Raw genomic sequence first — 72,089 nt, 5'->3', positions numbered from 1 at the left:
CAGGGGAAGAGAACAGGCAGACGGTGTGCATTGTTAGCATGAAGGGCATTCTATCTATTCCTCTCTGTCAGGGACATCAGCAGCAGTAGAAAAGCTCTGCACACATTCAGACTGATTCTGCTTCAATGACAGCTGATTAGATTTCAATTAGCTTTTATTTTCTTTGGCCTCTGGTAACATAGAGACATTCCAAATGAAAAAAAAAAGAAGCTTTTGTACAATCAGTTTATTGTGCAGACACACATTGCAATAAAGGAACTGAAAGCAACCAAAAGAAGACGAACAGTTGCTGGAGAAGTCAAAGTTTCCGCTACTTCATTATCAGTTATTGCCAAATTACCTCAGAATGCGAGTATGCGACCATCGCAATTCACCCCTAGTGGCATTTTTTTAAATAAATTATTAATTTGTTTGTAAATCTGACAATTTATTCAAACAGACCTGTGTCACATTTCCAGTACAGAAACAGGACTGAAAGGGTTTTTCCTCCTCTTATTGACCATGGCGGAATGAATATAATAAATTAATAGCTACAAAATTATGATTAGAATACATCACATCCTGCTGGTTGCATTTTGTGTAATAATCATACGAGTTGAAATATTTTAACCCATCTGAACATATAAATCTGCATCTGCATTCCATGTTTGACTCACTTTTCTATTGTCTGTCGTAAGAAGTGAAAAGCAGGCTTAAGTCATAGTGGCTATATAAAGTATAATTTATTTTTAGCTAAATGAATAAATAATTACAGGCATTTGAAATTACAGAAATAGTTCTAGGAACAAATGGCAGCAGCTTGATTACTAACTTTGTATGGCAGACATTATTTGTGTAATTGTTTAACAACAAGAACTGAGAAACTGCAGAACTCTTTCCACCATCTTATCAAAGAGTATATGGTCTCAAGTATACACACATTCAAACTAGAGATCAGTCGTGTTCTCCATACATTTCCTTACCCACGTTTGCGCAAATTCATGATATAATGAACGAAAGCTCTGCCTTAATATTGTGTGAATTCTGAACATGCTTTGACCTGTGGCTGTCTTGTTGCTTAAATGCAAAAACCAGACTGAAACAAAGGGGTCAGCACTGTTTGCTGTCTAAACTGCTGTCTTTGCGACTATGTCGGGGATGCCAAGAATTCTACAGATCATTGTGTGTGTCGATATGGCTCAAAGGTATGCAGTCACATTAACAGAAACCTGACCTACCTGACTGATCGAAACTACACCCACGCGTTATTAAGCTCACAGTGCTTGTGTGGGAAACAATGAAACGGTCTTGGAAGCTAATTCCTTCCCAGATAGGGGATGGAGATGGATGGCTTTGAATAAAATGAGGTATGTGAAGAGAAATGCCAAGGTCTTCTCTTCATTCTGTGTTCTGTGGTTGCCAGGATATGCTTAGATTTCTTTTTATATTTAATATATTTTTTAGACACCACTGGCAAACATCTTTAGATGATTTCTATTTGCTGCTGCCTCAAAATGCTCTATTTTTAAAACATTCAGTACCTTGGGTTTGGTCATTGCAGACAGCTAAGTAGACTCAATAAAAGAATTCATTTTTATGATATGTTATATTGCATTGCAACATTGCATGACTTTTTAATAAATTTTTTGATGATTTGCATCCTCTGTGTATTAAAGTTTTTACATTCAGAAATGCATGTATTCGAACGAATGCACATTTCACTGATGTCTGAATGAAACAGATTTGTTTCCCAGTCCTATTGGAAGTGAATTCCTGAGGGCTTTTGTGGTTCTAGTTTTATCCTCCCTGCCTGGCCCAACCCAGCTGTGGGAACAGGACTATGGGGCGTAACTTCGTGCCCAGTCCTCTCACTTACTTACACACACACATGCACGCACATATGTTCACATACAGTATACAGCACACACTCCCTCCTTTGCCACAAAAATACTAATACTAATACTAATAAAGATTAAAGATTAACCCATTTGATTTTTGGACCATTTGACTAACAACATGAAGTTAAACTGACGTTTCTTAAAGTGTATGTTCTTATAAATTTAAGATTATTATTATCGTCAAATTGTAATTAATATTGAAAAATGTCTGTAGTTCATGTAAAATGTAATATATCAATTTTCCTCAGTTTTTAATTAAACTACATTTAAGTAAAATATGGAAACATTTTTTGTGTTCAAAATTATTTTACAAATGCAACTCAAAAAATGTAAAATATATATTGCTTGTAGATATTATATGTCTTTATACAATAAAGATTGTTTAGAAGCAGCTCTTCCGTAAAGCATCTTTAAGACAATAGTGTCATTATTCAATTGAATGTTGATTCAATTCAATAGCTGTGTAAAGTCCATAAATTAGAAAACAATATCTATTTGGCTATAACCAGCTCTGCTGAAAACAGTAGTGTCAATATTCAGTCAATATAGAGTCAATTGATTCAATTCAGTTCAACAACTCAATGTTGCAAAATCCATCAATTATGAATAATAGTCAAAGGATAGTCACTAGTAAAAGCCTTGTGGTGTTTTTGTGATCAGCCAATCACAGTTGTCAGGTTGTTGCTTTTCTGCAGCAACCAAGTAATCAGTCACGTGACATGCATGATAAGGATAAGCCAATCAGAGCTGCCAGTTTCAGTAACTCAGTGTGGACTGCAGTGTGCATGAGATGGCCATTGAACTGTGGGTGGCCCGTGTGTGCGTCGACTGAGACTAAGTTTGATAGATTTGGACCTAAACTCAAACTGTGCAACTGCGGCTAAAGTCAAAACTGGTGCATAATCCAGCAGAGTGCCGCATGGAGCTCCCAGCCAGTCCTCATTAACCTACCGTATCCTCAACTCAGACCTGTGTGGATGACATCCTTTGAAGAGCCAGGAGTGTGTGCTCATTAGACAAGCCCACACACACTGCCTACCTCGGGTCAAGAGCATCTACTGTGCCACCCTCTCCGTTCCCCTGGCTGACTGATGCCATTAAGATGTCACAGCGTTTCACGTAAAGCCCTCCACTTTAGTGATGATGAGTAGGCCAGGTGAGAGGAGAAGAGCACAGGACAGCCACGCTAAGAAGGCCACCAATTTCAAAAAACATTTTTCAAGTAGACTAATTTCCATGTTGGAAAAACATTAGGTTTACTCTCCTTACAATGTCCTAGCTTATAGGCCAGGTGGAAATCAGGCTTACTGTATTTAGGCATAAATAATAGGAAATTTAGGTTTACTTTATGTGGGGGAAAATGCATTATAAAAACCTTCGAATTTAATGAGACCTTGAGAGTGATCTTTTACATAAAATCCTTTTATCCTGTTGGTTTGAACTATGCTTTGTGCTGTTGGCATTTTCTTTGTTTTGGCTCTATGCAGTGGTTTTTCTAAAGGGTCAATGACATTCTGTCTCCTCTCCAGTTTACAGTCTGTTTATGTCACATCAGCTTGTGAAAGCCTACTGATGTCAGCGGTGCTGTAACAAAACAGCTCGCTTCTCTGAAATTTAAATGTGTTTTCTAAAAGAACATTCTTGCTAGGCACTAACTTAACCTTGTCCCGTTTGATCTCTTTTATAATCTGTAAAATTAGGGATTTTACAAAAAAAAAAAAATCCCTTTCACTTTTTTTAACAATAAATAAATGCAAAATTGACCTGTGTCAGATGTTGGTTATTTTACTCATAAAACAATTTTTCAATTCCTGCATACTTTCATGTTAGTATTACACTGATTTTTTTCTTAGTAAATAAAAGAAAGATTGTTGGAGTTTGTTTTACAAGAATCTAGTATTTCAGCTTCCTCACTTCAAAATGTAAAATTTAATTCAATGTTATTTGCTGTTCCTTTCTGATTGTCTGTGAAATTTTCTAGCACTTTCTTAGTGAAAATATAAATATAAATATAAATTTGACAAACTTTTAAGACTTCCGTCAAAGAATGCAAAATCCATATAAATGGTCTGCGTACATATACAAGTATCTCTTTATCACTGAAGGCCTCAGCTGGTGTTAAGAAAGAATTCTTACTGATTGTAGGCAGAGAATAAAAACATGGCCAACATGGCAGGTGTGATGTTGGCAGTGATTTATTTATTTATTATTTCTTTCATTTTGCATCTTCACACATTCTGCTCAGTGTGTGATTCTAAGCTGAGTTTTGCTTTTGTGTCACAGATAATATAACATTATTTCATTTGAGGAGTAATTTTTTTTTTCATAATGATGCAATAATTGCAAATAAACCCGCTCTTTTTATGAATTACTAGCTGAAACAATGAGGCTCTTCTTTCCAATTTTGTGCAATCAGATGATGTTTGACCAATGTTCTGCATTTTTTATTTTTATCTTTCTTCAAGTTAATGCGATCTTACTACAGATGAATCCTATTTTCTCAGATCAGGTCAGGAAGTCATTGTCTTATATGGCTACAAAAGTGAGAACAAAGTATTTAATTTTTTTTTTTTTACAGAAAACTAACACCATGAAGGAGAAATGTTTGCTCAAATTAGTGCATCCTTGCTCAATAAAAGTATTAATTTCAAGAATCTTACCAACCCCAAAGTTATGAACAGTAGAATGTATTTATAAAATAACAACATTGAAAGTCATGTTGCTTCAAAGCTTATACTCCTTGTATTGAGCCAACAGATATGTTTATATGCGCTACCTATTTTTCAAATGTCTGTTCATTAGGTTAGAGATCACTGAACTTGAACTTTGGCAGGCAGTGTATGATAAAAATACTTCACGTGCTTGTGTTTCCATTCTCCCACATTTGCACGGATCTTGTAAGTGACCTGAGCTCAGAGTCTGCTGTGGCCACACCTTAGGCCTTCCGCTCATTAGCTGGATGCTAGCTGCTTCTCAAGGAGGATGTGCTTATTTGGACAGTCTGTCATCATGAAATGATTGGAATCACTGTGTTCTGTTACAGCAGTATTTTCGCCTACCAGATATGGTTCCAGAGACCAGAGTGGTTATTAAATAATATTCTGTTTAAAGCCTTTAACTGAGGGCACTGAACTGCCTTTCAATTCATTTGCACGTTGTTTAGCAGTGACCCAATAATAAACGAAAAAATGTGACCTGAACCTGCATAGTCTTTTAGCTTTTGTATTGAATTATAAAATGTGTATAATAGTGTGTTTCATGACTTTCCAGGCGAGTTTTTTTCTGTCGTTAATTCTGTGGTCTGCACACCCAGTGTTCTCCCCTCTGCATGTGTTTAGCATGCCGTGTCTCGAGAAAAGCCACCACAACTATGTCATGCAGACATTTATTTTTGCCTTGTAAAGCTACCCAAATGTTGTGGCATTTTTTTAAATAGTTTGCACCGTTTGTGATACAAAAAACGGCCTTTGGAAGGAGCTTACTGAGGCAATATGAGACCTTTACTGAAAGTGTATAATGAGGCAGTTGATGTTTTAACTGACGTGAAAAAAGGCTTGATGACACTGGACGTCACTCAGCCCACACTAAAGCAAATAGATCTGAACATGTCAAATGCCTTTGATGTCCCTCTTGCAGTGTAGGTCATATTATCTATGGTTCGGACAGGCTGTGGTTGAACCGCTATGAAGAAGACGTTCCCTCCTTCTTTCATTTGGTCATCTCCCTCTCTCTCTCACGTCACCTCATTTTGCTTCCTTATTTGTGGTGTGCTAAACCTCACTATTATTCAGCAGATCTACACAACTCGTAGCTAACTCTGTGTTGTTTGTTCATTGCTTTTGGTTATGGAAGCCTATGAGACTTTAGTCATGTGAGGGCAGTGGATCTCTGTGTGGTATCCCCCTTCCCTCTTCAAATAAACAAACACACAGGCTGATTTGCTGACCTCTAGGTTAGAGACAAATGTACGTCATACATCACCGTCACCTTTGAAACGACCAATTCATTCACATGCCTGCCATCAAAAACCGAAACACATGGGTTTAGTTTTGGCCTCTAGCCTTTGGCACAGACTTTGAGTTTTTTTGTTTATTTGGGAATTTGTTATACATCGCATCTAGATATGTTTTTAAGCATTTAGGAATCTTTCAGATTAACATCCTGGCCCTGTCTGACTTCCAAACAATTTGAGTACTTAGAGAGTCACAATAAGTAGTATGATGCGGTCTGTTTAAAGCAAAGTTGTGTTAAAAGCCAATTAATAATATTCAGAAATGTAAAATGTGGTTGTGTTTACTCACAACTGAAACAGCAGTCCAAATATCTGCTTTCATTTGTTGTCACCAAAACCACCAATACATGAAATGTGTTGATTAGGTTTACAATGAGGTTTAGGTGTCTGAACTAAAAATAAATAACAATTTTACAAAATGTATTAATTTAGGTTAATTTATTAATGTAATGTTAAAGGTGCAATAGGAGATCTTGGAAAATGCTAACATTAGCCTGATAGCACCTAAAGTGAATGTCCCACCCTCTCTGCAATCGCCATCCAAAGCCACCCCCCGAATGCATTTATGCTCACAGACCAGAATTGAAGTAAACCCCTGCTCAGGGAGTAGGGAGAAATGAACACGGTGTAGGGATCATATCGATCAGAACACAGTTCATTCACGTAGCTTATTTCTAACGAGTTGTAATCTGAATCTGGTGTGTTAACTAAGCAAGACGTGCAAAATATGTGTGCAAGGACTGTAAGTGGGCTGTGCTACATCATTCAGGGTGCGCAGGGGTATGCAGATACATACTGTATGTTGACAGGCAGGTATAGGAAAGCCATTTAAAATGCTCAGGCAGAGTGTTTTCATTAGATGTACATTTCTTGGTCCTACGCCTTCCACAGAATATATAAATACAGATAAATACATTTAGACCACTTAACTTAATGATTGCTGTATGGATGTGAAGAGACTTTCAACCAGCATAACAAAAAAAAAAGGTTTCTGAAGACAATCATCTATTGCACCTTTTGCAAGGCATGCTTTTACATTAACAACCTAACATGTTATAAATTAACTTTGCACATTCCTTGTAATTTGTAACTTTTCTACATCTGAAAAGGCATAAGAGATTTGTCACAGTCTACTTCTTCCATAGAGCTGTGGGCAAAATAAGTTTAAAGAGCATGAATGGATGCACTACACACCTCTGATAAAGAATTTTAAACATACCATACATTTGGAATGCAATAATTCTTATCTTTTTTTATTAGAACATAGTAAAACTGCATCTTTAGACTGTCTAAGGACATCAAGTTTTTTTTTCCATTTTAGACATCAAAGATAACTATTACAAAATTGTTAAAGATTAGTTATAATTATTTTACATTTTTTAATTTTCAAGGGGAAAATGATTTCTGTTTAAGTGCCAAAAACAAGAAAAATATATTTTTAACCAATTCTTCTTCTTGTTTTCTTGTTCTAGCAATGTAGTCATGTCTGACTCTTGGCTACTTCATAGGCCTGCATCCTCCACATCCTTCTGTCTTTTACTGCTTCCTTCAGGTCGCTCATTCTCAAGCCATTGTCCATCTGGATAGTATCCAGGCAGCGTATCCTCCTGCGTGTTCCGCTGACCAGTACCAGCATGGTAGATTTTTCCAATGATGAAAGGGCTCGCATGCCATGTCCAAAAAACTTTAACCTTCGCTTGGTAATTTTGACTTCAATGACATTTATGGCTTGATTTGGCTTAGGACTTATCACCATCCACGGAATTTGCAGCGGCCTTCTCCAACACCAGAGCTCGAACGCATCAATCCATCTTTTGACAGCGATTTTCATTATCCAGCTTTCACAAACATCTATGACTATAGGATGCATCCCGGTCATATTCCTTTGCTAGTTTTGAACCATTCTGTATTACCACAGTTGCCTCCTTGTCAGTGTACAAAGATTGTATCAGCAATCCACAGTTTGTCGTGTTCAACACAGTCAAAAGCTTTTTGTTATCGATGAAGCACAAATAGATGGTACTTCTGATCCTTCTGGTACTAATTTTACCAGTACTTGGATTATGAAAAACACATCTCGCTGGAATGTGCTTCATTCAGTTTTTAATCTGTCACATTTAACATGTTTTTATTTTGCCAGTGCAATCATTTGAAATAAGGAGCAGGGAAAATCATGCAGCAAGAGCATAATTATAGGCACAGTCATTCATACATTTTGACAACTTTGATATGCACGATTCATTTGGACTTTGTGAATGCATTTTGAATGATGCCAGTTTATTTGCTTTAGATGGAGGCATTTTGTAATTTATTTCAGCATGTAAGATTAATTTTGTTTGGTGTTACTCATAAGAAGAGCTCTTACAGTACAGGGATTCTCACTGTTTCTTTACCCAGTACTGTATGTACTGGAAAGATAATGTTCTTTGCATCTCACGTAGGGAACCAGGTGCATTTTTAGCAAAAGAAATTGTGATGTCCAGTTAGTGATTGGCACAGCAATCTCGACAAAGGATTAGTTCAATCAAAAAAAATTGAGCATTTTGTAATCATTTACTAACCCTCCTGTAATTCCAAACTTCTGTAAAACACTAAAGATCATTTTTTGAGAAGGTCTATGAGGAGGACTGGAACTGTCGAGCTCCAAAATGACAAAAAGAGCATTGCTTAAGTGATCTATGCACTAAATTCAGATATAAGTTTCCTGAGGCTATACTTGACTGATAAGTTTCAGTGAGTTGCTATCCGTTGTGTAAGGGTGGTTTCCCTACAGTGGTTCAGGCTGTAGGATTGTCGAAAGACTAAAGAAATGTTATCAGCACAAATATTTGGGAGAGCATTGAGTGACTATTGTATTGCAATAGGTGGCACTTCAATGTTAATGTTGAATCAATACTAGTAAGCATATAATTAGGGCCGGAGCACTGCAGTATGAAGAATATATTGCAATTGCTCCGTATCATATTTAGAATTGAAATAGTTTAATATCAGTATTTTGTTATGGTTGTACTTGAATTAGTTACAAAATAGATGAAGGATGGTAAAACATAAACACTTAATTGTACCAAGAATGTACAGGTGCTTCTCAATAAATTAGAATGTCATGGAAAAGTTCATTTATTTCAGTAATTAAACTCAAATTGTGAAAGTTGTGTATTAAATTAATTCAGTGCACACAGATTGTAGTAGTTTAAGTCGTGATTTTGGCTCACATTTAACAAAAACCCACCATGCGCAATCTCAACAAATTAAAATACTTCATAAGACCAATAAAAAAAAACAATATTTATGGTGAATTTCTGGCCTTCTGGAAAGTATGTTCATTTACTGTACATGTAGTACAGTAGGTGATCAGTTTGTGGCACTGCTGAGGTGGTATGGAAGCCCAGGTTTCTTTGACAGTGGCCTCAGATCATCTGCATTGTTTGGTCTCTTGTTTCTCATTTTCCTCTTGACAATACCCCATAGATTCTCTCTGGGATTCAGGTCTGATGAGTTTTCTGGCCAGTCAAGCACACCAACACCATGGTCATTTAATCAACATTTTATGCTTTTGGCAGTGTGTGCAGGAGCCAAATCCTGCTGGAAAATTAAATCAGCATCTTCAAAAAGCTGGCCAGCAGAAGGTAAATGGGTGCAGTGACTTTGGTTTTCAAAAAACACAATGGACCAACACCAGCAGATGACATTTCACCCCAAATTTAACACTGGACTTCAAACAACTTGGGCTATGAGCTTCTCCACTCTTCTTTCAGACTCTAGGGCCATGGTTTCCAAATGAAATACAAATCTTGCTCTTATCAGAAAAGAGGTCTTTGGACCAATGGCAACAGTCCAGTTCTTCTGCTCCTCAGCCCAGGCAAAACGACATTGTCTGTGGTTTAGGAGTGGCTTAACAAGAGGAATACGACAACTGCAGCCAAATTCCTTGACACATCTGTGTGTGATGGCTCTTGATGCCTTGATCCCAGCCTCAGCCCATTCCTTGTGAAGTTCATTCAAATTCTTGAATCAATTTTGCTTGAGAATCATCATAAGGCTGCGGTCCTTTCGGTCGGTTGTGCATCTTTTTCTTCCACACTTTTTCCTGCCATTCAACTTTCTGTTGACATGCTTGGATACAGCACTCTGTGAACAGCCAGCTTCTTTGGCAATGAATGTTTGTAGCTTTCCCTCCTTGTGAAGGGTGTCAGTGATTGTCTTCTGGACAACTGTCAGATCAGCAGTCTTCCCCATGATTGTGTAGCGAACCAGACTGAGAGACCATTTGGAAGGTTCAGTAAACATTTTCAGGTATTTTGAGTTGATTAGTTGATTGGCATGTCACCATATTCACATTTTTTTATTGAATTGGTGGGTTCTTGATAAATGTGAGCCAAAATCATCACAATTAGAAGAACCAAAGACTTAAACTACTTCAGTCTGTGTGCATTGAATTTATTTAATACACGAGTTTCACAATTGGAGTCGAATTTACTGAAATAAATGAACTTTTCCACGACATTCTAATTTATTGAGATTCAAAATGTTACCTAAGAGAGAGAGAAAGAAAGAGGGAGAGAAAGCAAAGCCTCAAGAAGAGGGCCCAAGTGGAGGGAGATCGCCAGCCAAGAAAAGAGACAGAGCAACAGTTTTCTTTTTTTTTTATCCCTTCCTTGACCATGGGATTAAAAACCAAATGTGAGACATTCAAACTGACCAATCAACAAATTACAGCTTTCCTCACCGTACAAAAGGTGTGACAATTTGCAGACCCCCGTTGTACACACATCTTGGACTACAAGCATCGATCACAATCAGCACTTCTGTGCCTTCAGGAATTCCAGATGACACTTTTGTTTCTGAGGATAGGTGTGGGACAGGAAAGCAGAAGTCTTTGATTATTTTCAACCCTACGACTGCGAACAGATCATTGAGTCTGTGAACAAATTCATGAATTAATCACTGATTCATTGTGAAGATCTAACTCAAAAGATCAATTCTTCCACGAATGTGAAGTTATTCATTCAATGATTATTTTGTTCAAAAAAACTTTTGTGAACATACCAAGGAGAACCAGGTCAGATTTCAGTAGGCTTTTTGGTCTATTTCTTACACAAACCTTATATTATAACTTCAAAGGACTTATAGAATATAGCGCACAAATGTTATGAACCCCTTGTATGATACTTTAATGGCACTTAATTTATAATTCTGGGGCTTCTCAGAGTCCCAATCTGCAATTCATTTTATACTACTGAAAAGAGTAATTAGGATATTCTTCAAAAATGTATGTTCTTCAGAAAAAAAAAGTATGTCATTATACTAAAAATTTTATAACGATATGAGAGAACTATTCCATTAACAGTAATGAGTAAAATTGGGTTGGAATCCTTAAACAGATTTCATTTTGATGTCAGATCTTCTTTAATTGATTTTGCTTCAGCAAATTTCACTTATGTGGACCTCTAATGGTCATTACTACATATTTGGACATATTTCTGAATCGTCAGTTTATTTGTATGCACTTGTATGCAAATGGTCAGTGTCGTTCACAATGACTCAACCCCTGTGTTTGCACATCACTTTGGAACTCTTGCCTCTTGCCTGTCTTCTCTTCAAAAGTGAAAAACTGGAAGACTCCATGCAAGAAAACAAAGATATGCTCAGGCACCTCTACACCTGCTTTGTCTGCTCCACAAACCTTGAGACGTCCACCTTCCCCACCTTCCCCCACCCCCACACCCTAGAAAATGTGGCATCTAGAAATGGACTATAGTTGAGAGAGGGAGAGGGGAAAAGAGAGCAATTAGTCATTGATTTCAAAGAGAGTGTATAATAAAATGTTTCCCCCCTAAGGTAAACCTGTGGAATACAAACACGAATTAACCACCCACACGAATCCTGTGAATAAGGCTAGAAAAATGTACAGCAGCCCACACAACCGCTATTAAAGAGTGACACACTTAGACACACCGACACATGTAGATATGCCCCTCACCTCCCTGTCACTCTACTCTTAGAGGAGTCATACAGCATTTCAATATTCATCATGTATAAAGCACAGGCTATACTCAGAACCTTTCTGACTCGCATGATGGAGTCCTTTCATAGCGGTGCACTGTGGGGTGAGATAAATGTACTCCAAATCTATGTGTAAACGTGTACATGTACTACCAGGAATATCTGTATGAAAGTATGAGATCAATTTAGTGAGGTTTATGTTTAACAAGTGACGAAATGTGCTGAGGAAAAAATACACATATTTATTCATATATTACTTTTTAAACTTATGTCAGTTTTGCTTCTCAGGTAAATTTATCTTGTTTTGTGTTTACAGGACATTAACTGTTTTATTATATTATATTTTAACACATTATTTATTGGCTCTCAGGAATACTTGATTTTGTTTGACTGATTGCATCTTTTCTAAACCTTAAAATGCATTTTACTTGAAATGTACCTCTTGTCTCTTGTGTAAAAGTATTTTTGTCTACAGCTGAACCACAACATGACTGTGCTTATGATATTGGTTTAAATATTGTTTTATAAAATAATAGTATTTTATCAACTTAGCTTATCATGACTTTGTATAATTTTGGGAAAAATGAAAAGGCTGAAATTATGGCATCGTATCTTATGAGCCTATCATGTTTCTGTTTGAGGACTCAGTTTGGACACCTACTCAACACCCCCCGCTCTCTGCTGTTACCCTAGCAACGGCCATGGTTACTAGGGTGCCTTGTCTCCAAAATGGGCTTTCACTGCATTTCACTGTTTCTGAATTGTGAGCGAGCAAGAGAGATAGAAAGTGAGGACAAGCGTTTATGAAAAATCCACATTCAGAATTTCCCAATCCCACATGCAACTTAAAATGCAATCACAACAAAACACCAGCAAAGGTTAAACCTCAGATCACTTTGACCTTTTTTAAAATCTCAATGTGTAGGCTCTCACAGGCCTCAAACCTTTGGAAAAAGTACAGAAATACTTCTTAGAACAGGATGCTTAAGTAAAGAATTGTTCTCTCTATTTGTTCTCTAAATGGACACAAAACCCTTGCATGTATTTATATTTGTACACATACATTCATGTATATGGTACTGCATATTTATATAGCATGGAATAGTTCATGCCACTTTAAAGTACTCAAGAGAGAGCGAGAGACCTTTGTTTTATCAGAGAAAACCAGCAAATATGTCATAGCATTGTGTTTACTGCATTGTCTATTTTTATAGCAGGTCTGTACCAAGGATGAGCAAACTTCTGTGACATCAATAGTGTCTTAGTTTCCAGGAAAGAGATATTGTCTGTTCTGTCCCTTCACCCACATGGTACAGATAAACATGATGCACTACTTCTCTGGGGCCACTCTAGGATGTCCAGAGATGAGCTCTTTCAGTTTTTGAATTGTGAGTGAGTGATGGGAAAAATGACTGGGGCTGAACTGATGTGAGGTCTGACCACTGAGGACAATGCTGAAAGGAAACATGCCTACTTTGTCTGTCACTCAGTTTGTTGTATCACATTTTCCATAAAATGGGGATTTTAGGTTACATTTTTTTGTTTGTTTTTTGTCTTGTTTTGCAATCTTAAACCGTCTTTTGTGAAATGTATAAGAATATTTCTAGAATATAAGAGATTTATGATAAATACATTTGTCAAACACAGTGGTTTTAGTTGAATTTCCTGTAGCTCAGCATGTAGAGCAGGGAGTTGACTTCTAGGAAATGCTATGCTTTATGGATACCTTGAATGTTCTGTGAGTTGTTTTGTCAATTAATCAATATAAATGTAGGCTTGCATTACATTCCTTTATTGTATTTGCAAAGTATTACAAGCTTAACAGTAGTATGAAAATTCTGATGGCATGTATATTGGTATTAAAATCAGCATAAATACTTATTTGTAACCCTTTTCCCCATAATATGAGTGAAACTGAATATTCATAAAAGAGATGTACTGCAGGACAAGCCTTTTATCCATCTGTAATTGACTGGATTATGAAAAGTGGGCATGTCAAAACGGAAGGAAACAGATGTGGACATGTTTGCTATACCCTACTCAAACTTATGGGGTTGTTGTTGTATTATTACAATTTGAAATAACTGTTTTCATTACTAATTACATTTTAAAATGATAAATGTCTTTCTCACTTTTGGTCAATTTAATGCCTCCTACATGATAACTGGTTGGCAGGAGCCAAGGTGATGTTAATAAAAAAAAATATATGTTTTTTTCTGAGGAAAAGAAAATAATTAAACTTTGTATAAAGGTTATGAAAACAAAAAATTGTATGTGCACCAATGAATTTATCAGCAGTAAAGTGCATGAATTAAATGGGGGTCAATTTAGATTTCATGTTGAATTTATTTTTTTAGGTTTTTAAGAGCAACAAATATCTCTTTTTCTTTTCCCCATTCCTTTTTTTTTCTTTTTTTCTTTTTTCTAAAGCTCAAAAAGTTATTTTGATTCATGCTTCAGGATGCAATGTCTTACAGAAGTTGGTGGCCTTTAGTAAACAGTAGAAAATGGTCATGATGGTCTGATCTCCAAACATTATCGAAGCACACTCTCATAAGGGTCTTGATGTGACTCATTGCCCTCAGCGCTGTCTGAAGTAGGAAGGGTTGACACTTTCGCGCTAATGTATGCGAATGCTTTTCACTTATCAAGAGCTGTTAGCTCATCATTGTGAAATGTCAGACCAATTTCTGTCTGAATGATTCACCCAGGTGTTCTCTGTTGCTACATGTTGCCCCCAGAATTTAGAATAAGTCAATGGCATTGATGTATTTTTAGATGCCGGGAGAGGCTTGGACTTTTCCCAAAGCTTCCCATTGCTGCTGGAATGCAATAAGACAGAGCTAACATGCGCGTTTGCTGCCTTGTCTCTAAAGGCACCAGGTCTCAGGTTGTGCAGGTGTACATGTGCTCTGGATTTGCTGTTACTGAATGACTGCATTAACAGGGAGCACCGTTTGTCACAGCCTGGAAACCTCCTGCCGACAGAACTCCCGTCATCAAGGCCAAGAGCGAGGAGAAAGCAAGTGGGATGCAGGCGAAAAATGTCTGTCAGCACACTGCATGTCTATATAATCCTCCAAGACAAATTAGCAGGATCTTTCAGAAAAAGGAAAGCGCTCTTTACCCACTGTAGGAAGTGCAAACCGTCTCTCCTCATGGGGGATTGTTTCTTTCTTACTGGATTTTCATACTGAAGTTCAGCTGTTACTTTGGAGATGATTTAGTTTTTTCCAGTCATCAAATGTTGTCCATTATTATAGCAAACATTTGATTGCATGTTCCTTCATCATTTAAATTTGAATACAAGGTTTGAAAGAACAGCATTTATTTAAAAGAAATTGAAATGTCTTTACAACTGTCACTTTTGATCGCTGAATAAATGAATTTAGTTCTTGACAGGTCGTGTATGTTAGAATAAGAATAGTGGCTTGAGCTATACTAGAAAAACTAACTGAAGTTAGAAAACTCTCATCCACAGTGCAGTGGTTTATGTGGGCGATGTAAGTTCGAATTTGGCTTGCAACATTTCCTGTTCCGGTTCTCCACTCATCTACTTATCATTGCTTGTCCTTATGAGTAAAAATTATGAAAAAAAATTATAATTTGGGTGGCTGTTTATCTAGTCCTGTGAATCACAGTGTAAAGATGTCCACCTTTAGGTCTAATATTTTATATCACACATTAATTAACTTTCACTAATTAATTAAAAAGTCCAAGGGGAATTAAGATCTTGAGTTGAGTCTCATCCATCGCAAGTCCAATCTGTTTACTTTCATTGCACTTAAGGTTCGTATTGTTAACTTCTTAAAAAAAAAAATAAAATAATTCTGAGTGAGAGAGAGACAGTGAGAGAGAAAGTGCAAAAATGTAAAAAAAAAAGAAAAAAGAAATTCTATTGTATCGTTGTTTTTCCTGCTTGTCCCGGTGGAATTACTTTTCTGCGGTTGAACTTCCCACCTTGCTTCAAGCACTCTAGCATACTCCACAGCCCAAACCCCCCACAACTGTCCCTGGGGAGAACCCCCCTGACCCTCCTCTGCCTATCTGCGCCAATGCAGCCCACTTCTCCGAGTCCTGGAGAGGAGAGCCGGGCTCCACCGAGCAGCTGGTGAAGAGGCAGAGAGATGACGCCTCTCTCTAGCTCACTCTTCCATTCTCTCTCATTCTTTGCCAAGTTATATCCAAATGCCCATAGTCCAGGCAACTAATTTCACTGCAGGACTAACTGTATTTTTTAAATGTATTTTAATGTAAATATTATGTGTGGCAATATGATACATTTTTTAAGCTTTAGAGGTACTGTACAAATCACATTTATTATTGAGAGAATTGTTGAATAAACTATAATCTTAACCTAGCATAACTATATCTCCCATTACAGACAAATTTACATTTCTTAAAATTGTGATAGACAATACTTGGACCCTCTCTAAAGTATGGAAGGAAGACAAGTAAATTATCTTAATCCATTTTAACATATGTTGTAGAGTTGTTTCATAGCTTGACCATTCAGAAATTTTTATTTTTGCTTTCTTTTGTTATTTAACCTCTTATAAACTGAATACAAAATAAAGTCCTTCTTTTACTTTGGATTCTTGACATGAAATGTCATTGTGCCAAATACATACATCTGCTGAAAAACCTTCACATGCACATTTCATATGCATTAATGCATTGTGTTGAATGAATTCAGTATCTGTGTGAAGAGTAAAGGTGTAGATCATCACTTTCAGGATTCAGGAGCACTGATCCGATAATGTGTCAAACTCCTCTGACCCTGATCATTGCAGATCACTGCAGGGCCCTTGAAAGGAAGCAGACTAATGGTCATTCATCACTAAGCACTGGGTACACAGAGGAAGTGAGAGGGTGATCATGCCTTTGAGTAATTTATGTGGGAAGCGATGTGTCTACGTTAGTCTCCAGAATGCTTTTATTTAAGATTCAACTTGACCCTTAGTGAATCACCTCAAAGGCACCTGATCTAAAGGTACTGTCTCTAGACTGGCCCCCCTGCTTGATCTAGTTTTAACCTCCTGATCTGTGCATGAAGGTGAGCTAAGAATAATAATCATTAAGGCAATAAGAAAAGTCTCTTTGTAAAACTTAACAATATTTTTTACAATAATTGATTACTTTAAAGGAGTAATGCACCCCAAAAAATGAAAAATTGCTGAACATTTACTCACCCTTAGGCCAGCTAAAATGTAGATGAGTTGGTTTGTTTACCAGAACAGATTTGGAGAAATTTAGCATTACACCATTTGCTCACCAATGGATCTCTTGCAGTGAATGGGTGCCGTCAAAATGAGAGTCCATAAGTATTTCACACAACTCAATTAACATCTTGTGAATTGAAAAGCTGTAAGTTTGTAACAAATAAATCATCAGTAAGATTTTTTAACTTTAAATTGCAAGTCGATAATCCATGATAATATGAAAAAGTGCATCCTCCCATCTTACACCAACATATTTATTTAGAAACGTTTTGGACTCTTCAGCTTACAAATGGTGTTTGATCTGTGTATATATCTCTCCTGTTTTGGATGACACTTGTTTTTAGTGGAGAAAGTAATATTATGGATAGAGGATTTAACCAGAAGCAATGGTTTCAACAAATCTGCTCCAATGAAGAAACAAACAGAACAGTATTTTGAATGGCCTAAGGGTGAGAACATTTTTTCGAAAATTTTCATTGTTGGGTGAATTATTATTTTTAAACACCACCCCCTAAAACATTGTTTTCTTATAGAATATGTTACACCTATTTGTGTGCACATGTATATTTGGTTTAGGTGTCTTGCTTTCTTACGGTCTTATTGTTCCGTTTCACTGTCACTCAGTTAATCTTCCAGCCCCTCAAGCTTGAGTGACTAAGATATACAAGTTCATTCAAGGCAAGTGGTACAAAAATGATAACAATCCTGTTGGTTCATGCTCCTGTCTCAGTATTTGGTCATTGTGAAATACCAGTGATATACAGGTAGAAGTCTTTTTTATAGATTCAGTAGACCTGGATTTAATAGACCTGCTGTCAGGTTGCTTGGCGGAATGCTTGAAAACCTGCGGTTAGCAACGGAAAATTAACAGAGGCGCTGATATCGTTCTCTAACTTAATTTCTTTTGCATTATCTTTTAAATACTGTCACTGTTGGCTCAGTGGGGAAGCAGCCATTGATGTAATTAATTAATAAACATGAACATGAAGTTGTGAAGTTAATCTGAAAAGCCAGATTGTTATTCAAATGAGTGTTGCTATGTTAGTATTTAGAAACTAAAATTAATAAACAGAACTGCATTTGTCAGGGATGTTAACACTTACAGTATACTTATGCATGGAGAATGGTAATTTTCATGGGTTTATCAGTATTTTATATCTAAAAATGTATGTGCTGGTAATATATTTATTTTAGGATTTTTTTTGGCCTTCACATGAACGAGGTTAGTTCATGACCCTGAGTCTCTCCACAGTACATATGTCCCTAGAAAGTGCAAAGAAAAAAGCATCACAACTCAACAGTGACTGACTGACTGATTGTGAAGTCATAAGACACTTCTTGATGGTCGCTTGATGTATTTAAAGGGATATTCATGGTTATTAACTATTGAATCTCTTTGAACATCATCTGTGGCATACTGTTGATTACAGTAATTTAGTCTTGTCCCTCATTTTTCAAAACAATGGATGTCCACAGTAATGTGCTTACAACAGAATCCTTGCAGGGAAGTGGGCAGCGCATAAAATAAGTGTTTAATGTGTTACTAAAAGAGTGTTTTGAAAGTATAACTTATAATTTTGTGTGGTAATCAAGAGAGAGTACACTGATCAGGTTATAACATGACCACTTTCCTAATATTGTGTTGGTCCCCCCTTTTGCTGCCAAAACCACCCTGACCCGTTGAGGCATGGACTCCACTAGACCCCTGAAGGTGTGCTGTGGTATCTGGCACCAAGATGTTAGCAGCAGATCCTTTAAGTCCTGTAAATTGTTAGGTGGAGCTTCCATGGATTGGACTTGTTTGTTCAGCACTTCCCACAGATGCTTGATTGGATTGAGATCTGGTTCAGTTCTGATGCTCACTCGCCCACTGTTGGAGCATTCGGCAGTGGACAGGGGTCTGTGGCTGTGCAGCCCCATACACAACATACTTTCCATCAGAACTAGCATTAACTTCAGCAATTTGAGCTACAGTAGCTCGTCTGTTGGATCGACCACACAGTCTAGACCCTGTCACCGGTTCGCCGCTGTTCCTTCCTTGGACCACTTTTGATAGATACTGACCACTGCAGAGCAGGAACACCCACAACAGCTGCAGTTTTGAAGATCCTCTCACCCAATCATCTAGCCATCACAATTCGGTCCTTGTCAAACTCGCTCAAATCCTTATGACTGCACATTTTTTTCCTGCTTCTAACACATCAACCTTGAGGACAAAATGTTTACTTGCTGCCTACAATATCTCACCCACTAACCGATACCGTAATGAAGAGATAATCAGTGTTATTCACTTCACCTGTCAGTAGACACAAAATATTTATGCCTGATCGGTGTTTATTGTTCTCTAGTGGGTTGCACACAAAAAGCATGCAGCTACCTTTGAAGGGGTATGAAACAGAGCATTAGTGAGCCTGACAACAGAGATGTTTCAGACACATCCCTTCATGATCTCCTTGTACCAGCTGGAAATGAAAAAAAATAAAATAAAAAAAATTGTGCTATTTAAGCAAGGACAAATAGTTTGAGTAATTCTACTATTGTTTTCAAACTGTTTAAATAGGAATGAATGATATATCTGCATCATATCAGCGATGAGCCGAAATTAGAGACTTTTAAATGTAGTATTTAATTGTGCATGCAAATTTCTCCTATTTATAAATTACCTTTAAAATTATCTAATTCTCAGTTCAAGTTAGTCTTTAAAAACAAAAGTGTATTATTTTTAGCAAATCTAAATACATTTCCACACTGTACAAAATAGTATATAAATTCAATATCTGCAATAACACGAAAACAGTTCTGTTGTTGTCACACACCTGGACTCATTTAATGTGTTTTTGCCCGTGACCCAGTTTCTGTCTTTCCGTGTTTGATTAGTTCCCAGGTGTGTCCATTATCTTCCTCATGTGTTCCATGTCCCTGTTAATTTAGTCATGCCATCCACCTGTGTTTCCCCAATTATCCTTTTGTACATAAGCCTTGTCTTTTCAGTTCTGTTTGGTCGGGTCTCCTCACTTGTGCTCACTTGCTACTTACGTGTGTCTACCTCTGTGCTCCATGTTGGATATCCCCTGTGTTGGATATATTAAAACCCTTATTCCGTTTACCCTCGACTCCGTATTCCTTCAGGCAGCGTAAAACCGTGACAGAAGACCCGACCTCAAAAGAGAAAATAGAAAACTGCGTGTTCTTCCCTCCGTTTTGCTTTTGTTTTTTCACAGTCTTTTCTTTTCTTAGTGTCTATGGATCCCCTCTATCGTCCCGAATTCCTCATCCTCCTGCTGAAGCAGGAAGGACGTTCTCTCGAGGACCATACCAGACAGTTTTTCCTATTAGCTAATGCCACCAGCTACCCGGACGGCGCGCTCTGCACCTTCTACAACACCAGCCTGAACTACAAATGCAGAGCGTTGTCGTCCGAAGATGGTCCTCGAGAGGATTTCGCCGCATTCGTGGAGTGGACTCTGGCGAGAAATGGCTCATCTTTCACCATCTGCCCCATAGAGGACCTCGCCAGCCCCACTCCCGACCCAGAGACCAGCCAGCCACCATCACGCCGCACGGAGCCAGAGCCCACCGCAGCCGCAGAGCCCGAGCCATCCACTGACAGGGAACAGGATCTCAAGAGCGCGACTGACCAGGTGTGTGAGCCGGCAACACCGTGCATCGTGGGAGTCCTCGTGGAGATCGAGGGCGTGGAGGAAAGCCCTGCCCACACTCCTGCGACTGAGGGTGAGCTGTATACAGTCTCTGAAGGTCATAAGGTGCAAGCTCTGGATCTGATGGACTGGTCTATGGAGGTAATCCCTAATTTTCCTGTTTCCCCGCTGGTTCCGTCCAGCCCTGATTCCCCTGTATACCCTCTCAGTCTCCCACTCCTACCTCCTCCAGTCATTTCCTCTGCTTCATTTCCGCTGGTTCCGCCCAGCCCTGAGTTTTCTGTTTCTCCGCTGGTTACGCCCAGCCCTGAGTTTTCTGTTTCTCCGCTGGTTACGCCCAGCCCTGAGTTTTCTGTTTCTCCGCTGGTTACGCCCAGCCCTGAGTTTTCTGTTTCTCCGCTGGTTACGCCCAGCCCTGAGTTTTCTGTTTCTCCGCTGGTTACGCCCAGCCCTGAGTTTCCTGTATCTCCGCTGGCTCCGCCCAGCTCTGAATCTTCTGTTTCTCCGCTGGTTCCGCCCAGCCCTGAGTTTTCTGTTTCTCCGCTGGTTCCACCCAGCTCTGAATCTTCTGTGTCTCCGCTGGTTCCGCCCAGCCCTGAGTTTCCTGTTTCTCCGCTGGTTCCGCCCAGCCCTGAGTTTCCTGTGTCTCCGCTGGTTCCGCCCAGCCCTGAGTTTCCTGTTTCTCCGCTGGTTCCGCCCAGCCCTGAGTTTCCTGTGTCTCCGCTGGTTCCGTCCAGCCCTGAGTTTCCTGTGTCTCCGCTGGTTCCGCCCAGCTCTGAATCTTCTGTGTCTCCGCTGGTTCCGCCCAGCTCTAAATCTTCTGTGTCTCCGCTGGTTCCGCCCAGCTCTGAATTTTCTGTGTCTCCGCTGGTTCCGCCCAGCTCTGAATCTTCGGTGTTTCCTGTATTCCCTCCCAGCCTCCCTCTCCCGCCTCCTCCCAAACCTGCTGGTCCCTCTGCTCCACTTCCGCTGGTTCCGTCCAGCCCTGATCCTCCTGTCCTTCCTCCCGTCCTTCTCCTCTCTCCTCCTCCTAGACCAGCCAGTTCCTCGTCATCCCTGCTGGTGCCAGTCAGTCCCGCAGCTCACCCTCAGTCCGCGCCATCGGGGCGCGGTGGTTCGCCGCTGGACTGCCAGTCTCCAGCTCCGCCTTGGCGTGTTAGGGCCCTGTCTCCGCCTTCAGCCTCCGAGCCCTGGACTCCTCCTCGGTCCTTCGACCCAGCGGCTCTGCCTTGGCTCTTAGCTCCCTCGTCTCCACCGTGGCCTGTCATCCCACCTGCTCCACCGGGCTCCCTCGTCCCTCCGGCTCCACCTTGGTCAGTCGTCGACCATCCGCCGCCTCGGGACTCCTCTCCTCTGGTTCCACCTCGTCACTCCATCCCTCCGGCTTTGTCAGGCTCCTCCTTCCCTCCGGTTCCACCTCCATCCTCGGTCGCACCGGCTCCACAGCGGTCTGCCAGGACCCTGCCTCCGCCTTGGTCGCCTGAGCCTTCTGCTCCACCTTGGCCCTCCGGAACCTCGACGTCCCCCTGGCTCTGCGGCTGTGCTGCTCCATCTTGGGCTCCTCACCCACCGGTGCAGTCTCCGCCTGTCGGCCCCCTGGTGTCGTCGACCCCTCCTTCACCATGGCTCCTCCCGCCGTCGACTCCACCTTGGATCTCCGTCTTGGCTGGTCTCTGGTGGACCATCTGGCTCCTCCTGCTCCTGTCTCCTCCCTGGCTCCTTCCTCCGTCGTCTCCTCCCTGGCTCCTCCTTCTGTGGTCCCTGTCTGCTGGCCCCCTCCTGGAAGTCCGTCCTCCACCGGAACCTCCTCCCAAGTTCCCACCTACGCCTCCCCCTGTTGTTTCTACGGTGCGAGGACGCACCTACCGGGAGGGGGGAGTACTGTCACACACCTGGACTCATTTAATGTGTTTTTGCCCGTGACCCAGTTTCTGTCTTTCCGTGTTTGATTAGTTCCCAGGTGTGTCCATTATCTTCCTCATGTGTTCCATGTCCCTGTTAATTTAGTCATGCCATCCACCTGTGTTTCCCCAATTATCCTTTTGTACATAAGCCTTGTCTTTTCAGTTCTGTTTGGTCGGGTCTCCTCACTTGTGCTCACTTGCTACTTACGTGTGTCTACCTCTGTGCTCCATGTTGGATATCCCCTGTGTTGGATATATTAAAACCCTTATTCCGTTTACCCTCGACTCCGTATTCCTTCAGGCAGCGTAAAACCGTGACAGTTGTGTTCAAATCTGTATCAAATTTTTAAATTGGTGAACATTTAAGATATTCTGGGGGTTTTAGTTGCATTAGCATAATTTTAAAATGGATGACTTTTTTTTTTTTTTCAATGGATCTGTGCAAACCAAATAAATAAACTTGAAATGATGTCCATATACTGTACATTAAGTTGTAAAGGACTCCGAATTCAATAACATTCCAGGAATAAAGACTGCAAAAGGAAACACTCTTTCAGGCTGAATTCCTATTCTCTCAATTCAAACATTAACAAGAGTATACCATTAAGGACAAATCACGTATGCCAGAGAACCATTTGGATCATTAGACAGGTGATGCCATAGTCTTGTTCGGCTTTGTAAGAGGGAGAGATAGGATAATGGTGCTGCAGAATCACATTACCAAACACCCACACACGCATGCATACATAGACGCCAGCATACACTTGACCATCAGTGCAGAACGCAAAGACAAAGAGACGACTGGAGCTAGAGAGCCTTTGTACGGTGCTTTCCTGGTCCATCCAGATGGGGATGAATTGAGTGAAGGAGGCTGGCTTCATATTTATTCATCACCTTCGGTTTCTCATCTCAAACTCTTACATATTGAATATTTCTCCTATTATATCCATCAGAGCTGCTGAATCTTTTGTGCACCACATGCATCTAGGAGAAGGTGTTACATCACAGCGGAGCAACAGGGGATGTGGAAGGCTTAATCAGCCCTTCGGTGCCCAAACAGGCTTCCCACTCTCTGTCGATGGGTCACCCCACCACCTCCATCTCCATTTGAAATACTCTAAAACAGGGGCTCACAATCCAGTGTGTGGGGGTGGAGGAGGGCTACAATGGGTCGCAGCGGCAGTCTGTGAAAAATCAGCGCTAGTTGCGGACAAAAGGTAATGGAGAGCCTACACATTTGAGTCGTGACTCCTGCATGAAACAGCTGTAGGAGTTGTCTGACTGCACTTGTAGCGCTGTTGCATAACAAACTGGGCGGCTTTAATCGTGATGGGTGCAGGTCAGTTTTCCTGCGGCACATTCACTCCTCTTTCAAATAGGACTAATCCACTGAGTGCGTTTCAATTCGGTACTCAGCGATTCAGCGAACACCCCCGCAGTGTGCGTGTGTATGTGTGCAAGTGCATCACACGCTCGCAGAAAATCAGGAGCAAAATGGCCACAAGCTGGTTATGTTGCACACACTTTTGAAACTGAAATTTTATGTTAGAGGAGAAAAGAGCAAATTTCAAAGCGTTGTTTGACAAATTGTTCAACGTACTTGGGGGTCCCTTCCAAAGCTTGCATTTGCTCTCTGCATGCAGCCACTCTCTGATGTTCGAGCAAAAGAAATGTGACATAAATGAGTTCTCTTTTTTTTTCAGATATATGAGTAGATCTAATGTTCGGGGTGGCTGGCAGTAATTGAACATGTGACAGGTAGTGCAGGGAGCGAAGGAGGAAGGCCTCAATCAGGAAATGAAAGGAAATGTGTGAAGAACACTTGGTTGGAGGGAGGAGACGTATGTCAGGGTGCTAAAGACTAAAGTGCTCTGCTGAAAGATCCATCAAATTAATCTCTAAGTCTTTCTAAAGCAGAATGGCTGTTACCCATAGTCTGGCTGTGGCACTGAGTTGAACAATACTTTAGTTCATTTAAATTCACTAAAGAAATATTTCTCCTAAAGGCGAAGTGGTAGATCAATAACCTAAAGGTGCCTCTGGCATGTTCCACACATTTACACAAATCTAACACACAAACATGCTACAAAATGTTTAGCAAGCCTTAGTATTTTATTTCAAAATTAAACATTTATAATGCATGTGAATATTAAACCATAACATATCCACCCTGTCACATTCTTATTTATATAAAGAAGTCATATTATTAAAATGTAAATTACAGGATGCCACAACTTGATAAAAAGTAGTTTTAAGTTGTGCAACATTTAACTGCATCATATTCTACCACTGTCACAAGTTCAGTACATCCAGGCATATAATTATTATTTTAATAATATTTCTTGATGCACAATGCAATTTCTTAGCACTTACAGTAGAGTCATACAGAAATGTGCTTTATATTCTAGAATTCATAAATTGGCTCGCCTAATTGTAATGAGTTAAGATGGCAGTAAGACCGTAATATGCATTCAAAAATACAATATTAGTATTTTTAGTACAAAAATATATATATAATTTGCTTATTTCATATATATATATATATATATTCCCCAAACCTGCTGTGAATGTCAAAATGAGAACATATTTTTGTCTTCTGGTCTGTCTTGCATTGTCCACTTCCAAAATGCTCTAAATCTATATACAAGCTTGTTGTTTTTTTTTGGTTTTGTTTTGTTTTTTGCTAAAAGGAGAATTGTTTGACTCATATTCAGTGTAGGAAATTATTGAACCGTTTAATATACCAAATGACTCATGTAACAAGTTTAAGTAATCGTTTTTGTGCGTGTGTAGATTCGTTTTCTCAGAATGGCAATCATAACAGACCAATCAGAAAGTTACTTTTACTGCCGACTTGGCATCCTGTTCTTCTGCACAAAGTTCTAAACTGTCTCCTTCCTCTAAAATATTAAGCAGCTTTTGTTTGAGATGTTTATTATAAACTCGGTCAGTAGCACAGCAGCGCCGCATTAACAAAAACTCACTTGTGGTACCCTTGAGATGAATAAATCACACCTACATGTCACATCAAATGAGAGCCATGTTTATGAAAGTGCCATTAGGTCAACATTCACGCTACTTTGACAGAGACAGATGCTGCAATAAATCATTACAACAGATAACAAGTTTGATGGTACTTTAAACGAACCTCTGATGGAAAATTCTGGCTTTCCAAGGTACGCAAATCCAGACCTTTTGAGAGAGGTCAGAGGAGTCAAATACCACAAGGAAATCTCCTCGAGATGAACCCCAAAACGTTGAAAAACCTCCCTCAGGGTTCGTTCAGAGTGGCTCTGTTGCTTGGAAACCAGACGTGTTTGTCTTATGTTTTGTATTATGTCCTACCCTCTCTGAAACCTCTGCTGTTGAAATTTTTGTATGTATGATTTGCATTGAACACGTCGGCCGGGGCGCTTACCTCTGTTGCAGCGCATTGGAGTGATTTACTTACAAGTGTCTGTGGATGATAATGAGGTACTTGTGCGTTGAGTGACGGGGTTGCTGTTTTCACAGGAGGGATCGCAGTGGGGCAGCTCCCTCCTGGCTCACGGCCCCTCTGGCTCCCCCATTATGTTCAACAAAGAATGTAAATCCACTGTTAGCTATTAGAGTTCCTCCTTCCCACACAAGCCCCTGATCCAAAGGGGCACTGAGAACATTCCACCAAAGCTGTGGAATTTCACTGTTTTCAGAGAGGGAAATCAGGGGGAATTGTGGAGCATGAATAAATAGTTTTAATTCCATGCTATCTGTAGTAGCCGTGATTTGCTATAAAAGCAGTGTAGTAATGAAAAGACTTTACTACACTGCCTTAGTAACAGAAGGCCAATGCGAGAGCAAAAATGAAATTTCAACAAGAATTTTAACAAGAAGCATGAATTTATTTCTGAATCAAATGTTAGCCTTGGATAAAACTCTCTTCCCTTGAAAACGAATGTGACCTTACTACCTAATTATGTTAAAATACCTTTTGTGTTTACAGGACTTCACCAGTTTGTTTGAACCTTGAAATACAATTGGACACATCAGATTGAAGGTTTCTTACTGTCTGGTCTCTTGGGTTTTAGCCATCTCTTGACATTGTCTGGTGTCACATTCCTCAGTTTGTTACACTTTAGTATCCCATGGATTCTTAAAGCATTTAGAAATTAAAATTCCAAATTCCATCTTTTGTTTTGACCATTTGTTGAATAAATAATACAATTAATTGTAGTAAAAACATTTAATCATCATTTTTACGCTTTCTATGCAGCCTTGTAACCATAAAACCCCCATTACTCTCCCAGTTGACGAAATTCCTTAAATTCTTTCAAATTAGAATCCACAGAAGTAACTTAATTTGGACTTTCTGTAGAATGAAGGAAGGGCAAGTAAACAAAGTCATTTTGTTTACCCAGTGTTTGCAAGTCTGTTATCTAAGTTTTTCTTTGATTTACAAGAAATACAAGTCTGTTGATAACACAAGCCCTACTGAGCTGGTAGGATAGTTCTGCAACAGTGTTACCACTGTTCTGTTGTGCGGATTGATTGATTGATAGATTGTTTGTTTGCAGATGTTCACCCCAAAATGAAAATATACAGTTACGTAATTCACCCTCAGACTATCCATAATGGAGGTGACTTTGTTCCAGCAAAGAAGGTTTTTAGAAGAAGCACATGGGCCTTGATGATTCCTAATATGCAAGTCAAGATGTGCCATTACTTTGAGCATCAAAAACGCAGGCACATAAAACTTTTTTGTTTTTTATCTACTGTAAATATTCTACTAATTATAAGCAACTTTGAAACTACATATCAACTAGTCATTAAAGTATGTCAACTTATTCTATCAACCTTAACCCTAACATAACAGTCAACGTAATAAGAGTTAGTTGACATGGACTTGCAAATTAATTAAAGTTAGTTTACCTGTAGTTGCAAATTAATGTTTGATTGAGTTAGTTGACGAGTAGTTGCAAAGTTACTTATAATTAGTAGAATGTCTTAAGTGAATTATCAAAGTAAGGTGTAAGAACACAAAATGAATACTCACAATAGAAAGCTTAAGTTCCAGGATCATTTGCCTCAGTCTATAGATTACAGGTACTGAAGTAGTAAATAATGTTCAGTTTCTTGTACAGATCAATTGTTTAGTTTTAAAATACTTCAATATATCATCAGGAGCAGCAAGTCAATTTTTGTTCTGGAAGTGAACTACTCCTTTAAAATCCACAAGCAAGGGGGCCAGATTCTTACAGTGTTCTTTGGCATTCTCTAGTATTCGGTGACCTCTCAATGACAGAGCTTGCAATGGGCTGCAGCTTGCCAGGTGAGTTTTGCCAGCTTGTTCAATGGTCCTACTGTGACGTTGTGACACTGCAGCAATTTAATCTTAAGAGCACTAGAGAGCCTTGCCTCATTAGTGCGGGACATTTGTCAGCCACCTGCTTGTTTTATAGCACCCTATAGTATCCAGCACAAAAATATACCATCTGAAATGCTGACAACACAAACTAACATTTCTCTCAAAATAAAGGCAGGACTGTCTCCACTGTCTACAGATTTTTTCGCTTTAAGGCTACCCCATGTCAAAACCATTTCTCTTCTTTTTTTTTCTCTCTTAACATTTTTTATGTAATAAGTTGTCGTTTCCAGTGTGCACTTTGGTGTGTACAAGAAGTTCCACTGACTTTCATCCTACTGAGCATTGGACTGTGCAGTGAGGTTTTACAGCATCTCTGGAGCTACAGCTGAAAGGCCATGGCCCTGTGCTAGTGTGTGGGTTATAGACTGGGCTGTGTGGGGTGGCCTCCATCAATGCTGCCTCCCCCTCTGTCATTTACTTACCACCAGCACTCCCACTGAGGAGATGAGGCACTGTCAGCATGTGGTCTCTGTCATCTCGTACATGGGATGAATTTTGGGTGGAGTATTGGAGCTGCACTCGAGAATCACCATACTTTGGGCCAGGGAGATATGTGATTGCATTTAATTTGTCTATCACTAAAATAATTATCTGGTTTAAGCCTTTTTTCATGTTCTTCTTTTTTTTTTTTTTTTCATAGTAATGTTCATATCTGTGTTTTTCTCTCATTCCAGTGTGAACTTGTATCAGTTACCTGGTTTGCATGGTTGAAGGTATTATAACACTACTGTCATTTATTTATTTTTTTATATATATATTTTTAAACAAGTTTCTTATAAAACAGTAATATTGTTGTAATATTACTACAATTTAAAATAACTACTTTCTAATTGATTGTGTTTTAAAGTTAATTTATTCCTGTGATGGCTAAGTTGATTTTTAAGCAGCCTTTACTTCAGTCTTCAGTGGCACATGATCCTCCGGAAATCATTCAAATAAGCTTATTTGGTGCTCAAGGAACATTTATTATTATTATCAATATAGAAAACAGCTGTGCTGCTCAATATTTGTGGAAACCATAACACACTCTGGACTCTTTGACAAATAGAAAGTTCAATAGAATAGTATTTATTTGAAATAGAAATCAAGTTACATTATAAATGTCTTTACTGCCACTTTTGATTTAATGCATCCTTGCTAAATAAAAGTATTATATTTATATATATGCGTGCCATGTATTCTTATGTTATTGCATTCTTATCAAATATCAAATGCAATTCAATTGTGTGTCAAATCTTATGCACTTCATGTAAGTAACATGAGATTCAATGCAAGTTTATATGTTGCCTTTAAGGCAGCTGCCTATGTAGCCTGTAGACATCATGGCAGCTTACTTTGGAGAGGGGCCATAATGTTGTGTTGGTATATAATTAATAACCTTCACAATGTAACTGTTGAGTTCTCACGCAGATTTATCGAGCTTAAATCTTGCAGATCTAAAAAGCCCAACTCTGTGGCTATAAGTGGTCTTCTGTGGGCGTAAATGCAAGCCATGCCTACGCCATCATGGGTAATACTTGCATTAATTGTTCCACATGTGTATCACAGATTCACTTTGACCCCAAACAAACATACAGGCGTGTTCAAGCATAAACACACACATTTGCAGTGGCTTCCTGCAGCCACCACCCACTTACCCGCCCCCATCCACCCACATCCCTCTCCACCCTTCACTTCCCCTCTGTGACTGACAGCCCACCTAACAACCCTGCAAACCCCCACTCACAAACACACATGCACATCGAAGGGAAAGGTCACCCCCGGTTCAACCTCTGCTCAATAACAATGGCACATGTTCATAATCAGGCACAAGGGCTGACACAGATTGCTCAGCCCTAGATGGAGGGAAAGAGGGAGGATTGTGTACTCAAAGTAGCCAAGATGCAATTCTCAAGGTCCCCACATATTCTTCTTCACCCCGCCACAGAGGTTACAGATTAAAGATGGTTCTTTGGAATGCTGTTCTCCCTCATGAGGACTTATGTGATTGTGTGCTCATACCTGCTATCTGCCATCCCATGGATCTCCCTTTCTTATAACACAATATGACTGTGCCAATTGCATGTTTACCCATTGGGTATCATTTATGTGGGATTCCCTGTATCTGCTCTGAAACATCCCACTGCCGCTTGAGCGTCACCCCAATGTCGCCTCTTCCCAGGGCTGAGTCAGTGCAGATGAAGCTTCCGGTGCCATGACTCACTGAACAAAACCCGAACTTGGCTGATCCTTTTGACTGAGAAGACCCAGGATAAAATGAAGAACTTGTAGAGAACTTTTAATGAGACAATAGGATATGACTGTATGTGGCTGCCAGTGCTTTGAGAATAAACCTGGATCCACATTAAAAACTTGTTTCGGATCCACATGACACAATCTTTTTAAAGTATCTGTTCCATCATGCTTGTAATGGTGTCATTTTTATAGGAGAGAGATCAAGGCTATATCAAGGGCATTCCTAGGGAAGAAAGTCAGGGATAATTAAGAAGTGTTTTCACACATCTCAAAACATAATGGCATCGATAATGAGAAATGGGATATCAGGTTTCATGCCATATGGTTTCATAGTCATAAAAATATTGCCATTTCATATTCCACATCCAATGCCTAATGAAATGTGTAAACCAAAGGCCATGGGATTAAATGGGAGCAACAAAATAATGTGAGAAATGGTGATTCTGACATACCCGTTTTACACATTCATCGATGCGCTGAAAACAAGAATGTACGGTGTGAATCACTGGGAACGTTTAAGTGTCTTGTGCACTGTGAAGTGGACTTCACAAGGTGTTCAGCCATCTTAATGGGATTCCAAATCACAATGAGCGTGTTTGCTCAGTCCAGTAGACATTATGTTTAAATCACCTCAGGAATATGAATATGAATATGAGTTATCAAGTTTAAACACACACACAAACACACACACGCACACACACACACACACACACACACACACACACACACACACACACACACACACACACACACACACACACACACACACTACTTTCTGTTATTTCTTCAATACTGAAATGGATTCTGCTGTTCAGATAAAGGTTTGGGGGATTATTCTTTTGCAGTTGTACTTGAGCAGTATTACCAAGTAACAGATCAAGTAGTGTGTAAAGCTCAATTTTTGAATGAAATGAAATTAAATATCTTTTATTAAATATGAATAATAACTTTTATTCGAGTCCAAATCGATGCCAGAGTGAAATTAAAGTGATACCTCAGCTCTGTGAAATTAACAAAGACAATAACAATTTCAATGTTTTAAGATTTGAGTAATTGTGGCTATTAATAAAATCTGAAAGACAGTTAGTAGTGACAAAAGCTACACACAAAATTCTCCTTGTATTATCGTATTTACTGATTATTGTACTGTATTGCATTGCACATTGTATATTATTATTGGGGAACATGAAAATGATTTAAAAACAAAGAAAACATCTTATACAAAAATGCATCATGGTTTTCACAGATATATGAAACAGCACAACTGTTTTCAAATCACCAAGTCAGCATGTTAGACTGATTTCTAAAGGATCTTGTAACACTGAATACTTTTTTTAAATCTCAAAAATGACTCCAAAATGTTAAATGTTAGTGTATATTTTATGAAATTATACAATGTGTATATTAGGTATGTGGGTTATGTCAGAATGACCTTTGACACTTGATTATGAGTGGTATGTAGATTTATGGCCATCCTCCACACCTGACTCACCCCCAGCTGAAAGCATAGGAACTGTTTCTCTAGCAGGGTGTCCTGTTCTTACTTGTTATAACAAGTGCAACGGAGCTATGGAAGTCTTAGTAATGCAGCCAAGCTTGCAGAATGAGAGATTTGACTATCTAGGAATGCTCACATTTGTCAGTTTGTGAATTTTGCTTTGCTGGAGGGTGACTCCCTCTCACATTCCTTGATGTCTTGATGTTAATTAGCTGTCTGCATGTCCAGCAAGTTTTTGAGAAGCCCTCATGAGCTGTTTCATGAAGCACCTTAATAGAGAATCCCCAAATATATATTTTTGTGCATGCTGCATGGCAGAATTCCTTTATGAGTTAAATGACTGTTTTACTAGAGGAACTGGATTTGGAATGGGGGGAACAGAGCATTTATTTAGGGTGTGCCTGAACGGCTAAGCCCACCCCATTGCATAGTACTTGTACCTGGAGTGTCTCCTTCCTTAAGCAGGTGAGGTGGGTTTATTTGTTCCTTATCTACGATTCTGACTTTGGTTTTGTCAGACGTTAAACATTTCAGGAAGTGGCTTTGGTCTAGGCCTCCCACCAGATGCCAACAGCTACAAATAATAAATTAAGCAAACAAGCGTAAAACAACAGTCACTCCACCTTCAATTGCATGATGCCTACCTTTTTTTTTCACTTTAATGATACCTTGATGTACTAATGCTAGTGCACACTTAAAAATAAAGGTTCCCTGTTAGCATTGATAGCTGAATCTTGAACATCCATGGAACTTTTCTATTTCACAAAAGTTTTTTTGTAGTGAGAAAAGGTTCTCCAGATTATAGAAGTGTTCTTCAAATTAAGCAACAATGGATATTTTAAGAAGTGTTAACAGAAAGGATCCCAAAATGGCCTTATATTTTTATAATATACAGTACATTACATGCAATTAAAAAAAGATTTACTCACCCTCAAGCCATCATATAGGTGGTATATTAAAAGTGTCCTGGCTTTTCCTAGCTTTATAATGACTGTGAATGGGGGCTGAGATTTTGAAGCCAAAAAAAGTGCGTCCGTCCACACAGCTCTGGGGGTTAATAAAGGCCTTCTGAAGTGAAGTGAAGCAATGCATTTGTGTAAGACAAATGCCCAAATTTAAAACTTTACAAACAATAATCTCAAGCTTCCGCTGTTGTATAAGAGAGTGGTATTCCAGCACATGAGATTATTCTAGTCTAACAAGATCCAAGTTTTGTTTAGTGGCAAGGGAAACCAGTCTCCTCTTGGCCTACAGTATATAGATTTTCTTAGATTTTTTTTTCTTAACAATTCCTCATATTCTACTTCTAATTGGAGTAGCCTATGTGAGCGGAGCAGAGTGAGAGCGGAGTGAGGAGTGGAGCGGCGTGATTTTGCCTGGAGCTAGGAGAGGATTTTTTTTTAAAGTATTGAAGTATTCGCTCGCTCCGAACACTCTCCACTACTACTCTGTCACGAGCACAAATTATGCAAACTCACCCATTAAACATAATTATTTAGCTTGATATATGGATCACATATAAATGTTAAATTGGCGATGGACGTGTGCAGGAAGTCAAAGCATGTTATAAATGGTACAGTTTGTTAATCTCTTTTCGAAACTAATGTGCATTGCTGCACATGGACAAAGCACACATGCTCGCACATAACATACAGATCGCACGCATACATTCAGGAATTAAGGAAAACGGAAAAGTTACAACATACTGTGTTCTTTCTGTTTCTGAAGCAACTACACACTGCTTTGCAATAGCAGAGACGTGCAGAGACAAGTAAGCTAGGTGACTTCAATCATTTAATATGGACTTGGGCTAATTGTAGTCTTCCAATAAACCATGTTAAAACTATTCTTCTAGTATTATGCATTTATTTTTCGTTTAATATAATTTCTGAACAGAACTTAGATTTTTCAAACATAGTGAAATAATTTAGCGCGGAGATCTGTTTCTGATCAGTGGAACGTGGAGTGGGAAATGGTGAACCCGTAACTGAAATTGTTGCTGCTCCGCTCCGCTCCGCTCCGCTCACATACTCTGCTTATAATTCGTGACTGATATTTTGTTTTGCTCTCTCTTGTACGCTTCCACATTAAGCAGTCATTTAGTTTCAAGCCATTCCAGGTATGGAAGTTCAATTTTGATGTTCTTTGCTTCCACAGCTCTCATAATCGGATAGCAGTTATAGTCATAATCAATCTGCAGTCTGAATTTCCGATTTGCATTTTCTTAGAAATACAGAATCTTAGTTTACACAGTAATGACATAGTGTTCTGATAATGGCTATTAAAATGAATTGAAATCGATAATTAATTGATAACTCATTTTTTAACTAGAAGAATGTTGTCTTGTTTAAACCTTCAAAAAAAGTTGTAAAGGCTAGATAGATCGAATTAATTAACTGTGTGGAAGAACACTTCATTTCCCAGAATGCATTGCAGAATGCTATCAGAAGGTTTCAGATAGCACAAATTAGAATTTCCTCTTCCTGTCCAGTTGTCAGCAAGACCTCTTCCCCAACATCCACTGAAGTAAGTGAGGCGTCAACGGCAGAACTGACCCAGTCCATCGAAGTGCCGATCTTTCACAACACATACTTTAATCTAATTATTTAAACCGACATTTCTGTATGTTGTTATCCTATCACAACATCAGCTTAGCAACTTGTTAACACCAAGCTGAAATTAACTGAGTTATATTCTTTACTGAATGAATAAAGATTACTGGTACCAGGCAAACATGATTTGACCGGAAAATTGTGCTCATTGGGTCGTAGCTTTCCATAAATAATCAAATCATAAAGCAACTTCAAACCTAAATCAACACATCCCTAGTGTTTTAAATTTAGTTTGAACAATTTCGCTGCAAAATTATTACACATTACTAATAAGCACCCTGTTGTGAATTACCGATGTCTCTTTTTGTTTTCATTGCTGTGAAATTACAAGGGGAACTCCCTTCTACATCAAAATGAGAACATTATTTTACCAGCATGTCCTCCTCCACTTAACATACCGTACATTTTTATTTATCATCTTGAATTTTAATTTAAAGAAGAATATACAATATTTTTAAATATAATATCCGTTATATAAATTATAATGACCTAACTAGTGTCAAAGAAATTCTAACTGGCTCCAGATGCCAGAATAACACTAAAAACAGCATTTCCTCTAATATTGCAGATAAGATAAGGTTAAAAATAATTACTTAAAATAGAACATGTGAGTCGGAATTATCTTGAATTAGCTCATCAGTTCTTGGGGACTCTGAATGAAAGTAATTCAGATATCTGCTCAAAATGGCTCACATGTGTTCCATGAGTAAAGTCTGCTTTCTGACTTCGGTGGGGGGGGGGGGGGGGGGGGTTAAACTGTTCCTTTAAGTTCTTAATCAGTAGAAATGTTTTGAAAGTAAAGATAATGCTGCCTTGTTGCAGTAATCATTGTCTGAGCAGAGAGTCCAGAGGGTATTCCCACTGTGTTTGTCCACATCCCACCTATGAAAAAGTACCTTACTTGAAGATGACTGATTGAAACAATGACATTGAAACAACTGTCATTATCATTCCATGGGTCCCCCCGTATTTTATGAAGTACATAAGGCTGTTTGCAGGTATTTCAGTTTTCCACAGCATGAATCTGTGTTGTTCCTGGGTAAATTCACTTTAAAAAGCAAGATCAAGAGTGGACACCCTTAATCGGAGAAAGAACCCAGTGACCGGAGTGTGTGCGAGAACAGGGTTAGCAGATAAACAGTCTCTGTGGGTAAAATCTGGGTTAAGGCGGGAGAGGATTGTCGGGAAACTGTGGTGAGGGTGTAAAGGTGGGGTCTTTGCACTTGCTTACATGATGAGATATATATATATTAATGTATTAATATTTAATATATTTACATTAGGCCTAAATATTTTGTTTTCCAATTAAACCATTTAAACATCAATAAAGATAAATATTCTTGAAAATCAGTATTGTGCAAAATTGAAGGAACATATCTTAAACTTTTATTTTAAAAAGTTTATTTTTCTTAACCTTTCTTAACATTCTTAAAAATAAAGGCTGTTTATTGAAATGACGGTTCCATGAAGAACTTAACATCTGTGGATAATGTCAATTACACAAAGTTTCTTTAAAATAATAAAGGTCAAAAGGTGCCTTAGAAGAACCATATTTGGTTATGCAAAGAAACTTTTCAGAACAGTTCTTAAAAGAGCAATTTTTTTAAAATAATGTGTAGAACATTTTAATAATCTGAAGAACCTTTTTCCACTGCAAAGAACTTTTTGTGAAAAGGAAAGACTCCACGGATGTGAAAGGTACTTCATGGAACCACTGATGCCAATATAGAACATTTGTTTTGAGAATATTATTAAAATATTCTTCTAAGAAACCCAACATTTATTGCATTGCAACACAAACACTTTTGTGGGAATTTTTTTTAAGAGTGTATATTATGCCAATATACAATATTATGGCTTTTTTTGTTCTTTTTTTTTTTTGCAAGTAAATCTAGTTTTTAGAACGCTTATATTTTGTATAGAAAGGCTGAATACTAATTTTAAAAAAAAAGGATTTTCACAACTGATGTTGAGTGATTTAGGTACCAGCAAAAGTATTTTTTTCTAGATAAGCCCCACTTGTTTCCATTAGAGTCTATACAATCTGTCTGCATACTGATAAAGGGCATGTGCTCTGTCCACGCATAATTCCTTCCTCTTGTCCATATAGCCATATCACCTGAATGTATATGAATATTCTGTCTCGCTCTCTAAAATAGTCCAATTCCCAGTTCACAAATTGAAGCTCACACACCCACTACTGCTTAATGCACAGCACTGAAGGTAACGCTGTATAACTGAGGTGACTGGTTCTTACAGAGCACTTGTTGTCTAAGTGGGCTTACAGATAGACAAGTTCGTATTTTATGATCTCTTTGTGTCTAGTTAGTTTAAAATGTAAGAATATGGACAACAACCAGCTTCCTTCCACATAGAGTAGTAATAAACTGCTCCATTGTAATATTTCAGAATTGATGGAAAGACTGATTGGGACCATGTATCCCATTTTCATTCAGATTTTTCTTTTTCTTTTTTGGTGATGTTGCCTTAAAAGCTGTTTGTTCTCTGATTGTGTTCTCAACAAAGGCATGTTTTCCGTTCACTGACATTTCATGAGTCCTCAGACTTTTAAAAGTGTGCACTGTCTATGAATGTTAAAGGACTGGTTTGATGAGACACACATGGAAAACAGTACACATTTTGATATGACCTATTTATGATTTAATGGAGTGAGTAATCAATCCAATAACAGGGGGAGCATTGTGAGGTCATGAATTACAATTTCACATTCAATTTCCTTTTTTCCCCCCTCAGATGACAAATCCTAACTGGATCATGCAAACAGATTATTTGTCTGTAAGATCAGCCCTAGCTTGTGAAAACAGCTATTTTGGATAAACAGTATCACAATGCTTTTTTATTAAAAAAATATATATATATTTTAATGATAATATTACAGATATTTATATATTTTCAATACTTAACAGAAAATTATTTTCATTTAAAAATATAATTTAAATTAATGTTTTTTAATTAATATATTAATAGAATTTTTAATGAATAGAAATTTGAATATATAATTAGTTAATATTAATCTAAATGTTTTCTCTATACAGTTTTAAGACATCACAGTACATTTTAATGGTTTCTCTCATTAATAAAGCACAACAATTCTGATTGTGCCTTATGAAGAGTTTCACTTAAATGCCTCTTGCAGGCAAGAATAATTACAGTGTGCTGACTTTTTGTACTTTCTCCTTGATTCTTTTAGTTATTTTTATTCCTTTTTCTGCATAACCGTAATTGAGATGTGAAAACTGATGAAAAAAAAAAAGAGAGGAGATATCGTGTGTGGGCTGACTGGTAGGCTGGTCAGGTGACGGCATTTTAAAGTAGGCAGTGAATGTGTGTGTGTGGTGGGGGTGGGCCGGGGGCAGACTTACAGAGCTGTGTAGGCAGGAAACCTTCCCTGCTCACACACGCTTACCATGCAGCCATGGGGGTGTAGCGATGCTATGTAGTTAAACCCAAGGCAGCCTGTGGATACAACACTTCCAGCATGACACTCGCAGAGAACGGCAAAAGCTCAGCCTCAAACACACACACACGCGCGCGCACACACACAGAACAGCAGATCTCAACAGGATACTGCAGTCAGTCACAGGCACATGAGCACTGGAGGAAATGGAATGACAAGAAAAAGGAAGAAACAAATCACACGCATGCCATGTGTGCAGGTAAGATTCTTTTGAAGGTGCATGTGAGCTTTTTGAGTGAAAGCAAATAATTGGAGTTTATCCATGACTTGAAATTTCAGATGGAATGAGAGTTTCTGCAACGATGTAAAGTTTTGACTCAAGTCCGTCTCGTGATAAAAAAAATGTGGTTAATTTCAACTCCTCATGTATAGAGGCGCCTCACTGTTTGCTGTGCGCTGCAGTGACAGTGGATCCTCTGTGCAAGGTTTATTTCACAGACTGGGATCTGTAATTCTTTTCGCTGTGCTCAAAGAGTGTCTGCTAGAATGGAATTTAAGAGACTGAAATGCAGCTTTGCTCTTTGTTCTCCACAGTTAAAGAGAGATAAATGGCACACACCTGTATGCTTCTTCCCAGAATGCTTAAACTTGCCAGCGGGATCTCGGCTATGGCCATTATCGGCTGTATTTGTTTGTGTTGTATGCAGATCAGAGCATGAGAAAGTTATTGTGTAGGAGCATGTGTGTGTGTGGGTGAAAATGTGTGTGTGTGTGTGTGTGTGTGTGTGTGTGTGTGTGTGCCCTGTGTAAGTGCACTCAGGAGCACATGAGTGTGTGTGTGGGTGTTTGGATATAGGTATTTGTGCGGGAGGGTGTAGCTCACTGTGTGTGGGTGACCAAATGCATGTGTGCACAAGTGAAGAGTGTGTATGTGAAGTATTCCACCCAATACATACATTTGCAGAAGGTGAGGGGTGCCTGTCAGACCCGGAGCATTCCTGTGCTCTCTGAAACGGCACTCGATGAATTTCATCTGAAACGTGAAGGCAAAAGCCTGGGGGATATTTAAGAGGGTTTAGCTCAGACGGATCTCTGGGAATCAATCCACTCTTTCTGCAGTGGGAAAATCCAGCACTCGGTCTTGTATTTCAGGTTCAGCTGGAGACGGTTGCTGCCTGCCGCCGAGGGGCTTTCCCAAAATGGGGCACAACCGGGAGGGGATACAAAGAGACCCACCTGTGGTGCTGTTAGAACCGCACTGTCTGCTGGGAGCGTGAAGTGTCTTGCTGTCGTTTCCCTGCGGGGCTAGCGATATTTTTCATTTCCAGTTCACTGATCAATGCACCAAAGCATTTCAATGGTGTGTGGTCTGAGAGGTGGTCTCATTCCATCCTTACAAATGACAAACAAAGAGGGACGTTTCTATGCCGCTTGCCGCTTGTTCAAACTCGAGCATTTAGTGAGTACCGACTCACTATAGTTCACTCACGTACTTCACCAGAAAATCTCTGCAGGATGTGTCGTTTAAGGACAAAAAAGCAAACCTAAGACACACAAATATCAATTATGAACACAATAAACCATAACTGTTAGTTCAGTTTAGATTAATTTTAGATTAAAAATGGACAAATCTGGTCTTTATTTTAAACTGTATTCACTGACTGCGTATCAATTCAGTTAGCTATAAGGTCTGATGGGTTTGAATTGATTCAGTCTTTCTCAATTGATTTTCTGTCTGTGACTATAGATATTTCAACACTGCAAGATTTAAAAAGCTGAATTAGTTGATCTTATGTATTAATTGTTCTTGCATGCAAAATCCGTACATTGTCTCATCTAAACATTTAATATCCCTTTTCGAAGACTGTTCTGACCTAAAAATTCATTGAGAAATAGTATGTTTGTCTACATTGCAAATCAATTCTATAGTTGACTGTGTGAATGATGAAAGAGGTGAAAGTTCCTCTGAATTCCTTTAAGATGACATGGTATTTAGGAATTTGAGACCCTTGTTCATGCATGAGGAATTTTTGTTCATGTGTAGGCAATCATCCGGCAGACCTTTAAATGTACCCGAGAATCCAAAATCAAAGAACGTAGAAACGTAACGGTAACATGGTGCATTATGTTAGAATACATGGCATATAACAGGAATGGTTATTCATTACAATATATCTGGTCTAACTAAAAAAAAGTTAAGTTGGGGGGGGGGGTGTATTTGCCAGTGGATTTCCCTTGATCCACAAGAGTACTCACTGCCAAATACTACAGCTGGCACAATTCTTTGTACAGATTTTCCTTCGCATTACACAAAATGCCTTCTCCAAATATTTTATAGATATACTTCAGTTGGTCCTAAGTTTCTTGGTTTTAATAGGTGCATTCACAGTTTGTACCATGAAAATGGATCACTTTGTTAAAACATTGTTATTAAACCACTTGCCACTGTCATTTCAAGAGGTTAGTCCTGAAACTAATGAAAACATAAATGTCGGCAAGTCATTACTGATCACGATAATAACATAGGAATTAAATCACGGTACTCTTAAAGAAATACTGAGTTGAAATAGTGTAGGTCTACATTTAATTATTATTATTATTTTATTGTAAGGAATTTAGATGTTTCTTAATAGTTAATGGAATGTATGTCAAAAATAAACAACAAATATGTCCAATAGTTCTGTTAAGTGTTAGAAAAGCAGAACCTTGTTCAGGGGGCTACATTTTTTTAAATGCAATATTTAAATGTGTATTAATCTACTTTTGTACACAGTAACCAAATTATCAACCGTTTTGTTCTCACTCTTTGTCTGTTACTTGTGTCTTATTTGGCTGAAGCAGCTGTGAAACTGATATTTAAAATGTTTCCATACCAGTTAAGTCTCATACTGTGCTGTGTGTGTGAGCAGGGCTGAAGAGACATGCTGCGCAGGTTGTTTTCATATTTTCCTGAGTGCAGATGTGCTCACACTGATTAGATTGGAACAATATAAATTAGATACAACACATGAGAGAAATTAGAAATAAATTTTAAATTAGATTTTTCTGAGTAAAATCATTAATATTCATAATATTTCTCTTTAATAATAAATAATAGTATCACATTTCATAATTCAAAAGGGAGATTGATTTATTAAAGCTTGATCTAATTCTGTAAATGATAGTTTATTGCATTCGATTCCGCTGTCTTTATTTAAAATTAAATGTATGTGCACATTGTTTTAGCTGTTTTGCATATAAACGAGAATCCATCCTTAGAATCTTTGAAATGTGATTTTTAAACCCGGTCAAATTGTGCAAATTTCCCCAAGTTCATCGTTTGTTCATCCTTCCCTTGAAAGCCTTCTCTGAGATGTTCTCTGTTAAAGTGTGAGATAGAATGAAAAAAAGAAAAAGAAAAGACATTTCATCATATGCCAATCTGGCACTTTGGAAATTTTTATGTAAATCACTGGGCACCTCCCACAGCTGTTGTGTTTCCCCCATGCATCCTTTCTGCATTCGGGAAAAGGATTGAAGAAGAGAGTTCATGGTCTGTTGTGAATGAGATGATGTGTTCAGTTAGGTGAACTCCCATTGTACTTCTTTCCTGCTAATCTTAGTCTCTGGTGAAACCCCGTGTGTGTACTGTAAAAACAACTCTGCTGTGGAGAGACTGAGGGAAAGCAACCAGGTTGTACACAAAGCTCAGTGGTTTCCCCTTTTAAGTACTACAGCAAAACTACTTAAATTAGTGAACACATACATATAACTCATTTGTCAACATGCACATTTCAACATCTGGCATGCACGCACTGCAGTTGAAATTGTGCCTTAGGAAAGTATTAAAAGCTTTTTACATTTCCATTGCCACTGATTAGGTCTTAAATTCTCTTGTATCCTATGGAATAATTTGAATGAATAATTTGGAGTTACAACATAATTTCCTTAGACCTCAAAAAGATTATAATGTCTAGATGAGGAACTGATTTGTGAACTACCATTCAGTTTCAAAAGCAATAATCTTCAATGAACAAATTTCAGAATCCACATCTGGGGAATGTAAGATTGTTACAAAGCATCCGTTTACACATGAAAGGTTTGTTTCAAATATGTTTTTACCAAATGTGCATCAATCAACTGAATGCCTTAAGTGATAACTTCCTCCCCAACTGGATTAAAATCCTTAAATTTATTTTAGGGGCAAAATAAGTAGCCTACTGAGATAAACACCCTTCAATTTATGCAAGTCTGGCACTTAACCTCTTAACAATACAAAAAATACTCTTAGAATGTATGCTATTTAATGGTTATTTGTGGCACAAACTTCACATCAAGAATTATTTTAACAATACATATTTTGAGTGTGAGTGTGGGTGTGTGTTTTATGTATTTTTGTTTGTGTTAGATAATAGGTTATTGTATTCTGTAAAATGGTGATTCCCAACCATGTCATTTCAGCAAAACTGCAGGACTATGGGTACCTAAAGACAAATAAATAAATAAATACATTTTTAAAAACCACTAGCTACAAAAGTTTGGGTAGGCTAAGTGTATTTAAATAGACGCTTGCCAGCAGAAGTCGCGTTCGCCTGCGTTGCAACCATAGCAACAGTGGAGCTCGAGAGCGTTCTATTTGAAATCGTTAACTGTTGGTACGTCCACAGAAACAAGTAGGCTACTTTTATTATTCTTTTATACATTTACATGTCACGAGTAGGCTATATCACACAAAAAATTACGTTGTTTCAAAAAGTCGAAATTTGACTCTTTGTATAAAAAGTCTATTTTATAATTTCTTTTGTTTTATTATTTAAAAAAGTATTTTGATTAAAAAGTCCTTTAATCCCCGAAAATCAGTGAATTATTCTGAATTAGTCTAACACTGTTCCCAATATGATGTTGTCTGCGTAACCCAAAAAACAAACAAAAAAAAAAAAACTGGAATTTTAAAAAGTTGTCGTCGGCATCGGGCTTTATTTTTAAAATGTACTGTATTGTCGACACGAAGAACAAAATGTACTGCCAAATTCCCCTTTGAATTTACTGTTGAAATCTTTATCATCTGCCTACAAATTAGTTATGAGGACGCAGATGTTGTACGCTTTCTGTTCTCAGAAACATAGATCAACGTAGAAAAATTATGTCATCTCAGCGTATAACTTTCGCCTTTTCTGCACAAAAGTCTATTTCTGACTCGTGTGCGTATATTATAGGCCTGCCTGCAGTATGCTATTTTATATCCCCGTGATATTCGCGCGCGAAGGGACGGCCCCAGCAGAGGGGGATTTCTGAACTGAATGCTGGTTAGTGAAGTCAGCAGCGTTCATGTGAATGGGGCAGTAGTGGCATTTCCAAGACATTCGATATGTCAATGCACAACGTGAAAAGGCTGCCGGCGCAAGGAAAAGGGAAAAGACAAGCAGATGAATGAAACATGCGTTAATGAACATGATGAAGTGTTTCTGCATTCGTAGCGGAGTCGTACTTTCATTTTGTCGACCGAGCTCATTTTTTCATGCCTTTCTTTCTTTTTCTCCTGGACGCAGAGAAACATATTGTCCGCTATCAGCGGTGATGGTGCGCGGAGGACGAATGCGAGCATACAGCGAAGTCAAACAAAAGGTGGGTCTGTTTTATTATATTGTGCCATAAACTGCAGATTGGGTATCCTTCAGATGCATTTTTTTAGCAATTGGTTCATCTTTTTCCTTTCGAGAAGCATGAGGCCAAACTATAAGGTTGAATTCCACAAATGTGATACAAATATGATGATTAATTTTTAAAAGAAGAGTTATTTTTGCTGCTTCCTGCATTTGTTGCTTTGTCTCTAAAGCCTCGAACTTAAAATGCGGCATGCACGAAACGCACAGCATGCTGTAGCAACAGTGTGTGTGTGGTATCTGACAAATGCATTTTATAGAGAGAGAGAGCAAGGATAGAGAGACTGTAAAAAAGTGGTTTAATGACTTGGCATAAGTTGCACAGACGTTTTAGTTCTTTCTCTCTCTCTCTCCTTTTATACATTTAGTGTAAGGACCATTTGGTTGAGGGTGATGTATTCTTTTTCCCTCTTCTTGATGTGAGGTAGGAGGGGAGGGTATGTGAACTGAAGAAAAGGAAATTCTTGTGTGTGTTTTGGAATGCTGTTGCCCCGGGGGGACTGAAGGAATTGAGTTGGGGAATGAGAGAGGGGCGAGTTTAGAGATGGGAAACAAGGGGGGACACATTTCCCCTTTCCTCTTTTTTCCTCAAATGACAAGGATAACACCACTGCCTAGGAAGACGAAGTGCAGTGGCGGACGCCTGCAAGTAGATTGAGCAGATACATTATGTAAATAGATTCAACGAATCCACTCACCCCAGCACCCCTCATCGTCCTGTTACGCACCCCAAACCAAAAGAAGTGGCAGCAATATCTCTGTATTCATTTTTAATTACTAAACTAGTGCTATACTAATTCTACTAAAACAAATTAGCTTTAATGCTCTAAGTATACAATTAAAATGCTTTTTTTTTCACCTGTAACAACTTTTAATTTATTAGATTTTTTTATGTAAGCCAAATAAAGTCATGCACTCACAAATCATTAGTCTAATAATCCTACAATTCCTGTTAAGTGTGAATTTGCACTTTTTTTTGTTTCAAATATTTTCCATCAGGGGGCACACATGAGACATGCTGTGAAGTTAATGCAGAGGGTGATAAGAGGAAACTTTATGTGAAAGAAGTAAAAAATAAATCCAATCCTATTGGCCATATCTACATTTGATATTGTAAAATATGGTAAGCAGTTTATCTGTAACAATAGCTGTTGTCTGAATGTTGACGGGCAGCAGTGTGTAGCACCTGATCTTGTTTTCACAGTCTGCTTTTGAGATTAATTTGCGTACTTAAAAACTAAAGTTCTCAATGCCTGAAGTCTCGTATTTGCTGAATTCCGCACTGCTGTAGAAAAGAAATTGGACTATTTCCCAGTAAACCTATGTCAAAATGTAATTTCAGTTTTCAGCAAATGGTGCATCTGATCAGTTACAAAGTAGTGCATTAACAGGGTCTTCTCTGTGCTGTCAGACATGTCAGAGAATTTTCTTTTCGCCCTCAAAAGTGCTGTTAATGGATCCAGTTCTTCAACTTTTTGAATAATGCATAATGATAAGGATGCGCTTGATTCATACCACTGTATATTTCAGTTAAGTTCTTCAAAGTGCTTTAAAAGGGCTTCCGTTTTATAGCAGCGGCTGTCTAATTGCCACATTTTCGTGTTCAATTACTGTACACAATAATATTTGAAACCTTTTATCCATAGTGTACAGTTCACAGTTACGGGGGTTATAATTAATATAAAGTGCATAATTAATACAAGGAAGAAATTACATGATTATTTGTGTGATTTGAGATTGTTTTGCCAGATGAAGCACTCATCCCTGGAGATTATTTGAGTTGTGATGAAGAATGGCTGTTGGTGATCGCCCACACGCAAATGTGAAATATTCTAATGAGCAATCTGTCTCACTTGAGTGTCATCTAGCTGGTTCGTTTCAACAAAATGTTCCTTCACAGTCCTTAAGGGTTTAATTTGAATTGAACATGTTATGCAACATAATATTGGTCCATGATGGCTGGAACGGATTTAAGAGTGATATATATGCTTTTAATATTAATGATGATCAAGGTTTTGATGGATCATTATTATAACACACTTTCTTCTGTTTCTCATTTTCCTGTAGTACCTCAGATGACGATTCCTGAAACAGAACAGGATGGACCTGCTAAAACCGAATCCTGCATCGGTAGGTTCAACGTTTTCTCTTTAGTGTCTTTCCTAAGGTTGAGCAAGCTGCAGTGGGCATTTTTAGAAACGACAGACTCTGATGGTGTGCTTTTGAAAGTTAAGGTGATGATTGGCAGGTGCCAGACTTGATCCGGGGTCTGTGCTAAGAGTGAGATCAGTGCGCGGCAGGAGGTTGGGTTGAAAAGAAATGTGGTCATTTGTTTCAGAGCGGTGCAAAAAGAAAAAGTTTGAAATAAAGGAATGCAGAGTATCCTCCACAAAAAATGCAGTATTTAACATGCACGCGGCACCAACGTATAGAGGATAATAGCCCACACATTATCCTGAGTGCCGTGGTTCTTTAGATCTGAGGAGATGACATCATAACACGCTCCCTCGATGTGGGCTCAGCTCGTGGGTAGAAGAGGTGTATGTGTGCAGAGGAGTAGAGAAAGTGAAAGATGGAGAGACAAAACGATCATCTATCCCTTTCTATAAAGCCCGTAGGCTCTGAGCGCAGCGATTTCACACCCACTCTCTGGTTTGTGTGGGTGTTTTGAGTGGGCAGCACACTTGTGACTCATTTTTGTTCAGACCCACACAGGGGCAACTCCTCTCTCCTCTCCTCTCCTCTCCTCTCCTCTCCTCTCCTCTCCTCTCCTCTCCTCTCCTCTCCTCTCCTCTCCTCTCCTCTCCTCTCCTCTCCTCTCCTCTCCTCTCCTCTCCTCTCCTCTCCTCTCCTCTCCTGTCTTCCTGTCTTCAACTCTCATGTGTTGTAAGACTGGCTTCGGACGTTAATAATGTACAGCTGAATAATCGATTTGCTTATTTCTTTTTATCTAACAGATGACACATCATCTTCTCCTCTCAACCTGTGACTAGTATCTTTTTTTGTGCTCTTTCAAGAGAATAGTATTACACATGAATGATGCAGTACCGTGAGTCATATGTCAAAGATTATTTTATTCACTCTCTTTTAGTTCTTATTTTTACATCGCTGTTCAGACAGAACACTTTTGTTTTCCTGACAACGCTGTGAAGTCCCTATGTTTCCTTCCTAAAGTGCACACGGTCAGCATCACCACATGAATCAACTCAAGATCAACTCAAAACTTCTTTTGTCATCTCCATCACTCAAGTAGTCCTTCAGCGACAACAAACCAGAAATGTGTTGCTTTTGACTCATCGATGATGAAGAAATCGACATCTGGTGTTTTCAAAGGCTATATGTGCTATTGTTTCTTCCAAACAAATTGACGCAACCTGCACATATTTTAGTGTTTTTCTTCTTTTTTTTTTTTTTACTGAAGTGAAGAAAAATTATGAAAGCGTTCACAATTAGTTACTTAAGGCCTGGTATCTTTATTAGGGCTTAAAATTTCATAACAATATATCAGGGTTGTCAGTAACCCTTTAAATTATTTATGCATGCCAATTTAATTATGTATTTTTAACTTTAATTTGAAATAAATTTATTCATTTTTAAAATAAATAATTCATAATAAATTCCAAACCCAAATATTTAATACCTGTATACTAATTATTGTTAGCTTCATAATATTTCGTCGTTTTTGTTAATAATAATTTATAGATAATTCTCTCTATACAGTATATATTAGTAATGGGAGAGATGTTCTCATTATATAGACCATTTGATTGGACAAAATTTATTATTTTGATAAATTAAGTTATACTACTCTTCAATAAGTCAAGACTATCTTCTACATTGATTACAGACAGTGAATTCTTTGAGATGATGAAAGTCAGCCTAATACATGAATGCCTAATGTTGAAAACCATTGTGTAAGGCAGACATAACATAGACGGAGAATCGGTTTGGATCAGAGAAGTGCGGATTTTTATGCTGAATCACACGCGAGGGCAAAGGCGGACAATACAGCAGCACCAGGAAGTCTGCAGGGGATGTGTGACGGTGGACTGGGGGCTCCTCTTGAATTAAAGACAAAGGGACATAGGCTGGGACACCTCTAGCGTTCCCCAGACTTCTATCTGCTCCGTCAGCCAGATAAAGACGTGTGTGCTTTGGAGGAAATGAACCCTAGTGACCCATAGCCCTGTAAACAGCTGGAAAAGAGCCGCTGACTCTCTCTCTCTCTCACTTTTTTTAATTTCATGTCTTCCTCCCGCACTCGCTCTCCATTGGCTCTCATTCTGCTCAGTCTTCCAGTCCAAGGTTACTCTCTTCCCCCAGATCTCTTTATCTGTCTCTCTGAGTTTCTCTTTCTACATCACCCTTGCCATTGTCCAGCACGATCCCAGGCCAGAGTAATCAGTCCCGCCTTTGATTACGCCACTCTGCCTTAGTGAGGAATGCATTGAAGGGAACTTTATCAGCATTGTATAACATCAGCACTTTCTGTCCGACCCTGAGATAATTGAAGGTGGTACTCCAGGAAGCCCTGAAAGAGCCCGTGTCTGGGCCGGGGGAGGCCAGGCGCAGAGGGTGGGCGCAGGAGGGTGGGGGTGCTGGGTGTGAGAGCAGGAAAGCCTTCTTGGCGTGGAATGGAATGTTTCTAAAGAACGTGCTCGGAACTTCCAGGGCGAGGGCGTCTGCCGCTGCGCCGCTGGTCACTCTCATGTGCTCAAGCACTGGCTCTGGAGGGGGGGGGGAGCAGTGGCTCTCCTCTCCTCCCTCTCTCTCTCACTGGCGGACCAGACCACTCACAGGATATACGCAAGGGGGAAGCGTGCACTAGAGCGGATGGGGTCACCTTGGCGCAAGGCGGGGGTCCTGCATCCTGAGTTTATAGGGACAACCAGAGGCAGCAGGGTCCTGGGTGTGTGTCATTGTGAGTGTGAGCAGGGTGTGTGTGGGCAGCTGAGGAGGAGAGAAAAGACGTGGGTGTTGAGGGGGCGAGGACAGAAGAATGCTAGAGAGAGAGAGAGAGAGAGTGAGGGAAAGCAACAATCTCCGCTGCTTTTCATCTGACATCTTTTAAAGGGCCAGCCAAGGGGTGGAGAAGGAGCCGGTCAGGCTCCTTTTACCGTATCTCATGATTCCCCACCCAGCATCCACCCAAACCCCTGCAAATAGGACGGGCCAGGCATAACATTGTACTTATTAGCAGATTGATTTATCACACAAAAGGAAACCCTTCATTACTGTTCCTTAGAGACAGGCCTTTTTAATTTATTATATCTTTATGTTCATTTATTAAAACAAGTACACTGAAATAGTGTATAGCACTATCTCTAACAGAAATTAGTTTTTGCAATAAATAAAAAAATAATTACTAATATATACATGATTTCTGAAGACTGTGAGTGAGAATGAAGACTGGAGTAAGGGCTGCTGAAAATTCAGCTTTGCAATCACAGAAGTACATTTTAAAATGTAATAAAACATTTATTTTAATTTGTAATAATATTTCACAGTATAACTGTTTTACTGTATTTTTAACCAAATAAATGCATCCTTTATGAGCGTAAGATAATTAGTTTAAAAACATGAAAAAAATTCATTTAATCAATTAAATAATGATTACCTGTAGTTCTGTAAGTGAATCAGTTTTTAATTCAGATCAGTACGATCTTCAGACAGATTCAAACTTGTAACTGATCTTTTTTTTTTAAATAACTATATAAAATCATTCGTTTGGGAGTCAGACTACACTGGTCATTTTAATGCTGTATGTTTTTGATTAATTGGACTACACTAATGTCATGATATTTTTGAAAAGGCATTTCTTGCCATTATTTTGCAGTACATGTTCTTTAAGTTTACGAGCACTTCCGTTGCATACTTAAAAAAATCAGTCACATGAAACTTTTGCTCAACCACCATGTTTCAGATTAGCCGCTCAGTCATACCGAAGTGAAAAATGTAGATTGCCTCTGCATATGCAGAAGAGTCCCATTGTTCTGTGAAGCATCTCCAACAGTCGCAAAGTGTCAGACAATTATAATCACAGTTGTAAGACTAATCATTAATAGACTGTTCGTTTCCTCAACAGGAATGTTTCACATTCCTGGATCAGGGTCAGATTCGCCTCCACTCACCGGCTCAATCCCTCATTGTCTTGTCAGCTACAGTATGTCAAACAGATGGTTGGCATGGTTACAAGGTATCTGGGTGCACAGTCTTTTTAAAAGCTGCATCAGCATGCTGGTGAAGTGATGGAGGAACAGCGTGAATGCATGTAGCAGAATATAACACAAGCATGCAGTGTTATCTGCAGCCGAAAAAGCACATGAAGTCATGCCTCTGCGGCATGACAGTGACATCACAGCTGCGTCCCTGCATTTTTTTCTTACCCACCAGCAGCCACCTAATATAGACATCCAGTGCCTGGGGCCAGACTGGCAGAGACCGGCATGGCGGGACCCAGCAGGCATGTACACGAGCCCTGAAACTGTGCTCCAGGGAGGAGGGAGCGTGAGGTGGCAGCATGTCACCCTGACGTCTCTCAACCGAATTCCAGTGTGGCTCAAGCCAGCTGAGCACACTTATGTGATTTCGGCTGATTCTCACAGATGAGGGCAAACTGCTGCCTCTGTCACCATGAGATCCTCGGTGTGCCATAGGATTGATGTGGTCACCTGATATTGGCATATTGGCATCTGCTCTACCCGTTGTGCAAACCACAATGGATGAATCTGATTACAGCATGGGTCACTTTTAACCTGCTGAGATGGAGCTGCTTGGTTTGTAGTCGATGGAGCAGTTAGTTAAAAAAGCCACTGGACGCATGAATAATGCCGGTCTTGCATTCCTTCTAAATCTGTCTTGACCCCTGTCTTGTGTCAGGTCATAGTTTATCAGGTTGCAGAGGATGGTTATGTCAGGCTGGATGACTCTTTCATCTTGAAATGTATGGTGGTGTTGGCAGCTACAGCTCACACCTTTTTACACCACAGCAATGTAAAGAATTTAGGGCTATTTCTGTGTTCCGAAATGGTTGTTGTCACCATTTTGTGTTTATAGATAGAAACCCCCAACTCAAATTTACTTTATGTAATATGGGACTGGGATTCAAAAAATAAAAATAAAAAAAAGATAACAGTTTAAAACAATAGGGTAAAGAAACAGAAAAGGAAACAATCAGTGACTGGATTTTCAAAGTTTCAAACTACATGGTAGTTTAAAAGATAGTTAAATAACAGCATGTTCCAGTTTAGGATCAGACAGTTTAATATTTTAAAAATAAAAAAATGTTCGAGAAATGTAAAACTGCAATATTTTAATATGGCAATTATACATTATAATGGATTTTAATTAAATATATGGTAACACTTCACAATAAAGTGTCATTTGTTAACATGAATGTATTAACAATGAAAAATACATTTGTTACAATATTTATTAATCTTTGTTAATCCTAGTTAATGGAAATACTGTTATTCAGTCTTTGTTCATGTTAGTCAACAGTGCATTAACTAATGTTAACAAATACAACTTTAGTAAATGTTCAAATTAACATTAAAGCTGCAGTTGGTAACTTTTGACGCTCTAGCGGTTAATAAACAGAACTGCTTGCGTCTTGCGGAAGAACATCGTAGCCGGAACTACTTCTCTCTGTTTATGTCTATGAAGAATCACAAAGGTACTGGGTTACTCTGCCGCGGTACCCCCGAAGCAATCTAAAATATTCTGAATATAAACACTTATTATAGGTTTACCCTAGTGATTCAGGACAGGCTAAAAACACGGTTTGGAAAATGGATTCATGGTGTACTCGCTTATTATATACATTTTTCTACATTTTGAACACAAACAAAGTTACGGACCGCAGCTCTGATTGGTTGTTTCTTACCGGGAGCGGATGAATTTCTGCAAATGGCAATAGGACCACTGGGAGGAGCCAGAGGAGCTTGATTTTTTTCACAGATTATCTGTCTCATATTCTACTGTCAGGACATAATGACAGGTTGAACAAATATGTAAAAAATATATTTTTACAAAAGTTCCCTACTGCAGCTTTAACTAAGGTCAATAAATGCTGTAGAAGTATTGTTCATGCTTAGTTCATGTTAACTAATACAGTTAACTACTGTTAAATAATGAAACTTATTGTAAATTGTTACCAAATAAATAAATACAGATTTTAGAATGTTTTACCCTTTTTTGGTTGGAAGTTGTTCAGTTGATTTAATATCTAAGGTAGCGTTTAAGATAATTTGCTTTAGTAGGAACACCGTTTTTAATTCCTCTCCCAAATGAAAGGACTGGGAAGCACATGGTTGCAAAAACAATTGCCCCTGCTTGCCCTGTGGTTACACTGCAATGTTTCTGACTCATAAGCTCTCAACCCACTGACAACAAAATTAACCGACAGCAAGTTAAATAGTTTGCAAAAAAAAAGAAAAGGCAAATCAGGATGTTGATGCGTTACGATGTGTGATTCATCGTCACCTCCTCCCTTCTATTGGAACACATGCTGTCTGTACTATGGTCAAGCTCAGTTTCACCGCGCAGACTGACACAGCAGGAGCTTGAACACTTTCTGAATGTTGTGTACAGATTGCTTTAGAGAGATGGGGAACGTAGGAGGGAGATATCTAGACTAAAGGCAATTGATGAATACAACTGTACTGACCTATATAATGTCTTAAATCACAGATCTTCGTAAATCCAAGAGATTTACGTAAAGTCTACATTACATTAATAAATAACATATAGTGGGGATTAAAAATCTGAATAATGGTTAACTAACCCTGCTAATGAAATTATTTCTGATTTAATACATTTATATTTTTGTTTAGTTTTTTACAATCTGACCTATTGGAATCAGCGTCACAAGATTCCTTGTTTAATTAGTGACTTAGACATATTTTAAATTAACACTCAATTTAGTATTTTAAATATAAAAATATTTTGTTTCAAAGATTCTTTATGTTACTATATGCTAAATCCTAAAACTTGATGTTTATTTCCAGGTTGATATCAGATTTTAAATCCCAAATTTCAAGACTATAAGAACTAACTTAACAGTAAGAATGTTTTAACAAAATATATCTTCAAAATAGCTAAGAAATAAAAACGTTGGGAAAATATGAAACCACAGCTTTTAACCCACAAGATTGATCTCTCTCATTGAATAGCATGACTAAGAACTTTTTTCTGAGTCACATAGGAGACCTATAGTCCCCCTTTTCACTTCTCATGACTGAGCCTCATTTGAGCGTCCTGTAAAATCAGCCATGGTTGAAGAGCCTGTGGGTTGTCAGAGGAGCGGCATGCACTGGCTGACCGTCCACTGTTTGTGTATTGTAAATGGGCAGTACGGAAGCACAGAGCTGCGCTGTGTTACTCAGGCGGCGGGGGTAAAATACAGGGCTTGTGTGAGCTTCCACGCGGTGCGGTTCACGGCACACGGGGATGACTCACTATTCTTTTGGTGACTAACAACTAAAATATGTCAGTTTAAAAGAAGTTTCAGTGCTGCTCCAGTTCCATTGGGCTGTGGAGAGAGGGAGATGGGCAGGTAGAGTTGTCATTTCTCCCCTCTGCATATCGCTTTCTTTCAGTCTTTCTTTTATTTCACTGGAAAGGTGATGCTCTGAAATATTAAACAGCCGAGTGTCCGTCTGTGCTCTCGGGTTTCCCAGAGCTGATGGGAATTCAGGTGCTTTCTCCAAGATGGAGAATTAGGGGTTTATTATGAAGAAGTTGAGCCGGGAAGAGTCGAACTCTGGAACTGGATCAAAAAGCAGTCATTTCAGTTTTAGCACATTTTCATATGACCAAATGTTAGTGTATATAAAACATTTAGGTTTAAAAAAACAAAATTTGTTAGTGAAAAAGTAGTTAGTTTCCCAACTAACTTCTTATATGAAAATGTTCTTATTGGGCTGGATTGAATATAATTGGACTATTATACTTTATATTAGTTTGTTGAGACTATTAAGAGGTTTGTTTTATGTTGTCATGAACGGTATGTGCATGTTTGACAATGGTGGACCTGTTTTAAAACCCTTTAGACTGGTTGGTACCGTAGAACGGGAGCGAATTCTTCACTGAAAGACACCAACTAACGTTCCTCGGTCACATAAGTAGGGGAGTTTCCTGCTCCTAAAGATCCGAGGCACAGCCTGGGCGTTTTTTCACCATGACTGCCGGCTTTTCTCTCTCTCCTTTCTCTCTTTTGCTCTGCCCCTTATTTTTTTTTTCTGAATGGGTGTCCTCTCTCTAACCTCTCAGTTCACAGCAGCATTGAAACAGGACACTACCCTGAACACTGATAGGCTGCAGGCGAATCGCTCAGCCCCTCAACCGGACACTATAAGTACTCTGGCAGTCCGTCTCCGGTGTATGACAGACTGTTTAGAGCGAGAGAGAGAGTAGGAGGGGGCAGTAGAGAGTCCAAATTCAGTGACAGTGATAATGATATTATGCGTTCTCTGCTGAAACTGGGAAGCACTTTCAGAGTCTACAGCACGCTTCCTCTGTCTCTATCGCTTTAAGACTGTTACTGATTAGTAGCTAAAGAATGCGAGTGGAAAGAGAGAGAGAAAAAAGGGACAGAAGCAGAAGGGAGAGACAGACTGAGAGCACTGGAGCCTGGAACTCGAATGGAGGAGACTGATAATACTGAGCTGAGTAGAGTTTTGTTTTATTTTCCAGCAGTACAGAGACGTTAATGGAGCTCTTACTTTCTTTCGGTGTGTTTGCGGCCCTTGAAGAGGCTGAACGAAGGGGGAAGTCGGGGACCCCGCACATGCAGGCAACGCTCAGCCATGAGGAAATACTCTTTTCACCCAGACAGAGTAAGTCAATGAGAGACGAAAAAAGACAGAGAGCTCTGGCTACTAATGGATATCATATGTGTGCTTTAAAACTGAGAAATTGTTTACAGGTTTTTAGTCACTAGACTGAGAAATTAAGAGGCTGAAATTAGGGACACAGGCAATCCATTCTTATGAGTACAGTGTTTGAGAGTAAAATATACTGTATGTATATATGTGTGTGTGTGCATGCATTAACTTTGTATGGATAGGACTGACATTCATTCCATGTGCTTTCATTTTTGTCTGTGCCACATGTCGGAACTGAGGAAAAAGTGTGTTTTTATCCTAACCGAAACTAATTGTCGAGCTGATAAGAAAAATATCTTAGCATTATCAGTGTCGTTAATGTGTTGAAACGCTGTTTTTGGCTAATTCTAGTAGCTGTTCTCCTAATACAGCATGTGGGACCTTTTTGAGAAAGAATTGTCAATGTGCCTGTTGGAGGTTGAGAACATATTTTGGGGGTTTTCCCTGGGAGAGCGGTTGTTGTGTTTCCACTCTTAAGAGAGTGCTCTGTTGTGGCTACGGCTAGCGAGCAGAGAAGGAGGAAGAATTTATAGAGAGTACCCTACACAATGCTGCTTCTTATGAATGGAGCGTGTGAGTATCACTTCTGATTGGCCGGCTGCTCTTGGGTAATCAGAGGACACATTCCCTGGTTTGCCGGCCGGCCCACTGGTGGCCAGCCAGTGGGTGGAATCACCGGTGTTTAGATTTACCTTCTATGTCATGTCAGTCAGCTGTTGTTGCAAAATTGGGCAATAAAAGAGTGTTTTTTTGTGTGTAGGTATATTTGTAGCAATATTTGTGAGGCTGTGTGTGAGTACATAGAATAAAAAACTGCTCAGAGCTGCAGATGTTTATCTTAGCCAATAGCCAATCAGAATGTGAGAGACACTAGATTCGGCTCTATGCCCAGCTGTTGTCCTTCAGGATCTACTGTACATAATGACCTTCAAAGGAGTTGAGTTGAATTACTGACTTTGAGTCAGAACTTTTTGTTGTTGAATGTAACTGTACAAAATTAATATTTGATGTTTAATTATATAGATTTGTTCAAAATGAATTAAGATGAACGAAACATTGGTTAATACGAATTTTTATACAGTTTCAAAAGTTTTTTTTAAATATTTTTTTTAAAGAAATTAATACAGTTACAAAATGTACTTGTTTAAAATAAATGCTGTTCTTTTGAAATGTATATTCATCAGATAATCATGAAAATATTTAGCAGCACAGCTGTTTTCAACATTGATAATAATGAGAAATGTTTTTGCATTTTAGAATGATTTCTGAAGGCTCTGTGACCCTTCAGCTTTGATCACAGGAATAAATCATATATAAACATATATATATATATATATATATATATATATATATATATATATATATATATATATATATATACATACATGTAGACACACATACACACACACACACACACACACACATCCATTATAAAATATCTAAAATATTATTTTTATCAATAAGAATTTAATTTGATACTCTGTATTTACGTATTTACTTTCCCAGTCTATAGTGTGCTGCAAACACAGGAAGTGCAGTTAAAGTCCCTTAAACCATCACCTCACACACTAACCTTATTATTTTATTGCCAACTGTACACGGGCTACTGAAACAATATCTACCCCTAAAATTAGATTTCAAGACTACCTGCCACCATTTAAGGCCCTGACAGGAAATGAAGTCGGAGGATGTTGGACGTTGGGTGTGGAGAGGGTGTATGCGAGTCTGACGCCTCATACATCTGAAGGAATGTGCCGGTCACACATTGACCCCCTGTGCTTACAGAAGGGTGCGGCGGTAGAACATACGCCCACCAACGTGCTCACGCATCCTCCGTGTCTTTGTGTTTCTAAAGCTACACGAAATCTACCACACCCTCCTGTCCAACTCACAATGGTGAATTCTCATGCCCACCCAAGGCTTAAAAGGGATTGTTCACCTAAAAATGAAAATTGTGCCATCATTTACTCACTTTTATGACATTCCAAAGCTGTATGACTTTCTCTTTTTTCTGAAGAACACAATAGAAGTTGTTTTGAATAATGTTTTTGCCTATATAATGAAAGCCAATGGTGTCCAACTAAGACATTGTTCAAATTTTATTTTATTTTTTTTCATACAAATGCAAGTTTGGAACATAAATGATAAGATAATTACATTTTTGGGTGGCGAACTATCCCTTTGAGCTTTATTATTACTTTTTTTAATTATTTTAAGTAGGAATTATGTCATTATTTTCACCAGCATGATCTTTGTGAAAGACAGGTTTATCATGTCATAGGGCTTCTGTTGTCTCTGAAATGTGCACAGTAATATATTGCGATGCCCACAAGGTATTTAGATGAGATGGACAATTGTTAGTTTATCAAGAAGTCTTATCGGCTTTTGCTCAAACGCTGTATCAGTATAAATCAAGGCTGAAGTCGAGCCTGAAATCAACGTGATGATGTTGCTCTGATTTCTAGGTCATGCTTTTTCAAACAGTTAAGAGTTTCAGCGGCAGTTGTGAATCATCAGGTGGCTTTTTTAGAAGAAGAATTACACTTACACTCCCTGTAGAGGGAGTGGTGTGAGTTACTAGTGTGGGGAGCTATTGGCACGTTTCACCCGTCTAGAGTGCTTTCGTATCCTTGGGTGTGTACTGGCAACATTTATGTCACTGTGCACAACACAACATTGACATACCTGCCATAAATGTGCCACAGGGTCAGCTTATGTAAGCGTTCTTAATCTACATACTCTCTTGTGCTTATCTGTTTAAGTGACAGCACAATTCTCTCTCAAACTCAAAATCTGGTCTTCATAAAGCAGACTTCCCGTAAGAGACTTGCTTTTGTTCCCGGCTCTGTCTCCATGCCTCCCTGCTCCTGATGTAATGAAAGTTGCAAAGAGACGCAATAGAGGGAGGCAGACCGAGAGAAGGTGTGTGAGTGACGTACATGCTCAGGTAACGGCACAACACACACACCCAGCGCTTTGTGTAACCATGCCCATATATGGGCAGTGTTTCCTGACCTGGGCAGAGTGCAGGCAGTGCATTGTATTCCAATAAGTGATGAGTGTAGTACATGTGGCAACATGTCATGGAAAATAAGAATCAATGGCAATCACAATGTTTCCTCTCTTTCTTTCTTGTTTTATTCCAGTGATTCCAGTGTCCAATCAAAGTAAATTTTGAAGCAGGTAGCAGATTGTCTGCAGCTACACACAATCCATTCTTGGCAAGGTTATGTGCCATTCAGAATTCAACTGAAAATGCCAAATAAATACTAAATACGTATATACGTGTGTATATATGTATATTTTGTTTTTATAGTTATATAGAGTATGTAACTATAATATATAGATGTTCGTATTTATTTTTATAGAGTTTTTTTAACAGCATGGTGGACATTTTGTTGTTGCATTACAATAGTAAAGTCTTAATTAGTTAATTGTTTTGGCAGTATTGAACTTTCTGATTCTATTCTAAAAGAGCTTTAATATCAACTTCTAGAAAATAGGACCACTGACAGCATGTAAAGCAGAAAACCAGAGCAGCCCAGCTTCATGCCCTGGAAGCCCTGCATCCAAACTCCTAAGAGCCTCTGTGCTCCGGGGTGGAGGTGGTTCGCATATCAGCGGCAGGGTTAGTGCACTCTCAAATAGAGCGAGTATTATAGCTATTTTAAGAGCGTTGTGTTGCCCTAATGGAGAAGAATTTATCGTCCCTCATTTCGGTGTAATGCTGTATGCTTCAGTGTGCTTCGAGAGCAGCACCAGGCCCAGGGCAGTGCTGGGAGTTGTTCGCGTTGGGGAATAAAAGGCTATTGCTTTCCAAGCCAGTGTGGGTGTGCTGTGGGCCAGTCTCCTTCATTCTCTCTCAATCTTTCTCTCCCCTCTCGCTTAAGCCTGCGCTTCTGCCAAGGCCTTGTAAAGGGACTGTAGGCTCTGTTGTGTGCCAGCTCTTTCCCATCAATACAGCCCTCTGGAAAGAGTCTCTCACTTCTCCTTTCCGAGAGTCCAGTGCAGAGCTTTCAGTAGCGGGTCTCCAAATGGCAGGAAAGCATATGTGTGCGGCTTTTCGTGTGTATGGTAGTTTGGCGTGAGACTTCTCTGTCCTCCTCAGAGTGCTTAGGGATCGCCTTTCACTTCAAACCTGACCCATCTGTGGGGCTTCACTCTAATGGGACCCGCATTACAAGCCATAAAGCAAATGGACTTCCCGGCTTTGGAGTCGGTCAGGTCTTGGCAAAAAAAACCTAGTGCAATGGCAGCATGGCAGAAACCTCTCACCTTTCCTGAACTCTTTGGGGAAATGGAGCCTCTTTTTCTGATCCCGTCTCTCACTGGTTAGCGATGTTTTAGAAGCTGGTTGGAACCAATTACGCTCACCCTCACCCGGCAGATTGTGCGCCCATATCTGATCTTTCCGTTAAGCTAATGGAATTACACGTTGATTCGTAGAAAGTTGGTAGAAAGCAGATATCTAACTATTCCCTCCCCACTGTGAGGGCCAAGTGGGCTTAGGGTAAAGTAAATGATTCTCCCTTACACCTTTCACGGAGCCAGCACTAAATTCTCCATTTACGATCGTATCACCAAGGTTGATTACCAACACTAAGCTACCTAGACGCAATTCCTCATCAAGCCTGGTACAGTATGGGTACTTACTCTAAAATCGAATTAGACTTTAAAACCAACCCTCCCGCTCTCTCAGTGGCGAGAGACCACCTCTTTGTGAAAGCAACATCTTTTTTTTTTGTTTTGAATGAAGCCCAGACCCCTTCGCCTGCTTGTTTTCAATACGACCACATTTATAGCAAACAGCTGGGATTGACAGAAAGCAGTCCAGTCTTCTTTAGAAGGTTTGAATCATTCCTCTTATATTGATTTTCTTGTGCACACCTACTAACACATTGGCAGGTACAACACACACACCGTCTCGAACACTTGCCTAGGTTCCCCTCCTTCCTCCTGTGCTCAGGGCTGCTGTGGGTAATGATTCAGTTCCTGTTTAGTTGCGACCACGTTGACAGCATCCTGGTCAGGGGCTCGTCTGCTGCTCCTCTCAAAATCTGGATGTGGTCAGGCCAGTCATCTCCCAGGCAGCCAGGAGGAAACCCACATCAACTGAAACTCACTGGGGCTCCAGGAATAGCCCGGCTCAGGGAAGTTACCCTGGCAGCTTCCTCTGTTCCTTTTCTCCTCCCCTCCAATCATCAGCCTTCCCCTAAAAAGACAGCCCTGGCCCACGTCTTGTAAATAGTGAGTAGTACAAGTGGAGGCTCATCAGTTCTGGTTTTGGACCACCCCTGGTATCTGGATCTGCATCAATAAAAACAACGCCTGCTGTGATCTGGGCTCTGCCTGCAGTGAACATCTTCATTAGAGATGATTGATCATTATCATTAATGTTGCTGAACATTTTTCTTCAAAAGCAGTGATATATAAATCACATTTACTATTTGATTCGTTTTCATTACGGAGCCGAGAGAGAAATCACTCTCTCTCCTTGAAATATCGCTCTGGAGTTCCCCTTAAAGCTTTGACGAGTTATAACTTTGATGTCTGTTCATAAGACCTTTTTACACTTTTTAAGAAACATCAGAAATGTAACTGTCATGCTTTGTGCGATTCTCTCTTTGATCACTACCAAAGATTATTCCAAAGCATGGAAAGTGCTGTTATAAGGTGCCGTGTAGGAGTCATAAGCATGAGGCCTTTTGCTTAATCTACAGATTTTTTAGGGGCATTTTTACATTTCATATGTTAAGTGCAATGACAAGGAAGGTAGTAGCATCTCATCCTTAGTCCCCTGGAAAAGCCTTTTGTTTGTGCACTCAAAGAAAAGCCCGGTGTTGGGTAACAAGTAGGCCTCACTCTTTCAGTAAGGGGACTATGTTGTTTTGGGTACTTCCAAAGATCCATTTTTAGACATTTCTTTGTGTCATTGATGTCAGAGAACTTACATGGCATTTGAGATATGTTTAGCTAAATGGGTTTTTAATTCATCTAACTTATTGTTTTTTCTCTTTTTCCTTACAGGGTTATCCAGACAGACTCAGTCTATTCAGATCACATGATGCTTCATTTCAATTTAGGTGAGCACATGCTTATAATTAATTTATATATCATTTAATATTGCAGCAAATTTCCCGCCTCCCTGCATTTGCCAATAACTTCAGTATCTCCATTCTTGTGGATGCATAAATGTATAATGAAAAATAACAAATTTAGTCTAACACATTTTAAAGTTTTCAGAACAACCGAATGTTCAAATTCAAATTGAATATACATCTTTCATAGACTAACAGCTTCCACATCAGTGGCTGTTGCAAAGCTCTTACACTTTAACTTGCCATCACATTAAATCTGAAATGTGCAGAAATGTCTGCTGCAGCACTTTGAAAAGAACTTCAGTATCTACAATACAATCCGTGCCTTATGTGCTGACTAGGAGGCCCTTGGGCTGAGCAGTGACTATGGAAGTTTATGAATGGAATGTGCTGGAATTCACTTAATGTTTACAGGTCATTCATGTGAAGTGGCAGACTGGGGTTTCTCCTTAGGAGCAGACAATAGTGTTGCAGCAGGAAGTACATATCTCCCTAAAGAGCCTCATGGCATGCTCCCCCACCCTGATGTAGAGCCACACACAAGAAAATAAAAAACAGAGCAAATTAGGAAGACTTAATGGGGTGGTAGATGCATGTATATTTAGAATTTTATCACATGAATTGTTTAGTTTAATCAAAGCATGGCTTTTGGGATTTATGTCTTTACAAAGTGTCCGTTCGTGCATTTAATTTTCAGAGCCCATTGTTGGTGCTGCCAATAAAAATACAATAGTAATGTAAATCCAACAGAATCAGCTGTCACTCTGGAAATGAAATAACTAATTTTGACATAATTTTTAAACCCTAGAATCCAAAGCACTTTAAGCTCAATTTAAACCACATAATCATAACTCTAACATAGCATAAACTACGCCAAGTTTATAAGACATAACAACACAGAGATCCATTCTAAAAGCACTTTTCTATTAAGACCACTCTCGCATGACACTTCACTGCTCACTAAATGGACTTAACTGTTTCAAAAACACTCTCTTAGAAAAGAGTACTGTGTCCGTACCATGGTACAGTTATAGATAGATCTTGTCATACTTTGAAATATGGGTCAATGGTGTGAAGCAAATTTTTTTTTTTTTTTTTTGCTACACTACTGTTTAGATTTTCTTTTTCAAGTCTGTTTTGTTCACCAAGGCTGCATTTATATTTTCAAAAAAATACAGTAAAATAGTAATAGTAATATATTTGTGAAATAACAGTGAAATATTAATATATTTTAAAATGTAGTTTATTCCTTTGATGACAAAACTGAATTCAATGTCACATGATCCTTCAGAAATCATTCTTATATGCTGATTTGGTGCTCAAGAAACACTTGTGGAAACAAATATAAGTTTTTTTTTTCCAGGATTATTTAATGAATAGAACATTTAAAAAGAACATAATTTGTTTGGAATAGAATTCTTTAGCAACAAGATCTTTGCTGAAACTTTTGATTTAATGCACCCTTGCTGAATAAAAGTATTTTTTAAATAAAATGAATACATTTTCATTGTGATATGTTTATGGTTGTTTAAGGTTATAAAATGTAATCTGATGTGATGTTTCTAAGGTTTTTTAGATGGCACGTCATTTAATAATTTTTTCTATCGCCATATTTATTGGTATTTTAAAATTTTACCCCTATACCATGATACTGAATGATCACCATATTAATTTACTGTGCTTATTTACATTGTAAATTTACATTCCCATTTGTATAATTTACCCTCACATGTATGTCCTTTTACCATTCTGGAAACAAACAAACAGATGCAATTAGTCCATCCTTGTTTTATAAAAGCCATCAGTGGTTCTCTGGCATCATGCAGTCACTGTCCCACAGTCTAATCAGACCACTTACAGAGGGCCAAACACTCTGAGCAGGGACGGAGCATTGGAATTCAGGTTAGGAATGAACTCCCTAATGGAGAAAAACTGGAGTCAAGTGACCATCAGCTGGTCGAAGTATGTTTGATCAATACAGTCACAAGGTCTCAGGTATGCAGAGCTGGAGCCTTTAAAGGAGGGGGCAAAGACAGCCTACAGTCTCTGCATGCTCCTGTCACTCAAGCTTTATTGTTAACCAGTACAATATTCTTTTACGTAAATGGCCTCACACTCTCGGCATCCTTGCCAACAGGAAGTATTTAGCACTTTATGTGAGTCACTCTCTTTTGTTTGTCTAGCTGAAGATGATTTAATTAGTCACCGGCCCAATCAAAGTGCACCTTTGGTGGCAAACAAGCACCCACTTTTAATTAATAAGACTTTAGTTGAGTGCTCTGAATGATGTAGCCTAATGCGTGCCAAACCACTAAGTGGATTCGGGAAATAATAGTCGCAGAGCCAGGCTTACATTTTCATGATATCTGACAGACTATAACACAATACTCTGGTCAAACAAAGGTTTATGGTACTGTTTGTCATGAGAAAAAAAGCAAAAAGCAGGTCTGGGTAGGGTAAAAGGGTGTGATGAGCACCTTTAAAGCGCGTCGGAGCCGTGGCCTCTGTCTGCCTGCCTCCAGGCTAATGGGAAAGAATGAGAAATATTTGCGCCATGCTTAAAAATGCCCACGGGAGATTATCTCCCCCTCCCCGGTGCTGCCTGTCTGTGTGCTGCAAGCAAAAAGGAGGGCTGTTGTCGTCCTCCGGAGCTGCAGACGCTTTGATATGGGGTTGTCTAACCATTCTTTGTCTCTGTCTTCCTCAGGCACTGGGGACAGCTCAAGTGGACGGCTGCTGCCGCTGGCTTGTTAGGGTGCTCATGAGGTGCTCAGTAGTCAGTGTAGATCCTGTGTTGCAATCAGCAGCTACATCTGGCTACTGGGTCTCTGATGGCATTTTCTGCTTCCTGTTGGCACATTCCTTTCAGATTGTGTGGTATGTTATCACAATGTGTGCCTCATCCTGTCAGAACAGGACTTTCATGAAGATGGCCCTTGTCACAACAGCTGGTCTCTTCGATCAGACTGATTTGGTGGTGTTTCTGCCCCTTTAGCCTAGTTAATTTATTTCTTTTTTCCTCGAATGTTTTTTTTTTATCAAGGTGAGTGAACTGTCAAAGTGTAGCTTGTCTCTAGAAACCATTTCAGAGATCTTTGAAGGAAGGAGCGAGACATTGTTTCTCGTTTGACTGCTGAAGATTCAGTTTAAGTGATTAGGTAACAAAGGACAAGGCAACATGTCACATTCTCTTTGTGATTTGCCTGTCACAAGGGGCTGTCTTTGTGCAAATGTTTTTGAGTTGTTGAAGGCTGACAAATAATGAGAGTTAGACATGCTGAATCGCATTGCTTTTGGAGAGCGAAGGATGAATTCTTTTGTGCTGTCATGAACCTGGCATACAATGTAGATTTCTGTGTGGTACTATCTACAGCTACATTGTCTGCTGGGTTTCAGGCCAGCAGAGAAATTCTGCTCTGCTTAGAAATTGAAAAGGTGAGTTGTTAAGTCATTATGCATGCTTGAAAAAGACTTTTTCCTACCATGAGAATAAAATATAATCAAAAAGCTGAAAGCATAAAAACTATGATGTCCAATTATTTCTCCTCATGTTTATTCTTACTATGGGTTCAGCTTGATGTTCGGAAGGCTGCACGGATTCTGTCCAATGACAGACTGTCAGATTTCACCAGGGATTAAAAAGGCATCCAAGATATTTCAGCCGTACACCCAGAAGAGCTTCTTATCACTATTACCCATCTGCGTCTAAATACAACCACCCACAACACACACAATGAAAGTTAGAAGAAAATTCAGCATTCATGCAATATAAAATCACGTTCTGAAAATTACCTATATTGCGTACCGTTATGTCTTTTGGGATTCGATGCATAGAAAAACTAATGAAGAACTGAAGAAAGCCTGAAGCCCCCCAGAGAACTCAGTTCATTATGTCTTCACACAATCTGACTTCAATATTGAGAGAAATACCTTGCAGGAATGTTGAAGCACATCTCTCACAGTCCTCACTTTGTGTTATGTGTCTTTTCAAAATGCATTAATACAACATATTCCATATTGCTGCATAATAGAAAAGTTTTTGACACTGCGTGAAAATACAATTTTACAAAATCCCTGTTACATTTCAAAGAGCACTTGTAGTATGCTAGGTTAGGTTTTTAGAAGTTGAACCACATTCCAAAAGTTCCATTCCAAAAACCATTTGAAATTCCTTTTGTTGTCCCTGTGTGTTTGAAACAACCACTTTGAACACTTTGTTTGTTCACACTGAATGCAAGTAAATGCTTTTATCAAAACAACTTAAGGAACATCACAAAAGAATTGGTCATACAAGAGCTTAGTATATTCACAATGCCAAATTTCCACAGTAAACTATAGTGCGGAAGCGAACATAATGAGAGAGTTTTGGGAGCAGTGACATTTCTACCAGGCAGGACAAATTCAACAAAATGTCCTGGTTAGGTCATGGTAAGGCTCAATCACACTTAGACTTTGAGCACAATTCACTTCCATCAATATGCATGTGAGTCTGAAAGCAAAAATACAAGCACATGTGAAGAAGTTTTGCAAACTTGTACCAAGCTTGATAAACTCTGATCTATAAATTTGCATAAAGTTGTTTGACCTCTTGGTTCAAATAAAAAAAGAACTCTCAGAGCTGTATATTGTTTGCAAAGTTCCTGGTAAATGGTACAAGTGTATTTAAAAAAAAAAAACGTTAAATACTAATTTTTATTTTATATTTATTTAAAAACATTTAATTAGCATACTTAGCATAATGCTGATATTCACGATGTAACGTCACATGCTCAAAGCCTAAGGTGACTTTTAGGCAGTAACAAAAGGAAGAACAGAGAAATGAAAGTGGAGGGGGGTCTGAATGCAGCGGGCCATTATGGCAGACTGGCACAGGTGTTTCCAATGATGCCATTTCCCCTTGCACTACTGTTTGTACAACAGGAATATGGAGGCAGGTGGTCATTAGCCTCTGTATGCGCTCTATACTGCAGGCCAGTGGATACTGGAATCACTTCAATAAAACAACAGGAACAGGGAAAACAGACTCGAGCTGCTCCAGGAACAGCCACTTCCCATCTGTCTGCTCACCCCAACAGACACAACCGTCATGTGACTGTATTCCCTTCATGAAGCACTAAACTCACACCCCTCAGATGAGGGACGGAAGCGTTTCACAGTGATTCAAATGTTACATTTCAATTTAAATACAAAATCTGAATAATAAAAGCTTAAACTTATTCACAATGTTTTACACTGAACGCAGGGTTTACATTTTATTAGTTTGTTTTGACACTGCATTGCTAACACCTATTGCGCTAAAGGAAGTCTCATATCTTCAAACTAAGAGTTTTTAAATCATAAAAGGGCAACACTTTCTTTCCAGACAAGAACACTTCTGTTCTTTGTAAGCTAAAACTCTGACGCTTCAGTTATCCAATCGTTCGCAGCCACGAGTTAATTCACACTAGCATTTCCAGGGTGAAAGTATTCCAGCAATGTAAACCTCTGAATAGTGTGTAATGGAAGTAAATCGCTCCTTTGATATCTTGTGCAGCAAGAGCTGTGTGATGACATCAGCGGGGGTCCTCCGGGGCCATGGTTGGGTTTGTGAGGAATGCTAATTGATGCTCTGTCAGGGCTTCCCTTGGACAGATTAACCGCAGAGAAACGTCCACGCATTTATCTGACCATCAAGATCGCATATTTACACGGCTTCTCTTTAATGGGTCAAAGGTGAAGGGTGCAGTGTGGGGTGAGGGATGACCGACAGCACTGACGTCATTCATTCAGAATATATGCACGACGAGCTGCGTTGTCATCAACAACGCATGAAGCTTTCAGGCTGTAAGCAAACACCTCTCGTTTTATTTTCTTTCACTATAAATCAGATGCGAAGTCATGGCCACACAAAACACACACACACACACACACCATAGTGTACTTGGTTTGAATGTGGTGTGTAATACGCAGATAACCTGCAAAGGTCATATAGCGACATTAATCTCAGTCAGCCCTGACCTTTTCACGCCCCACACAAGAGTAGATCTATTCAAATATATTCTAAATATTCTTTCTACCTCCCACAGTCCTTATAATGCATTATAATATTGGACTGTAATGTGATGAAATATTGTAACACTAGGCAATGCACAACTTGTTTATAAGGGGCTATTAGTTTGCACGCTTGGATGTGTCTTTGCACAAGCATTAAAAGGCACTGCTGAAACCTTCTTTGGTGCCCAAATGCATTTGACAATAAATCCCCCCATTAAAAGAGTGCTCGCAGGAGCATTGTATTTTCTTTTAATACCTGACTGACTCATAGAAAATCTCTTAATATCAGCGCAGCTTACATGGACCTCAGTGCCAAGGGCAGATTAGAAACTGACGAAAGTTTCTGCATTTCACTTAGCTGCATGGATCCATCTGCTCGCTCGGGTACCATGGAGACGACGAGGCTTTGTCTCGACTGTGAAGATTTCTGGACGGAGACGCTTGGTGCGAAAACTGCCTCTCTCCAAATGCTCTAAAAGATGAGCCAATAATTATATAGGCAAATAAATCCTTTTTATTAAAAACTGTGTTAATAGTCCCAAAGGTTGTTGTTCAAAAGCAAACGATTTCCCTTAAGACAACACTAAACGTTCTAGTTTGATTTCGACTTTGAATTAGCAAAATGCAAATTACATAAATGTAATCAGTAATACTTTAAAATTAGGTTTAATTGTTTGTATATTTTTTTTTACAATGGTTAATGCATTATCACAAACTAATAAAAAACATTCTTATGTAGCATTTATTAATGTTTTTTATGATTCTGTATTACTGTATATTTAATTATTAATACATATTTTTTATAATTTTCTCCTGGTGGTTTTGGTATTTGGTATGTTTTTTGTTTTCAATAAGAAAATCAACCAAAAAAAGAAAAATGTATTATGCAGAATAGAAAAGAATATATAGAATATGTAGAGCATTAGGTAACTCTTTAGAATAAGGTTCCATTAGTTAATGTTAGTTAATGTATTAATTAACATGAAAAAACAATGAATAATACATTTATTACTGTATTTATTCATCTTTGTTAATGTTAGTTAATGAAAATACAGTTATTCATTGTTAGTTCATGGTAATTCACAGTGCATTAACTAATGTTAACAAGCACAACTTTTGATTTAAATAATGCATTAGTAAATGTTGAAATTAACATGAACTAAGACTTATAAATGCTGTAGAAGGATTGTTCTTGCTTAGTTCATGTTAACGAAAGTAGTTAACTAACATTAACTAATGGAACCTTATTCTAAAGTGTTACCGAGCATTAACCTTGCCCTACATATATATATATATATATATATATATATATATATATATATATATATATATATATATATATAAAACAAAAAGAGTCTGAATAACTTTGTGTTCTGCAAAAGAAAAAGAGAACTATAAGAGGGTGAGTATTATGAAATTATTTTTGTACCAATAAAAATCAAAATATAATCTCAGGCAAAAACTTTGAATTTATTTTTAATACACTGTATGTTTTGTTAACTGTTTTGTACTTTTTCTTTTGATGATCTATGATTTGATGATATAAATACAGCTGGATAAAACCAAAACTGTGTCCATCTTCATTTCAGGCTGCAAAGCAAAAAAAATGTGATTATTTCAAAGTGGGGTGATCCTTTTCTATACCCACTGTATGAGAACTGTGCATTACGTTACTATGAAGTTAGTGTTTTTTGGATTCTGGTCCCTTCTTGTGACAACATAATTGCATCCAAGTCTTTCGCTTTGATACTTGTACATGTGCTGTAGTGACAATAAAGAATGTACATTTATTTGAATTAATTCATGGTTTCAATAACATTAATTTACAGTAACTGGTTTATAAAAGTCACAATTGAAAGAGTTGATAATTGTTAAAAATGTATTTACAATTTTACATTTTGGATGATAATGTTAACTAAATAAAATAACTAAACATAATTATCAGCATGATAAAAAAAAAACTATTGGCAGCAACCACATTCTTTGTATTGAATATGCAATGAAATGATCTTTGAGGTCTGTACAGTCTGACAAGCCATGATTGTAATTTTCATATTGTTTGAATTCTTCAGAATTAAGTGATCACTAATTGTGATGGTCGAAGTGCATATGCTAAGTGTTATGGCCAGGGTTGTCGACCTTGATTGCCTGTTTTGAGTGATGGCTGAATATATCACACACACACACACACACACACACACACACACTCACACAAACACACAAACGTTTATAGTATATAATGATATTATTATCTTTAAATTGTAACAGCAGAAACTAGACTCTAGAATAGAAATGTAAAAATAGAATGTAAAAGAAGAATAAACAAATAACAGTTAACAAAACATACAGTGAATTAAAAACAAAGTCAAAGGTTTTGTCTGTTATTTTCTTTTATCATTTTTCTTTTCTTTTTTTCAGTTTCAAAGACATTTTATTCATATTCAAATCATATTTTCATAAGTTTCTTCAAAAGGTTGAATTAATTTTTACTGGCACAAAAGTAATTCTATAGAGTAAATGGAAGGAATGACAAAACTGTAAAGTCAATTTAATCAAGCTTCAGTTATCTGAATCAGATCATATTGCCGTGAATGATAAAAAAAAGAGTCTCCTGGGAGCCGGAAGCTGCCTATCCAACACCAAATCTCTTTACTGACGTCTAACATCCAAACCCTGATATGACTCATACCTGTGCTATGGGTTTGGTGCGATCGTTTGGCATCTCTGGCGGCCCCCTGTGTGGGTGGGAATGCGTTCTGTCTGCATTACTCAGTACCAAGTACTTGTAAAGCTTTAACAACCTGATACCCTCCATCAACATGCTGCAAGTCTTGTCCTGCTGTAGGGGTTTCTCCTGTAGGTAATGCTGGTACCTCATACACACATGTGCTGGTCTCATGACCACCGCAGACTGGGTGGGAAGCAGAAGGAATGTGTTAAGTGTATACGTAGAGATCACATATGAAGGAGTTCGGGGTTAAAACAGTGTCTGTGGGACCGGCGCTGACATGACGTGGACCAGTAGCCATGCACCTCAGATATCAGATAAAAGGAACATTTTGTTTGTTGCTTCCGAGGTTAGTGCTACCAAAAGTATTATGAAGACAAAAACTAACAGTGAAGTCATCTTAATTAGACATAAAAGTATTTGAAAAATACAATCTTAAATTGTATAAATGTGCACTACATTAAAATGCAAAATTAATAAAAGCTCATTAGAAGTACAGAGAAAATGACATTTGATTGAGTAATTAATTACTGTAGCTGTGTTGTAATGATATTGATGTATAAAACCTAAACTTTAACTTTTAGGGTATTATGATAATTAGGATAAAATGCCATAGTGGGCAAATTGAGCAATTTGCAGAGCTATGTCATAATGATACCAAATAACAAATAAAATGAAGTTGTATAAAACTAAAACTTAACTAAAAACTAAATATATATATATATATATATATATATATATGCTTCATGATTTTTTTATGTTTTTATTTTTGTTTTGGCTGTTTATATACTACAGTTCAAGTTCAAAAGTGTGCGGTACATTTTTTTAATGTATCTAAAAGAAGTTTCTTATGCTTGCCAAGGAATATTTTAACATATTTTAAATTATAATTTTTCCTGTGGTGGGTGCTTTGGATATCAAAATGTTTAATTTTTATTTTTTTATTATTACTATTATTATGTTTTAAACTACTGTGCTGCTTAATATTTTTTGTGGAAACCACGAAGCTTTTTTCTTCCCCAGAATTCTTTAATTAACAGAATTTAAAAGAAACCATTTATTTGTAATATTATTAATGTCCATACTCCCATTCAGTTTAATTTCTTTTTGATGAGTAAAAGCATTAATTAAAATAAATAATATTAGGAACCTTAAAAATGGCACAATGGGGCACTTTATTTTCAAACTTGAAATGAAAAAAAAAAATTATGAAGAAATTAACCTTAACCATATTAACCATATTGTTAATTGTTATTTAAAGCTAGCTATTTATTTATCATTTACATTAGATGAAAGATGAACGATATGTCCCACCTCCAAAGTCAGAATCATACCATTTTAATTAGAACAAAACTGCAGCGTGATTCGTCAGTGAGTATCCTGGTCCTTTCAAGGAAGAGGACCCCCCTCAGCACAGATGCACGCGCGGATGTGCTTCACGTCCTCTTTCCATCCCCCTTTCCTTCCTTCTCTCTCTCTGTCATGATCCAAGGTGTGCACATACCACACTGCATCCTGCCACTAGAACGAGAGGACGCAAAACAGACAAACATAAATCACAAGAGGCATAATCATGCATGCATTAAAATATTTGGATTGCAGACAGTTCTGGGCACCCTTATCCTTTTAGTTGGCATAGTTGACTCCAATATGCTCATACATTAATTTTACATCCAATTGTGGAAGAGTTGCCCATGCATGATGGCAAACATCTTTCTAGTGAACATTTTCTAAATGGGTTACTAAAAATACTAATGTTTCCACAAGCAGTCATCCGTGACCCTGCAGGTTAGGGGTGATGGAAGTAAATGTGTGTACAGACAGGAGTAGCTGCTAGACATCTGAGAAGAGGTGAACAGTCAAGGGTTAACTGTCTTTTAATATAGCAGCATGTCCTCATGTCTCTTTCCACTTCTGAAGTGTAACATCACTGCCTTTTTCTATGCCGAGGCTGAACATGGTGTATCAGTTGATTGTGAATTAAATTGGATAAAAACCATACAGTTTGATTGTTGACTTATCCTTTGTGTTCTTTATGTTTAGATTATATTATTATACTTACATTATTTTTATGCTTATATTCAACATTTGCATGCTAGTTTCTATATGAATTAGCAGCGCTTGCATGTAATAGCCATTTAAAAATACTGTACGAGAATCACCTTTTTTTTTATTCTCAAGAAATGTTTTGAAACATAATGCAGAATAATATGCCTATACTATATTATCCGATTAATTTAATTTTCACATAAATGAGTGTTTGAGATATTTTCATAGAATTTTTTAGAACCATATTTGCCTGAAGTGTTTCTCCAAAATTCATTCCTGAGATCCCCTACAAAACAGCAATATCTTACTAAAATAAAATCACACTTATAAAAAAAAAATCATTGCTAAATTTCAATAAGTTGTCCGTTCCTTATTTAAGGATTACTTCATCTAAAAATGAAATCTTTATTTACTCACCCTCAAATGTTGTTTATCTGTAAAACATTAAATGATTAATTTGTAGAATCATTTGTATTATCACACATTCTGTTGTTTCTATACATCAACAGTTCGTGACCATGTCTTTCAATCTTTAAAAAGGACAACAACCAAAAACACCACTACTTATATTTATTAGTCGTAAAAAAATAATAATAATGATTAACAATAAATTCTTGCCTTGCTTTTCAAATCAAAAATGGGACCAGGCATCAGGTTTGATGACTAATAATCATATCATTGTAATGTCAAGTTTGACTAACAAGAGTCATCGTGGATGTCTTGCCTTTGATAACATGTTACATTTGACCCTGAAGTTGCACGACACAAACCATGTCATTGCTTGTTCTTTCATCAGAATCACTTCTCTT

General features: G+C 38.4%; 1 long non-coding RNA gene across 2 annotated transcripts; it reads left to right on the top strand.

Moving 5' to 3' along the window:
* Nucleotides 1-43,173: 43,173 nt before the first annotated feature.
* On the top strand, nt 43,174-65,592 carry LOC128019959 (uncharacterized). 2 transcript variants are annotated; one of them, XR_008185263.1, is made up of 4 exons: nt 43,174-43,448; nt 45,554-45,616; nt 60,400-60,455; nt 63,178-65,592. It is a non-coding gene; the product is annotated as an uncharacterized LOC128019959 (long non-coding RNA). The 2 variants fall into 2 exon arrangements; XR_008185262.1 differs by having other exon boundaries at nt 60,400-65,592.
* Nucleotides 65,593-72,089: the final 6,497 nt, after the last annotated feature.

Source organism: Carassius gibelio, chromosome A9 (assembly GCF_023724105.1).
Source record: "Carassius gibelio isolate Cgi1373 ecotype wild population from Czech Republic chromosome A9, carGib1.2-hapl.c, whole genome shotgun sequence".
Lineage (NCBI taxonomy): Eukaryota > Metazoa > Chordata > Actinopteri > Cypriniformes > Cyprinidae > Carassius > Carassius gibelio.
The sequence above is the reverse complement of the archived record's forward strand: the minus strand, read 5'-3'. Positions and strand labels throughout refer to the sequence as shown.